A 72,089-nucleotide genomic window follows, 5' to 3' on the forward strand; every position below is an offset into this window, starting at 1 on the left:
ATGTACAGCGACGGGAACGGGATTGTTCTCTTTCAAGACAAAAAAAAAGACAATTCTCTAAACATTACACACGCAGTTGAAGGTCGTTGACAAAAGAAAGAAAAATACTAGTAACTACTTTCACTCCGGATACGATAAAAGGCCTACTGATTGACATACGAACCAAAGAATATCAACTTCTGCTGCGGCATAATTTTATTTACATAATAGGTCAGAGCCAGATGCTAAATTAATAATGTCCTTAGAGGCGGAGGATACAAAAAAGTGCCGCACCCGGCTTACAAAAGGGACGCAACCAGTGCATGGCGAGAAATTGCAGTCCGCTAGAAAATCGGCCATGGCAATTACAGTTTTTTTTTCGAAATGGGGGTATACCCCGGCTTCTGCATCGTGACGATGCACACGATCTTTTATTAGATAAAAAAGTTTCGGAAAAAAAACTACTGTTGTGCTAGTTCTGTGAAAGCAAAACCCAGGCGGGTGGCTGGGTAAAGCCACATCCAGACCGTGTCAAACTTAATATTGATGCTGGGTTCGATGAGGATGGACTTCAGGCCACTACAGGCTGAACTTTGTCCAAGATGTATTTTCGGCGGAAGCCCACGCTCTAAAGCAAGGACTCATGCTAGCTGAAACTTTGGGGTGCAATTGTATGATTGTTTACATCCGACTGTTCAGAGGTGGTGACCACAATGTTACATGGAGCTCAATCGCATGGCATTGCAGCCGCAATATTTGATGACTGCTATCCCTTGTCGATGGAGTTTGTGAAAATTCAGTTTGAATGCAGCCCCTGCGAGATGAATTGTGTAGCTCATGAATTAGCTAGGTTAGCAAATGGTTCAATTCAAAATGTCTGGATAGATGAACCTCCTGCTGTGATTATACCTCTCTTGGTTTCAGATGTAACACTTATCTCCACTGAATAAGAGGTGTAAGTTATCAAGAAAAAAAGGACGCAACCACACACACAAAGATAAGACAACCACAAGCGAAGCTAAGCTCGACGAGAAGTCTAAGAGCATCGAACTGGACTTTTTGAAGCCACGTCTCTGAACATCCAAACCCCGAACATGGAAAAACGGAACGGACAGCGCTCTCGTAATTGTGCATCTGCAACTAGATTATTTCTCCTCACACTAATAGAAAATGGGCAATTAGCACCCCTAATGGCCATGAGTGGTGCATCAGGATCCGTCACTGCTATCACGCCACTCCTAACTACCCACTGGTAATCCAAGTACCATCGCCATTGTTAAACATACTGGTGTGTCACTGCTAACGTTTAATGTTTAGAGGTGCGCCATTGCTATCTTTAGGGATGTGTCACTGCTATCTTTGAGGGTGAGACGCTGCTATTTTTTAGGCGTGCGTCACCGATATGTTTGAAGGTATGTCACTGCTATAGTGACTAGTGCTCAACTGATGTTCAATTAGGTGCGCCGCTGCTGATAATTCAAATATTCAAATTTAATTTGATTTTCTGGTATTTGTACAGGTTACACAATACAACACAACATATCAAGATTGCAATACAGTATACATAGACAACATTGATTGTGTCAGTAGCAAAACAGTCATAGCACGATCCCAATTATCATAGTTCATCATGTTGGAGATATGCACAAGAGGCAATAATAAATTAGTTATTGTTATATATTAGTGTTCATGATAAATGTTTACATCTCATGCTATAATTGTATTAACCAAAACATTGATACATGTGTGTTATGTAAACAACAAGGAGTCCCTAGTAAGCCTCTTGTATAACTAGCTTTTTGATTAATAGATGATCATGGTTTAGTGATCATGAACATTGGATGTTGTTAATAACAAGGTTATGTCATTGGGTGAATGATATAATGGACATACACCCAAATAAGCGTAGCATGAGATCAAGTCATTAAGTTCAACTTGCTATAAGCTTTCGATACAAAGTTACCTAGTCCTTCGACCATGAGATCATGTAAATCACTTACACCGGAAGGGTACTTTGATTACATCAAACGCCATTGCGTAAATGGGTGGTTATAAAGATGGGATTAAGTATTCGGAAAGTGTGAGTTGAGGCATATGGATCAACAGTGGAATTTGTCCATCCCGATGACGGATAGATATACTCTGGGCCCTCTCGGTGGAATGTCGTCTGATTAGCTTGCAAGCATGTGACTGGGTCACAAGAGATGACATACCACTGTACGAGTAAAGAGTACTTGTCGGTAATGAGGTTGAACAAGGTATGGAGATACCGATGATCGAACCTCGGACAAGTAAAGTATCACGTGACAAAGGAAATCGGTATCATATGTTAATGGTTCAATCGATCACTAAGTTATCGCTAAATGTGTGGGAGACATTATGGATCTCCAGGTCCCTCTATTGTTTATTGATCAGAGAGGAGTCCCGATCATGTCTGGATAGTTCACGAACCGTAGGGTGACGCGCTTAAGGTTCGATGTCGTATAGTAGATTCGGAATATGAGATGGAGACCGAATGATGTTCGGAGTCTCTTATAGGATCCAAGACATCACGAGGAGGTCCGAAATAGTCCGGAGAATAAGATTCATATCTGGGAAGTCATTTTCAGGGTTACCGGAAAAGTTCAGGATTTTTCGGTATTGTATCAGAGGTTCTAGAAGGTTCCGGAGGGTACCATAGTGGGGCCCACCTATCCCGGACAACCAACATGGACCGGAGGGGGTCACATAGGCCCACATGGGCCAGGCACACCAGTCCCCTAAGGCCCATGTGGCTGGATCAAGTGGATAAGATCAAATCCCTTGAAAATAGGGACTTAACTTGGGGGGGGGGGGGGGAGGTTGCCCCCTTGTTTTGGCCGACCAAGGGCTTGGAGGAGGGGCCAAGGCAGCCGCCCCCCGCCTATACAAGAGGGATGGGAGGGCTGGGGCGCAGCACATCATTCCCCCAAGCCCTAGCCGCCCCTCTCTCCCTCCTCCTTCTTCCTGCGCAGGCTTGGCGAAGCCCTACAGGAATTTCTCCTCCACCTCCACCACCATGCCGTCGTGCTGCTGGAATTCCGAGGGGATCTACCACCTCCGCTGCCCACTGGAACGGAGAGAGGAAGGACGTCATCGACACCGTACGCACGACCGAGTACAGAAGTGTTGTTGGATTGCAGCACTAGATGATCGACTACATCAACAACGAGATCTAATCTCGTAGACTTTGGAATCTTCGAGGGTTAGTCTCACATACATCTCGTTGCTTCGATCTTTATAGATTAGATCTTGGCTTTTCCATAGATTAGATCTTGGATTTATTTGTCTTTGCGGTAGAAATTTTTTGTTTTCCATGCAACAAACCCATCAGTGGTATCAGCGTCGTATCTATGCATAGATCTGTTGCACGAGTAGAACACAATGGTTTTGTGGGTGTTGATGCTCTTGTTGTTTTTGGTTAGTGTATTTTGCATCTTGCGGGATGGTGGGATGAAGCGGCCCGGGCTAACTTTACATGACCGCGTCTCATGAGACTTGCTCCACGCTTGACATGCAACTTGTATTGCATAAGTGGCTTTGCGGGTGTCTGTCTCTCTCACCATAGTTAAGATTCAATTTACTCTTTCAATTGACAACATTAGTATCACCGTTGTGGTTCATGTTCGTAGGTAGATTGGATATTACTCGAAAATCCTAAACCACGTAAAATATGCAAACCAAATTAGAGGCGTCTAACTTGTTTTTGCAGGGTTTGGTGATGTGATATGGCCATGATGTGATGATTATATTTGATGTATGAGATGTTCATTATTGTAATATGGCAACTGGAAGGAGCCTAATGATTGTCTTTAAATTTGTTAAGACCTGCGTGTCTATTCATCATGTAATAGCTTTATTTCAAGTAGTTGTTATAGTAGCTATAAATGATGGACAACCATGAAGCGGCGACATGGACCTTGGTGCAATGCTGGTGATGATGGAGATCATGCTCGTGTGCTTTGTAGATGGAGATCAAAAGCATAAGAAGAAAGGCCATATCATATCACATATTATGAATTGCATGTGATGTTAATCCTTTATGCATCTTATATTGCTTAGATCGTGACGGTAGCATTATAAGATGATCCCTCACATTAATATCAAGATAATAAAGTGTTTTCCCCTCGTATGCAACGTCGCTACAGTTCGTCATTTTGAAGAATCTCATGATGATCGGATGTGATAGATTCTACATTCACATACAACGGGTGTAAGCCATGTTACACACGCGGAAATACTTGGGTTTGCTTGACGAGCCTAACATGTACAGACATGGCCTCGGAACACAGGAAACCGAAAGGTTAAACACGAGTCATATGGATGATATGATCAATATGTTTCACCATTGAAGCTGCATCATCTCACGTGATGATCGGTTTTGGTGTAGTGGATATGGATCGTGTGCCACTAAACAACTATGAGGGATGTTGTATTAAGTGGGAGTTTATTAGTAATTAGATTAAAACATGAACTAATTATCATGAACATAGTCTGAATAGTATTTTGAATTAAATTTATAGAATTGGCATTCGTTATCTACCATGCGCTAGTCTTGTAATTGAGATAGAAATACTGTTAAGTTTGACAAAAGTAACTTTACGGACTGGTACCGTATTGTTAAAGAATCAAGAAATGATTAAATCCTATTGCAAACTTTTAGTAAACCTCACATTGCTGATTCAAGGAGCAATGGTTTCAATTAGTACCTAAAATCATCTTGTCTCCGCAAAACTTGAAGTTCAAATCCGTTTGAAAAGTACTGAGCTGGAAATTTTGTTTTCAGAAATAAGCAAGGTATGAGATATATGTGATATCTAAGACCTTATTGCAAGATGATAGAATATAATCTAGTGAGACTACATAAACTCATAAGTTTTATGGGAATGTACGAAGGTTGACGACGCCAGGCGTCCCAATCCTCCAACTAGTTGGGCACTAACGATATTCACATATCCATGAAGTGATCGTCCTTAGTATGCACCGTTGCTAAGACTCGTCGTTTCGAAGCATCACGTGATGATCGGGTGTTATAGATTCTATGTGACATAGGCACCCCCAATGGGCCTGCCGAAGATAGTACCCGGGGTTTACTGAAGGCCCACGACTCGAAGAATAAGAAGAATCGGAAGCCCAAGTTGTTATTAAGGAAAGCTAGAGTTGTATTAGGAGATAATATTTGTAATCTTGCGGGATGAGTTGGAAACCCTCCCGGACTCTGTAACTTGTACAATACGAATCTCTCGGCTCGACCTCTTATATAAGGGGGAGTCGAGGGACAAAGAAAGCATCGAATCATTGTCTCACAAACCCTAGTTTTCATAATCGTCGAGTACTTTTCGGCTGAAACCTTCGAGATCTACTTGCCCTCTACTTCTAACTAAACCCTAGTCTACAACCCGTAGACATTGACAAGTTAATCCCTTGTCAATTGGCGCCGTCTGTGGGGATTAGAGGCGTCAAGGATCTGATCTCGATGGCACGTTCAAGATCGTCGACTTCATCAACTGCAAGCAACGCGATGGATCGAGGTAAACAGATCGCAACTGGTCCTGTCGATTTTGTTCCTCACCCGCCCTCCCGTTTGGATGCATATGCGTATCTGGAGGAGCCTATGGAGATGACGTTCGGAAGATTCCACTTTCGCGTCGAGAAAGAAGGAGCGTATCGTCTCGAAATTCCGATCTCGTCGGGATTGTCGGCGGTCGATTCCGATTTTTCGAACTCAACATCGTCAATCGAGTCAGGCGAAGAGGAGACTTCATCGCCACGCTTCATGAGCACCAGGGCAAGCGAAAAGCTCGCCAAGATCTTCAGCGACATGTCCTTCGAGTCATCCGCGGACTCCTATATAAGCGATGACTCGAGCAGTGTCGACAGCTTCAACTTCATCGACAAATCCACTACAGTGGGCAAGGTCTTCACCAATCTTTATGATGGTGTCACCAAACCCAGCACAGATCTGAATACAAAATACCATCATATTTATGCCATCGGAGAGCCAAGCCGCGATCAGGAGGAAACATCTGAGGCTTTCGACGATTTGGGAAATCCATACGTCGATCTCTCTGATTTACGACGAGGTCTAGGCAACAAATATATCGGACCTGAGCCTCGTGATAGAGTTCAACTCCCGCAAGCAGCATGGGATAGAGCCGCAAGAGCTATGGATGGCTCAGAACCAATGGCCACAACAGCCACGCCAGAAGAGTTGCAAGCATATCAATATAGGCTCGCACGAGCTGCAAGGGAATTGGAAAAACAGACAGCTGCTCTAAACAGAAGAAAGGAGGCAGCCTCTGCATCAAGCAGGCGAAGGGCAGAGCTGAGTCGACAATCTGGAACTTCGGGAGATAGTCACAGGGAAGCTCGCAATAGAGCAAGATCAAGGTTGCAAAACATACCTGAAGGAGAAAGAGAGCACTTGGTTCAAAATCTCGACATGTCTTTTATGTCGATAGACACGAGAGGGAACATCATCCCCAAGACACCAGAAGCTGGATATATGGCGACACAGGCTTTTATCGTTGCATCCAGGCCACCTCCAGGAGATCCAAGGGATGCATTGTACAACATGGCAATGGCAGGAGTCGGAGCCATGGGAACGGCGTTTGCATCAACACCTCCCGAAGGAACAGCAAGGCAAAATAGTCCACGACCTGCGGCAGCACCAGCGGTTCCCGAAGGAACAAGTGGAGCAAGAGACACGGCAGCGCAGGCAAGGGTGGATAGAGCACGACAAAGTAGAAGGGAACATCGGCATTCCCCAGAGTTAAACGACGAGGATATGTGCGGTTTGCCATGCTTCACGAGGAGATTCCGAAAAACTCGAGTCCCTTCAGGATTTAAATTGCCTGATAACTTCAAAAAATTCGACGGCCTGCAAGATCCAGAGGATTGGCTAGTCGATTACCTCGAGACGGTGAAGCTCACAGGAGGGACCAGAGCAACAGCTATGCAAAGCATCCAGGTGCATTTAAGTGGAGCCGCGCGATCTTGGATAAAGAAGCTTCCTCCAGGGTCTATCGACAGCTGGGATAGCTTCGAGGACGTATTCGTCAAGAATTTCCGGTCCACCTGCAAAAAACCTGCATCACTAGAGGAACTGAGGGCGTGTCGACAAAAGCCAGACGAATCAATGAGAAAATACATCCAAAGGTGGAACATCATTAAAAACTCGGCAGAGAATATGTCTGACGAGAGAGCAATAGATGCGTTTGTTGCAGGAATCAGGCGAGGAGATTTTGTCGAGGATTTGGGGAGAACTAATCCAAAGACAGTATCCGCATTAATGGAGATAGCAAACAGATGGGAAGATGGAGAAGATGCTGTTCACAACAAACGGCATAGGTCACCAGAGGAGGACCGCGGCCGAAATTATCAAAGTAGGCGACAATTTCCTCGGCAGTACTCGGGCTATGATGCTCCTGGGAAAATTTCGGCTGGCTTCCGAGCAAGCGCCGGAGGAAACAATAGAGATGATTACCAGAGGAGCAACGAGCAGCGAAGCGACAATAGAGATGACTCTCGAAACAACAGGCAAAATACCGGGTCGAGGTTTCAGAGACCTTTCGTGTCTCCCGAGGAGATGATGAACGGGCCATGTCAGATGCATTTTTATCTCGACACTAACGGAAAAAGACAGTCAGGGCACCTGCAGAAGGATTGCCGAAATTTCCAGGCAATGTTAAGGTGGGCAGGGCATGCCAATGCTCAGGCAGCGCACATAAATCCTCAAGGACCCAGGAGTGAGATTCACTTGCCACCTCCTCCTGCGATTACGGACGAAAATCGACATCAGCTCAGAATAGCGGCAGCACCTGCACCACCGCCTTATGTTGATCCCAACTCTAACGGAGCAGTCTCGATGATTCAGAAAGGCAGGCCATCCAATAGAGCTCAGAAAGTAATCTCGCGACAGGTGTTCATGGCAGAAAAGATGCCTCCACCAACAGTCGAGTATCTTAACTGGTCAGGGCAAGATATTGGCTTCACAATAGCGGATCATCCACAGCAAGTTCCTCGACCAGGGCAATCAGCACTTATCTTACCAGCAGTAATTGCAGGATTCGACGTATCTCGAGTGTTCATAGATGGCGGCAGCAGTTTAAACCTTATGTATGCAGATACACTAAGGAAGATGAACATATCCCTAGCAAACCTGAAACCAACTGACACGCGATTCCACGGTATCACACCGGAGAAGCCAAGTTATCCGCTGGGGAAGATTAATCTCGACGTTCAGTTTGGGACCCGAGAAAACTACAGAATAGAGAGGCTGGAATTTGAAGTCGTGGATTTCCCATCACAGTACCACGCTTTGTTGGGACGACCAGCATATGCTAGGTTTATGGCGGTACCACATTATACGTACTTGTTGTGGAGGATGCCTGGACCTAAAGGACCAATCACAGTCAAAGGAAGCTTCGCGCTAGCCGATAAATGTGACAAGGATTTTCATCGACTGTCAGAAACCTTCGGGATGCAAGCAGAATACATGGCGTCAAGGCTCACGACTGACTATGATGTGTTGCCAGATGTAGGAAGGCCAAACAAAGAATCAACTTTCAACACTGAGAAAAATTCTAAAGAGGTGCAGATTCACCCGACAGACCCGAAAAAGACGACGTCCATTGCAAAAGACATGGATCTTGCATAGGAAAGCGCGCTCGTCGAGTTCCTCCGTGAGCACTGGAAAATCTTCGCATGGTGTCCAGCTGACATGCCAGGAGTACCCAGGGAACTTGCCGAGCACCACCTAAACTTCGATCCACTAGCGAGACCAATCAAACAACCTTTGCGGCATTTTTCGGAGCCAAATCGCAAAGCTATGCTGTCAGAAATCGATCGACTAAGAGAAGCTGGTTTTATTAAGGAGCTGCATACAGAGGCCACATGGGTAGCAAATCCAGTGTTGGTGCCGAAGAAAAACACTAAAGTTCTTCGCATGTGCGTCGATTTTACGTGTCTCAATAAACATTGTCCAAAGGATCACTTTCCCCTCCCGAGGATCGATCAAATTATCGACTCCACGGCAGGATGTGAACGTCTTTCCTTCCTGGATGCATATTCTGGTTACAACCAGATCAGATTGAAAGAAGAAGATGAGGTCAAAACAGCGTTCATCACACCTTATGGCGTGTTTTGCTACAGAACAATGCCTTTTGGTTTGAAAAACGCGGGAGCAACATACCAGAGGATGATGCAGAAGTGCTTGGCGACACAAATTGGGAAAAACGTACAAGTGTACATCGACGATGTCGTCATAACATCAAAGAAGGGGACAACGCTAATCGAGGATCTGAAGGAAACTTTCGACAACCTCGACAAGTTCTGCCTCAAGTTGAACCCGACGAAGTGTTCCTTTGGCGTCCCCGCAGGAGAACTTCTTGGGTTTCTAGTCTCAGCAAGAGGGATTGAAGCAAATCCCGAAAAAATCCAAGCTATCGTAACAATGAGGAAGCCAACAAAGTTGAAGGAAATACAGCAGCTAACTGGGCGAGTCGCAGCTTTAAGCAGATTTGTCGCCAGGCTGGGAGAAAAAGTGTAACCGTTCTATGCTTTAATCAAGCAAGGGGAGAAATTCCAGTGGAACGAAGAGGCCGATAGAGCCTTCGAGGATTTAAAGCGCACAATTTCGACACCACCAATCTTGGTGGCGCCAAAAGAGAAGGAACCACTCCTGCTATACATCGCAGCTACACCTCAGGTGGTTAGAACGGCATTAGTCGTTGAAAGAGAAGAAGAAGGAAAACTCCATGGAGTGCAAAGGCCGGTATATTTCATTAGTGAAGTTTTATCGCCTTCAAAACAGCGGTACCCGCAGTACCAGAAGTTGGCATATGGAGTGATTGATACGCGTACAGCACGCGTCCGTTGGGAACCCCAAGGGGAAGGTTTGATGCATACAGCGGCAAGTTTTCCCTCAGTATGAAACCAAGGTTTATCGAACCAGTAGGAGCCAAGAAGCAAGTTGAAGGTTGATGGCGGCGAGATGTAGTGCGGCGCAACACCAGGGATTCCGGCGCCAACGTGGAACCTGCACAACACAAACCAAGTACTTTGCCCCAACGAAACAGCGAGGTTGTCAATCTCACCGGCTTGCTGTAACAAAGGATTAGATGTATAGTGTGGATGATGATTGTTTGCAGAGAACAGTAGAACAATTGCAGTAGATTGTATTTCAGTATAGAGAATCGGACCGGGGTCCACAGTTCACTAGAGGTGTCTCTCCCATAAGATAAACAGCATGTTGGGTGAAGAAATTACAGTTGGGCAATTGACAAATAGAGAGGGCATGACCATGCACATACATATTATGATGAGTATTGTGAGATTTAATTGGGCATTACGACAAAGTACATAGACCGCTATCCAGCATGCATCTATGCCTAAAAAGTCCACCTTCAGGTTATCATCCGAACCCCTTCCAGTATTAAGTTGCTAACAACAGACAATTGCATTAAGTATTGCGCGTAATGTAATCAATAACTACATCCTCAGACATAGCATCAATGTTTTACCCCTAGTGGCAACAGCACATCCATAACCTTAGAGGTTTCTGTCACTCCCCCAGATTCACGGAGACATGAACCCACTATCGAGCATAAATACCCCCTCTTGGAGTTACTAGCAAAAACTTGGCCAGAGCCTCTACTAATAACGGAGAGCATGCAAGATCATAAACAACACATAGATATAAATTGATAATCAACATAACATAGTATTCTCTATTCATCGGATCCCAACAAACACAACATATAGCATTACAGATAGATGATCTTGATCATGTTCGGCAGCTCACAAGACCCGACAATTAAGCACAATGAGGAGAAGACAACCATCTAGCTACTGCTATAGACCCATAGTCCAGGGGTAGACTACTCACACATCACTCCGGAGGCGACCATGGCGGCGTAGAGTCCTCCGGGAGATGATTCCCCTCTCCGGCAGGGTGCCGGAGGCGATCTCCTGAATCCCCCGAGATGGGATTGGCGGCGGCGGCGTCTCTGGAAGGTTTTCCGTATCGTGGCTCTCGGTACTGGGGGTTTCGCGACGAAGGCTATTTGTAGGCGAAAGGGTAGGTCAGGGGGCGTCGCGAGGGGCCCAGGAGATAGGTCGGCGCGGCCAAGGGTGGGGCCGCGCCGCCCTACCTCCTGGCCACCTCGTGGCCCCACTTCGTTGACTCTTCGGTCTTCTGGAAGCTTCGTGGCAAAATAGGCCCCTCGGCGTTGATTTCGTCCAATTCCGAGAATATTTCCTTACTAGGATTTCTGAAACCAAAAACAACAGAAAACAGCAACTGGCTCTTCGGCATCTTGTTAATAGGTTAGTTCCAGAAAATGCATAAATATGACATAAAGTATGCATAAAACATGTAGATATCATCAATAATGTGGCATGGAACATAAGAAATTATCGATACGTCGGAGACGTATCAGCATCCCCAAACTTAGTTCCTGCTCGTCCCGAGCAGGTAAACGATAAACAAAGATAATTTCTGGAGTGACATGCCATCATAACCTTGATCATACTATTGTAAGCATATGTAATGAATGAAGCGATCAAAACAATGTAAATGACATGAGTAAACAAGTGAATCATAAAGCAAAGACTTTTCATGAATAGTACTTCAAGACAAGCATCAATAAGTCTTGCATAAGAGTTAACTCATAAAGCAATAATTCATAGTAGAGGCATTGAAGCAACACGAAGGAAGATGAAGTTTCAGTGGTTGCTTTCAACTTGTAACATGTATATCTCATGGATATTGTCAATGTAAAGTAATATAACAAGTGCAATATGCAAATATGTAGGAATCAATGCACAGTTCACACAAGTGTTTGCTTCTTGAGGTGGAGAGAGATAGGTGAACTGACTCAACATAAAAGTAAAAGAATGGTCCTTCAAAGAGGAAAGCATCGATTGCTATATTTGTGCTAGAGCTTTGATTTTAAAAACAAGAAACAATTTTGTCAACCGTAGTAATAAAGCATATGTGTTATGTAAATTATATCTTACAAGTTGCAAGCCTCATGCATAGTATACTAATAGTGCCCGCACCTTGTCCTAATTAGCTTGGATTACCGGGATTATCGCAATGCACATGTTTTAACCAAGTGTCACAAAGGGGTACCTCTATGCCGCCTGTACAAAGGTCTAAGGAGAAAGCTCGCATTGGATTTCTCGCTATTGATTATTCTCAACTTAGACATCCATACCGGGACAACATAGACAACAGATAATGGACTCCTCTTTTATGCATAAGCATGTAGCAACAATTAATTTTCTCATATGAGATTGAGGATATATGTCCAAAACTGAAACTTCCACCATGGATCATGGCTTTAGTTAGCGGCCCAATGTTCTTCTCTAACAACATGCATGCTCTAACCATAAAGGTGGTAAATCTCCCTTACTTCAGACAAGACGAACATGCATAGCAACTCACATGATATTCATCAAAGGGTAGTTGATGGCGTCCCCAGGAACATGGTTATCGCACAACAAGCAACTTAATAAGAGATAAAGTGCATAAGTACATATTCAATACCACAATAGTTTTTAGGCTATTTGTCCCATGAGCTATATATTGCAAAGGTAGAGGATAGAAATTTTAAAGGTAGCACTCAAGCAATTTACTTTGGAATGGCGGAGAAATACCATGTAGTAGGTAGGTATGGTGGACACAAATGGCATAGTGGTTGGTTCAAGTATTTTGGATGCACGAGAAGTATTCCCTCTCGATACAAGGTTTAGGCTAGCAAGGCTATTTGAAACAAACACAAGGATGAAGCGGTGCAGCAAAACTCACATAAAAGACATATTGTAAACATTATAAGACTCTACACCGTCTTCCTTGTTGTTCAAACTCAATACTAGAAATTATCTAGACTTTAGAGAGACCAAATATGCAAACCAAATTTTAGCATGCTCTATGTATTTCTTCATTAATAAGTGCAAAGCATATGATGCAAGAGCTTAAACATGAGCACAACAATTGCCAAGTATCACATTATCCAAGACATTTTAGCAATTACTACATGTATCATTTTCCAATTCCAACCATATAACAATTTAACGAAGAAGAAACTTCGCCATGAATATTATGAGTAAAGCCTAAGGACATACTTGTCCATATGCTACAGAGGAGCGTTTCTCTCTCCCACACAATGAATGCTAGGATCCATTTTATTCAAACAAAACAAAAACAAAAACAAACCGACACTCCAAGCAAAGCACATAAGATGTGACGGAATAAAAATATAGTTTCAGGGGAGGAACCTGATAATGTTGTCGATGAAGAAGGGGATGCCTTGGGCATCCCCAAGCTTAGACGCTTGAGTCTTCTTGATATATGCAGGGGTGAACCACCGGGGCATCCCCAAGCTTAGAGCTTTCACTCTCCTTGATCATGTTGTATCATCTCCCTCTCTTGATCCTTGAAAACTTCCTCCACACCAAACTCAAAACAACTCATTAGAGAGTTAGTGCACAATCAAAATATACATGTTCAGAGGTGACATAATCATTCTTAACACTTCTGGACATTGCACAAAGCTACTGAAAGTCAATGGAATGGAAAAATCCATCAAGCATAGCAAAACAGGCAATGCGAAATAAAAGGCAGAATCTGTGAAAACAGAACAGTTCGTAATGACGAATTTTATTGAGGCAACAGATTTGCTCAAATGAAAATGCTCAAATTGAATGAAAGTTGCGTACATATCTGAGGATCACTCCCGTAAATTGGCATAATTTTCTGAGTTACCTACAGAGAATTTTGCCCAGATTCGTGACAGCAAAGAAATCTGTTTCTGCGCAGTAATCCAAATCTAGTATGAACCTTACTATCAACGACTTTACTTGGCACAATAAAACACTAAACTAAGATAAGGAGAGGTTGCTACAGTAGTAAACAACTTCCAAGACACAAATATAAAACAAAGCACTGTAGTAAAAACATGGGTTGTCTCCCATAAACGCTTTTCTTTAACGCCTTTCAGCTAGGCGCAGAAAGTGTGTATCAAGTGTTATCAAGAGACGAAGTGTCAACATCATAATTTGTTCTAATAATAGAATCAAAAGGTAACTTCATTCTCTTTCTAGGGAAGTGTTCCATACCTTTCTTGAGAGGAAATTGATATTTAATATTACCTTCCTTCATATCAATGATAGCACCAACAGTTCGAAGAAAAGGTCTTCCCAATATAATGGGACAAGATGCATTGCATTCAATATCCAAGACAACAAAATCAACGGGGACAAGGTTATTGTTAACGGTAATGCGAACATTATCAACTTTCCCCAAAGGTTTCTTTGTAGAATGATCAGCAAGATTAACATCCAAATAACAATTTTTCAGTGGTGGCAAGTCAAGCATATTATAAATTTTGTTAGGCATAACAGAAATACTTGCACCAAGATCACATAAAGCATTACAATCAAAGTCATTGACCTTCATCTTAATGATGGGCTCACAACCATCCTCTAGCTTTTTAGGAATAGAAGCTTCGCGTTCTAGTTTCTCTTCTCTAGCTTTTATGAGAGTATTTGTAATATGTTTCGTGAAAGCCAAATTTATAGCACTAGCATTAGGACTCTTAGCAAGTTTTTGCAAGAACTTTATAACTTCAGAGATGTGGCAATCATCAAAATTCAAACCATTATAATCTAAAGCAATGGGATCATCATCCCCAATGTTGGAAAAAAATTCAGCAGTTTTATCACAGGCAGTTTCAGCAGTTTTAGCAGTTTCGGGTAGTTTTTCGCGCTTTGCATTAGAAGTGGAAACATTGCTAACATCAATTCTTTTATTATTAATAGTAGGAGGTGCAGCAACTTGTGGAGCATTAGCATTGCTAGTGGTGGTAATAGTCCAAACTTTAGCTATATTATCTTCTTTTTCATTTTCTTCTCTTTCCCACCTAGCACGCAATTCGGCCATCAATCTTATGTTCTCATTAATTCTAACTTGGATGGCATTTGCTGTAGTAACAATTTTATTATCTATATCCTCAGGTTTAGCAGCCATTTTATTAATTAAAGAAGATTGTGATGCAGACATGTATGAGATTCGGTTTTCAGCATTTGCAAGTTTAGTTTGTAACCCAGAGATCTCCATATTCAAATTTTCAAGTTGATTTCCTATATTCTTCAACAAGGTAGATTGCTCATTCATAGTTTTAGTAAACAATTTATTTTGCTCATATTGTGATTGCATAAAGTTCTTGGTGGATCTTTCAATTTCTAACATCTTTTCCTCATTAGGTGAAGCGTATCTACCATAAGAGTTACCATTAGCAGGATATGGCCTAGAATTATTATAATTGTTATTTTTAATGAAATTCACATCAACATATTATTTTTGAGCACCCCATGACGCTAACGGAACATTATTAGGATCAACATTAGGCCTACCGTTCACAAGCATAGACATAATAGCATCAATCTTATCACTCAAGGAAGGGGTTTCTTCGACAGAATTTACCTTCTTACCTTGTGGAGCTCTTTCCGTGTGCCATTCAGAGTAATTAATCATCATATTATCAAGAAGCTTTGTTGCTTCACCAAGAGTGATGGACATAAAGGTACCTCCAGCAGCTGAATCCAATAGGTTCCGTGAAGAAAAATTCAGTCCTGCATAAAAGGTTTGGATGATCATCCAAGTAGTCAGTCCATGGGTTGGGCAGTTTTTAACCAAAGATTTCATTCTTTCCCATGCATGTGCAACATGCTCAGTATCCAATTGTTTAAAATTCATTATGCTACTCCTCAAAGATATAATTTTAGCAGGGGGATAATATCTACCAATAAAAGCATCCTTGCATTTAGTCCATGAATCAATACTATTCTTAGGGAGAGATAGCAACCAATCTTTAGCTCTTCCTCTTAGTGAGAAAGGGAACAATTTTAATTTTATAATGTCATCATCTACATCTTTATACTTTTGCATTTCACATAGTTCAACAAAATTATTGAGATGGGCAGCAGCATCATCAGAACTAACACCAGAAAATTGCTCTCGCATAACAAGATTTAGTAAAGCAGGTTTAATTTCAAAGAATTCTGCTGTAGTAGCAGGTGGAGCAATAGGTGTGCATAAGAAATCATTATTATTTGTGGTTGTGAAGTCACACAACTTAGTATTTTCAGGAGTACCCATTTTAGCAGTAGTAAATAAAGCAAACTAGATAAAGTAAATGCAAGTAACTAATTTTTTTGTGTTTTTGATATAGCAAACAAGATAGCAAATAAAGTAAAACTAGCAACTAATTTTTTTGTATTTTGATTTAGTGCAGCAAACAAAGTAGTAAATAAAAGTAAAGAAAGACAAAAACAAAGTAAAGAGATTGGGATGTGGAGACTCCCCTTGCAGCGTGTCTTGATCTCCCCGGCAACGGCGCCAGAAAAAGAGCTTGATACGCGTACAACACGCGTCCGTTGGGAACCCCAAGAGGAAGGTGTGATGCGTACAGCGGTAAGTTTTCCCTCAGTATGAAACCAAGGTTTATCGAACCAGTAGGAGCCAAGAAGCACGTTGAAGGTTGATGGCGGCGAGATGTAGTGCGGCGCAACACCAGGGATTCCGGCGCCAACGTGGAACCTGCACAACACAAACCAAGTACTTTGCCCCAACGAAACAGCGAGGTTGTCAATCTCACCGGCTTGCTGTAACAAAGGATAAGATGTATAGTGTGGATGATGATTGTTTGCAGAGAACAGTAGAACAATTGCAGTAGATTGTATTTCAGTATAGAGAATTGGACCGGGGTCCACAGTTCACTAGAGGTGTCTCTCCCATAAGATAAATAGCATGTTGGGTGAACAAATTACAGTTGGGCAATTGACAAATAGAGAGGGCATGACCATGCACATACATATTATGATGAGTATTGTGAGATTTAATTGGGCATTACGACAAAGTACATAGACCGCTATCCAGCATGCATCTATGCCTAAAAAGTCCACCTTCAGGTTATCATCCGAACCCCTTCCAGTATTAAGTTGCTAACAACAGACAATTGCATTAAGTATTGCGCGTAATGTAATCAATAACTACATCCTCGGACATAGCATCAATGTTTTACCCCTAGTGGCAACAGCACATCCATAACCTTAGAGGTTTCTGTCACTCCCCCAGATTCACGGAGACATGAACCCACTATCGAGCATAAATACCCCCTCTTGGAGTTACTAGCAAAAACTTGGCCAGAGCCTCTACTAATAACGGAGAGCATGCAAGATCATAAACAACACATAGATATAAATTGATAATCAACATAACATGGTATTCTCTATTCATCGGATCCCAACAAACACAACATATAGCATTACAGATAGATGATCTTGATCATGTTCGGCAGCTCACAAGACCCGACAATTAAGCACAATAAGGAGAAGACAACCATCTAGCTACTGCTATGGACCCATAGTCCAGGGGTAGACTACTCACACATCACTCCGGAGGCGACCATGGCGGCGTAGAGTCCTCCGGGAGATGATTCCCCTCTCCGGCAGGGTGCCGGAGGCGATCTCCTGAATCCCCCGAGATGGGATTGGCGGCGGCGGCGTCTCTGGAAGGTTTTCCGTATCGTGGCTCTCGGTACTGGGGGTTTCGCGACGAAGGCTATTTGTAGGCGGAAGGGTAGGTCAGGGGGCGTCGCGAGGGGCCCAGGAGATAGGTCGGCGCGGCCAAGGGTGGGGCCGCGCCGCCCTACCTCCTGGCCACCTCGTGGCCCCACTTCGTTGACTCTTCGGTCTTCTGGAAGCTTCGTGGCAAAATAGGCCCCTCGGCGTTGATTTCGTCCAATTCCGAGAATATTTCCTTACTAGGATTTCTGAAACCAAAAACAGCAGAAAACAGCAACTGGCTCTTCGGCATCTTGTTAATAGGTTAGTTCCAGAAAATGCATAAATATGACATAAAGTATGCATAAAACATGTAGATATCATCAATAATGTGGCATGGAACATAAGAAATTATCGATACGTCGGAGACGTATCAGTGATTACAACAGCACGAAAATTGCGCCACTATTTTTCGGCACACCCGATAATAGTGGTCAATGAAGCACCTCTATCAAACATACTGAACAATCCAGAAGCTACAGGGCGTGTCTCCCTTTGGGGAATAGAACTTTCCCCTCGGGACATCATGTATGAAAAAAGAAAGGCAATCAAGTCGCAAGTTCTGCCAGATTTCATTGCAGAGTGGATGGAGCTGCAAAATACAGGACCCCCAGATTTGTCGAGAACTTGGACCATGAATTTCGATGGATCCAAGAGAGTAGAAGGAGCTGGTGCAGGGGTGATACTCATATCACCTGAAGGCGACAAATTGAAGTATGTCCTACGGATGACGTTCCCAAACGCATCCAACAATGAAGCAGAATATGAAGCCCTTATACACGGGATGAAGATGGCGAAAGCTTGCGGCGCAACCCGACTAAAGATCTTCGGCGACTCACAATTGGTAGCTCAGCAGGTTATGAACCAATGTGATGCAGTCAATGACAGCATGGTGGCATACAAGGAGGTGTACAACGAGCTTGAGAAGTTGTTTGATGGATGCGAAGTAAATCACATCAGTAGGCTGAGCAATGATGAAGCCGATGTTCTCGCGAATATCGGGTCGCATTGCCTTGCAATCCCGCCAGGTGTGTTTTGGGAAGAGATAGCTGAGAGATCCACAAAGCCAAAGAAAACGCAGAAAAAGACGAAGGAGGAAAAAACTTCGGCGCCTCTCAAAGAAACTCCAGACGAAGAAGAGGACCAGGAGCTGGTGATGATGGTAGAAGTCCCATGGATGCAAGCGTACATATCGTACATCCTAAGGAAAGCAATACCCGACGATCCAGTCGAAGCAAGGTGAGTTATTCGACGATCCAAAGCTTTCACAGTGGTCAAAGGGGAGTTATACAAGCGAAGTATTTCGGGCGTGCTACAAAGGTGCGTTACACCCGAAGAAGGAAGGAAAATCTTAAAGGACGTACACGAGGGAATATGTGGTCACCACGCGAGCAGTCGAGCTATTGCGGCAAAGGTTTTTCGGGCTGGATTTTACTGGTTGACAGCAATCGAGGATGCAAAAGAGATAGTACGAACCTGCGACGCGTGCGAGAGATTTACCGCAAAACCCCACTCTCCGGCAGCAGAGCTGATGCCAATACCATTGTCTTGGCCTTTTGCCCAACGGGGACTCGATATGGTGGGAAAATTGCACAAGGCTTCGCCAGGAGGATACGAGTACATGTTGGTTGCTGTCGATAAATTCACCAAGTGGATAGAAGCAAAACCGATAAATTCACCAGATGCAGGGTCAACAATAAAATTCGTAAAGGGCATCGTTTTTCGATTTGGAGTACCTCACAGCATCGTCACAGACAATGGTAGTAAATTTACGTCCAAGGAGTTCAAGGCATACTGCGCAGAAGTAGGCATCAAATTACACTTCGCGTCAGTTGGGCACCCGCAAACCAATGGTCAAGTCGAGAAAGCCAATGGTATCATCTGCAATGGAATTAAAAAGCGCCTGCTAGGGCCGCTTGAAAAGGCTCGACATACCTGGCCAGAAGAATTGCCAAGTGTCTTGTGGAGTATTCGAACAACACCAAATACGACGACACAAGAAACTCCGTTCTTTTTGGTCCACGGAGCTGAGGCAGTACTACCGATTGAAATAGAGCATGACTCCCCAAGAGTCACAGAGTATGACGAAGAAACTTCAAGAAGAGCTTTAGAGGACGATGTGGATGCACTAGACGAAGCTTGAGATGAAGTACTCTCACGAGTCACCAAGTACCAGCAAGACCTAAAAAACTACCACAGTCAACGATTGCGGCCAAGATCTTTCCAGGTCGGAGATTTGGTCCTACGGCTCAATCAACAAAGTACTGAAAAGCTCGAGTCACCATGGCTGGGCCCTTACGTTGTCACAGAAGTAATTGAAGGAGGAGCGTACAGGATCAAGGACAAGAAGACAGGGGTTCCCGAGAAAAACCCCTGGAATGTGGCGCAGCTCAGGCGTTTCTACACTTAGAGCCAAAATATAGTCCTCCTTTGTAAAAATACAATGTACTGAAACGCCCGCGAGTTTTCAGACGCACTCTTTTCCTTTTCAGGGCACCGAGTGGGGCTGGAAAGGTTTTTAATGAGGCGGGCTCGCGGTGCTGCAATATAATAAAAGATAGTGATGATATACATCTTTTTTCTTCGACAGGCTCGGGGGCTCATAACCCACGGCAGCAAAATACATATATTCTCGCAAAAAAGTAAATTTTTCGAGATGACAAAATAGTATAAGCTCCAGCCAAAGGCTCGGGGGCTTCGCAATATAGATTACACTTTACAATATAGACAACTTCATCAATACAAAGAATTTGACAAAAATATAGAAATAACTTTTCACAATATAGTACAACTCAGTCAAGGCCTAATATACTATCTATGGATAAACCTTTGGTTGTCTTGTGCTCAGCATAGCTCCCCTTGACGAAGAATTCAGAATTCATCCGAAGAAGTTCATCCATCATCGCTTCGGCCATAGGAGTCACCATGTCATTGATTTCGTCGATGTTATTTTTTCGTCGCGATTTTTTGGCCAAGCAGTCAGCGACAATCTTCGTCAGGTCCAATTTTGGATGGCAAATATGTATCATGATCATGGCGAATCTTGCTCCAGCAGTCAATTGAGCTTGAACAAAGTTATGAATACGAGGGGCATCTCGAAACTTTTCCATCAATCCAAGAAGAGTTTCGGGAGTTTCATCTTGAGGGAACATAGTATTGTAAACAAGGGTCAAGGTTCTCGTGCAGAAGTTAAGAAATTCGCGAACCTGACAGGCGCAGTCTTGGAACCTGACAATCTGTTGGGTCCGCTCGGGAGTGGCCCAGAACAGGCAGCCATGGTTAAGAGAAAGGTTGACGAGGAGGTTCGTTCTCACATTTACCCTTTCATCTTCAGCAGCAGCATCGAGAACAGAACCTATTGAGCGACAGAGGAAGAAATTCAAAAAAAGGGGGGTACAGCAAAAGGCAGAAGCAGTTCTAGGTTGAAAAAATCATACCTAACATATCCACACTAGCTTCAGTCATTAGCTCGAGCATATTATTTTCTCGAGCAGTTGCTTTTTCAGCTTCCAAAATAGCAGCGTTCTTGGCAGTTATGGCTTCTTTAGCTTGTTGAAGGGCAATCTTCTCTCTTTCGGATGCTTTACGGGATTGTTCCATCATCGCAAGAGTCTGCTTTTTCATGGACTGAAGTTGTTGGCAAAGTTCTTGCAAATCTTGCGAGGAGTGTTTACTCGAAGAACCTTCGATAAGGTTATCATCGACAAGTGTTTTCTTCGAGAAGGAAGAAGCAGGGGAAGTATCGGCAGGATGAGGATTGGCGGAGTAGTTATCAAATATCAACTAGAAAAGAAAATTTCAGTATCAATGATCACGCAAAATAGAATTCCATTGATCTTCGGGAAATTTACACAGATATTACAGAAGGGGTCTTCAAAAGGATCACTACGATAGTTGTCGCCAAAGCTACGGTGATGAAAACATCAAAAAGAAACAGTAAAAATGAAAACAGAAAAAGATAGGGCATTCAACTAGACCTCCGGCTTCGACGAGCTAGGAGTAGAAGTTGGCTTGCATCCAAGATAGGCAAGGATCTTCTTGGAGTTGGGCTTTGAAGCCCTGATCAGCGATTGCCACTTCGTGGTCTCCATCTCTTGCGTGTCGCCAACTTTGGTCCATTCGATAGTTTGCTGGCTCTAAGCAACCAGAGCAATAGTGCTTTCCACGGCGACCTTCATATTTTCTTGGCGAAGCTTTAATCCAAGATCTTCTTCGGGATTGAAGCACTTGGCAAGAGCAAGAAAGGTTGCGGGTTCCTTTTTCTTCGGGAAGAAGTAAGGGTAGAGCCGCGACAATCCTTCCTGGGCCTGCTCAATGCCATCGCGGGCTTCTGTTCCGTGAACTCAAGGAAAGCTAGCGCGTCAAGCAGAGGATCATTGTTGGGATCTTCAAGTTCATATTCTTGAGATGTTTTTGTCGAGGCAAAAAATTCTATTGGTCAGCAAACAAGTAAAGAAAAGCAAGTCCAAAGGATGCAAAATAGAGCGGGCACTTACTGACAAAGCGATGGTTTTGTGAATCCAAGCGCTTCGTAATCGCCTCTTCACGAGCAGTTTGTGCGGCCTTATGCTCGCTCAAAGCAGTCTCGGCGTCATGAAGCCTCTTCTGAAGTTCTTCGACACCAGCAGCTTCTGCTTTCGCCTTGTCAGCATCCGCCCTAGCCTTGCTGGCATTCGATTCGGCCTTCTTACGAGCCTCCTCACTTTGCTCTAATTTTTGAGCAAGTGTGTTGGCATGTTTGTTGGCCTCCGCAAGTTTTTCTGCCAAAATAGTCAAAAATAGTTAAAAACGCGACAAAAAAAGGAGCAAGAAGTCATGGGTAAAGGAAAGCAGGGAGTCATTACCTTCAGCTTTGCTAGCGTACTCGCGGTACCCAACGAATTGGGCACCGAAGCGAATGAATTCCTTAATCAAAGGCTATCCAAGAAAGATAGAGAAAGAAAGCGTCGGTATGGGAAAGAGTGCGGTAGCACAAAATGAAAAGAAACAAACAGTGAAAACATCGACAGCATCAGAAAGCATTCAAGGACTTACATCATCCAAAAGAGGAGTCGAGGAGCTACCCAATGGTAGGGTAGGCTCCGTGATTGTTTCAACCCTCGCCCTTTTTGGTGAAGGGACAAGGGGGCTTGCAGGAGGAGTAGGTGCGTCGGTGTTTTGTTGAGGAGGCGAAGATTCTTCTCCTTCAACTTGCACTTCAGAAACAACTAGAGTATACAACGTACTCGTTCGAGCAGTCGCATCAATAGTTGGCATTTCTTCCTCATCACCACTACGATTAAATGGCGACAGTATAAGAGGCAAGATAGACAAAAGTCTTCAAGTAGCAGAATAGTAAGAAACAAGGGATGACTTACGAACTGACGAGGGCGTCAAGGTATGGATCGAAAGCTGCCTTCCGACGTGAAGGAGCAGCTTCTTCGGCTTTGGAAGTGCCGGAATCTTCGACATCAGTCCTCTTCCTTTTGTTCTTTGGAGAAACAGCAGGAGGAGGAGACGGTGCCGATGTGGTAGCCTCAGAGCCAGCCTCCTTTTCAGAGGATCCCGCAGATTTTTGAGAACCTGCGGGTTCACTATCAGGGCAAGGAGCATCTTGGTTGTCATCAGTGACAACGGCTCGTTCTTCGACTTCCCCACCTTCAGGAAGGAGAGGAAGAGAGACAATATCTGGATGGTTCTGTACAAAGCAAAGAAAGATGTCAATAAAGGAGTTATGCAAAGGATGTCAAACAAAAATAGAGAGTCGATAAAAGTTACCTTGGGAAGCGCATTGGTGGCGCTGTATGGTTTTACCCGACAAGAAGAGGGGACAACATCTTTTTTTGCTGAGGGAGGAGATTTTCCGGACAAGTTTCTCTAAATCCTTGACCGGCAAATCCACCGACAGCCGATCCACATCATTGTTGCCAGCATACTTCTAGAGGGGATTTTTGCGAGCCTGCAGAGGCTGCACTCTTATCCTAAGGAAATACGCCGTGATTTGGATACCCGACAGTTCTTTACCGCAGGTGCTTTGAAGCTCGTGGATGCGGGTCATCAGTGCCTCCGTCGCCGTTTTTTCTTCCTCGGTAGCCTCTGCATCCCAGGAGCGGCGGCGATAGATTTTCTCGGCACCGTCAAAAGGAGGGATGTTGTCTTCAGCACATCCATGATTTTCCTCATGGATGTACAGCCACTTCTTGCGCCACCCTTGAACTGAGTCAGGGAATTTGACGTCGAAGTACTCGACATCAGGGCGAACGCAGATAACAACGCCGCCTATGTTATAGGCGACATTGGGAGAGCCATTGCGGCGACAGAAAAAGATACGCTTCCACAACGCCCAGTTAGGCTGGACGCCGAGGAAGGACTCGCAAAGGGTGATGAAGATGGAAATGTGGAGGATAGAGTTGGGAGTGAGGTGAAGAAGTTGTAGTCCATAAACAAAAAGCAACCCCCGAAGAAAAGGGTGAATGGGGGCAGAGAGGCCGCGGATGAGATGATCGATGTAACATCCCAAAAATTTCAAAACAAACAAAATGAATTTCCCTAGTTCCAAATTTTGGAACCAACAAAAACTTTTATTAAATTAAGTTTGATACATAGAGATCTTGTTTAATTCTTGTGCTATTGCCATGAGTGTTTGTTTAATTAGTATTTGCAATACTCTTAAACCCTAAACCTCACACCTCTTTTTACCACCCAAGTTAAAATAAAATAAAAACAATTTAAATAAGAAAAAGGCATATGTGCCTATGGATATTTTTATAAACCTTTACCCTATGCTTTTCTACTTTGATTAGAGGTTTGGAAAACCTTCATACACCTTACCTAGTACTTATCAAACCAAATCCAAGTGGTTTCCAAAGAAAATAAAAAGAAACTAAAAATGCCATAGAGGCATATGAGAGAAAAGTGCAAATTTGTGAATTTGAGAAGATTGACCCTAGGACTTGTTGTGAATGGTTGGATCACCTCCATATACCATTTCAACACTCAACAACACCAGTTGGTATCAGAGCCATTGTTTGACCTTAGGAGACCCTAGTTAGAATGGACGTCTGTAAAATTTAGTTTCAAAACCAAAGAAGTGAATATTTGTGAAAAACTTATTCTCACTCTTATCCTTGATATCTTTTTCAAAATAAGAAATTCATGCTCTACTTTTTCTTTGTAGCACACCAGAACTTCAGGCTGTACAAAACCCGCAGGGATTTGGACAACGCCCTCGCCTCTCGCCAAGCACATAACCCGTGAAGACGAAGAATCCACCCTGAAGAGTAGTATCTTTAAAGCACTTTCATAGGTGTGAGTTGTATCAGGATTCCCCTTGTATCGTAGAGCGAATGAATGGTTCTTCAAACCAACGGTGTGTTAGAATTGTAATGTGTGATGCTTGGTATGAATGAAAAAGTGTTGTTGGTTTTTACCCCCGCAACACTACTCAAAATTTCAAATTTTAGGAATTTAAATCTATGAGGTGTAGCACCTCATTTAAATCATCTTCCCAAGTGGTATGAAGTAATATGATGACCCTTATTGCTGGGTATCATATGTGCTCACTTGAGGATATTAAATCAAATAAGGTTTAAATTGCATGAGGTATAGAACCTCATTTAAATCATGTTTCTCAAATAATAAACGTGAAGTGTTGACCTTGGTCAACATGTGATCATACCTTGTTATTTGAGGAGATTAAATCTTAACAAGATTCAATGAGAGGAAATTATTTCTCCCAAACTAAAGAGAAACCCTAATCCACACTTCAATGAGAGGAAATTATTTTTCTAACACTAAGTAAGAAAACCCTAGCATAATTTTGGGTAGTAATGTTAAGTAATTATGCTAGATCATTTGTGTGAGCCATTAAGGCTAATTAGGTCTACTTAAGTATTGTTTGGTGATTGCATCCTCGTATTCGTTTATAGACGCTAGTACCGGAGACTATCAAGAGGAGGAGGTATTCTACCAAGAAGAAGAAGAAGAGAACTTTGACCACTACCCCAATCAAGGCAAGCTAATATTCTTGCAAGATTACCCAAGTGCAAAGCTCCACAAGAGCAAGGCACCATTACCTTCTACTTTATGCTTGATGGTCCTATCCCAAGTTTTTACTTTACAAGCTTTACTGATTTTGATTTATCAAAGTTTACTTTTTGATTCATGTTTCACTTGGTCTAGATATGGAGTAGTACAAGAGCATCACACTTAGCCTAGAAAGCTATAAGCTAGTTAGCACCCCTCATGACTAGTTGCTAGTGCTACACTAAAATGGTCTACTCTAGATGGGAACTTGTGAAAACCAATGACTTTGAAAACCTTGGAATGATGAGTCATTCTATTGAAAGATTTTGAAGGTGAATGTGACTTGTGAATGACTTGGTGAAACTTACCAAAAACTGATGGTTGGGTTCGGATGCGATACCATTTCCAAGTTTACAAGTACCCCCACAATACCTGAATCTGGGTAAGGCTTAGCTGGAAACTTATGTATTTTAGTATGGGTTCCCTCTGAACAAGCGTCATAGGGGTTATGCTTGAGGCTGCCTCCGTACCGGTGAAGTGATATGAAATGACGTGAAATGAGGTGAATGTCCGGCCCAAGCCCTGTGCAGTTCCCAGGCTGACTGTCTGTCTTCACTGGGAGGCCAAGCTCATGGGGAGAGGTGCCTATACTAGAGTATGTAAACGAAAGGTTAGGATTGGTAGTTCGCGTACTGCGTACGATAAATCAGGGCCAGTTACCCCTGACGAACTATTGCAATTGTTGTGGCACAAGTGTACACCCTCTGCAGAGTGTAAACCTATTCGAATAGCCGCGTCCGCGGTCATGGACAGTTGGAAAGGCCATACTGTTCCGTCATCAGAACTTTTCCAAAAATATGAAGGGTGACTTGTGACTTGAGTTTGAAAGGTGACTTTGACTTTGAATCACAACTGAGTTGTGGGAATGACACTAATGTTCCCACTTGAGTTAAGTTAGGCAAATGAAAAGTCTTTGTTTACTAAAGTGCTTATGAAATAAAACTGGCTTTATGCAAATGAAACTAGAGCTTAGCATCCCCTTCCATAGTTGATAATACTTACCTTAGTATTAGTTTGCGAGTACTTTAAAGTACTCATGGCTTTGTCACTGGCTATTCAAATGGCCAGACTATGAAGAGGAGTACCAGAACCCGGAAGAAGGACAGCAGGACGTCTACGACAACTAGGATCACTCCTGACGTCAACAGTTGCCTGTGGAATAGATGGACTACTACTACACTACTTCGCTTCCGCTATGTGTTTTGTAATTGATCAATAGATCATCTACTATTGTAATGAGACTGGATCATGTGATCCTTTGTTGTAAGACAATTACGATGTTGTAATGAATGATGTTCTGTGATATCAATCTATTATGTCTCGCAAAAACAATATTCCTGGGATTGCGATGAATGGCATAATAGGCATCTGGACTTAAAAATCCGGGTGTTGACAATCGACGAAACTAACCCGATACTCCATTGGAGGGGTTGGGTAGCTCTCTTCGCTGGGGAAGCACAGCGCCTTTGGCTTCTTGCTGATCCCCAGTTTCTTCAGGAGGTTGATGTCTTGGGCGGAGATTTTGGATCTCTCCCACTCAGCGCTCCCTAGATCTGCGGAAGCCATCTTTGATTCAGGAGTGTTGTGCCTGATCAATCTGCGCGGTGGCATCAACAATGGCGCAGGAACACAATGTGAGAGTGGTTGAGCTCAGGGAGTAATGGAGCGCAAGAGGAGATTTTTGCAGAGGAGAGCAGAGGAGCGGCGCGAGCGAAAGTGCTGGAGGAAGAAGATGGAGACCTTAAATAGAGGTGCGGCGAAGCGGCGTACCGTTGGATGGAAAAAGTGTGCGGCAGATGATGTACACGTGGAACAGGGGTAAAAAAGTAATTTCACCCTGAAGGAGTTACAGTGCGTGCGCAAGGAAAAGCGGAGGACGTGTGTCCCCCACTTGCACGACGTGTCAATATGATGCGTAACTTGGGCCCGCAAGGCAGCGAGAGAGAACATCTCGCGATTTCCAGGAACAGCGATCGTGGCTATCGTCAGCAATGATGTCACTCCAATAAGAGAAAATTTTGACTTAACAGCTTCATAAATATGGCGACAGTAAAAGATATTGGGATGCCTTTGATCAAATACAAGTTTTTGACCAAATGCTCGGGGGCTACTTCGGAAAAATGAAAAATTCGAGAAAGACAAAATAGAAATGGAGTGTGCCTATGATCAAATACAAATATTTGCTCGTAGCCTCGGGGGCTACTCCCATCGGGAGCGCTGTTCGCGCACCCGAGTGATTTGAAAATTTCGGGAGAGAAAGAAAATATAGCGGCATAAGGCGTGGAGCCTACACCCAAGCACAAGTCCTTGGCCGTAGCCTCGTGGGCTACTCCCATCGGGGACGCTGTTCGCGTGCCCGATGAAATTATAAAAAAGAAAGATAGAAGAACAAGAGAGTATATTTCGAGTTATAAGTAACTCTACATATACTCCCATCGGGAGAGCAATATAAGTCATCCGTTGACTCAATAAAATGTGCCATTCCAACAGCCGAATAAGCACTCGACAATATATTCTCAGAACGCCAAAGTTGCGAACAATTTCTGAATGCCGCAAAACTTTGCGAAGGTAAGACCCCAGATCCGTTCTGTGTGGCGTGGTGCCGTCTCTGACGTCGGTTTGCTACTTTTATCCGTATCAACAGATACGAAGAAAAATCCTAACGGACGCGTTAGGTACCCGATAAATATGACTGGGACTCGACAGAATGGTAAGACCTTAAGCGGCACCTGTCGAAGTTTACACCAGTATCCCGAGATCATGTCCAGGGACGTGATCTTGAAGTAGGTTTTTGCGGATTGCCACTAGAGCAGTTAACTAGTACCTGATCCGTCAGATGAACTAGCCCCAACTACCATTATCCCTGTACAATATAGAAATTCATATGAAGAAATATAGAGAAGTTTAAAGTTGTCGAGTAAATATAAACAGTGGAGATTTTCCCTGACTCTACGATTCAAGCAAAATCTCGGGGGCTACTGACATAGGCACCCCCAATGGGCCTACCGAAGCGGGGTTTACTGAAGGCCCACGACTCGAAGAATAAGAAGAATCGGAAGCCCAAGTTGTTATTAAGGAAAGCTAGAGTTGTATTAGGAGATAATATTTGTAATCTTGCGGGATGAGTTGGAAACCCTTCCGGACTCTGTAACTTGTACAATACGAATCCCTCGGCTCCACCTCTTATATAAGGGGGAGTCGAGGGACAAAGAAAGCATCGAATCATTGTCTCACAAACCCTAGTTTTCATAATCGTCGAGTACTTTTCGGCTGAAACCTTCGAGATCTACTTGCCCTCTACTTCTAACTAAACCCTAGTCTACAACCCGTAGGCATTGACAAATTAATCCCTTGTCACTATGTGTGCATACAAGGGGTGCAAGCCAGATTTGCACATAGGAGTACTAAGGTTAAAATTTACGAGCCTAGCATGTACAAACATGGTCTCAGAAAGTCGTCATGATTTGATGGATAAAATTATGAGGGAAATTGTTCATCACATTAAAAAGTTACTAATAGTGAATTCTAGAAATCTTGTCATGTGATGATCAACTTCAAAGAAAGAACCTCAAGGTTATTGGTATTTGACCAACAGACCTAGAAGTTATTTAAGGTGAAGTGTTTTCTGAAAGTGAGGAAAGCTAAAAGAGAAACTACAAAAGATTTTGGCAGAAAAGAAAGAAAAGACTAGAAAGTCTAGCTCAGGTGTATATAGATGATATACATGTTATGAATGTATTCCTTGTTTGGTCACACAATGAAATTCTTGGGTATTTGTACCATATTGGTTGGTATGAGGTGTCATACAAAACAACGCAATACAAGAATACAATGGCCTAAGTGACTGAAAAGGAATATGGTAGGAATGCACGTCTGGAACAAAATAAAGTGTTATTGTGTTTTATCGTTGTCATTCTACCTAGCCCTTTAAAAGGATTTATAATAAAGAACTTTATAATTGTTGTTTTGTTCTAGTCAAATGAAACAATGAGTTATTCAAATTATGATAGTATTCCATGTACGATGGATAAGTTATTATAAATCTTTATGGTGAAGCACACATGCATACCACTGACGCTAAAATGCCATAAGGCAAATGATGTGAATTCCACTTATTAGTGGAACCACCATTTAGGTCATGTTAGAAAGGAACGCATGAAGGAACTCCATGCAAATGGATTTTTGGAGTCATTTGATTTTTGAATCGTTTGGCGCTTGCAAATCTCTTCTAAAGAGAAAAACTGAAATTCCGTTCATAGGCCGAAAACTTGAACGGGCAACTGACTTAGTGAAAACATACATGATGATGTATGTGGTTCACTGGGCATAGTTGTGTGCGGTAGATTCTTCTATTTCATGGAAACTTCCAACAATGAATTGAGTGTATATATGTGGATATATTTATTCGATAAGGAAGAAGTTTGAAACATTTGAGTGGATTCAAATAAATTTCAGCATGAAGTGGAAATCATCGTAATAGAAAAGTCAAATATCTGTGATTGGATCATGGTGGAATGATATTTGAATTACGAGTTTTAGCGAACATCTAAGAGAGTTATGAATTTTTCTACAACCTCACGTTTCTTGGAGTATCATAGTGATGATGGAGTGTCCGAGAGACGTATCCAAATCTGTTGGATTAATGATGAGATACAATAAAATGACGCCATTATATTTTTGTGGATTATGCTTTAGAGACTACGTTTTCACACTAAATAGAGTGTCATCATAATCCGTTGAAATGACACCATATGAGTTATGGCATGGGTATAAACCCTAATAGTCCTTTCTTAAATTTTGGTATGCGTAGCATAAGTAAATGAGTTTACAACCAAAATTGGATGAATGTCTTTATTGGTTATCCCAGAGAATTGATTGGGAATTCTTTCCACTATGAAGTCAAAGACAAAAGTGTTTGTCGATGTTTCTTACTTATTTCCAAGAAATTGTTTCTAGCAATGTATTTGAGTGGGAGGACAATGGAACTTGATAAGGTTTATGAACCTGAGCATGATGATCAGAGTAGCACAGCTTCGAAAATGGTTCCGGAAGCGGCCACGACGATCATAGCTCTCATGTCTACAAAAGAGTTATAGTCATGGAGATCGAAGTACCCATTGAACCTTGTAGGTATGGTTTACTTTGTGATCAAATAAATGATTTGTGGACAAATGATTAATTTTGAACAATGATAAACCAACTACATACAAAGAAGTTATGATGGGCCCTGACTCCGTTAAAATGGTTATGCGCCATGAAATCCAAGATAGGTGAATACTTTTTGAAAGTAAATGGATCTATAAAATTGATGGACTTGGATGGAATATCCTTGAAGAAGCTCGACTTGTTGAAAAGTTGTTTACGATAAAGTTCAAAGAGTTGACTACGATAAGATTAGATCTTCCGTAGCAATGCTTATAGTCTATGTGGATTATTCTAGTAATCGCTACATATTTCTTTTATGAGATATGATAGTAGGATGGCAGAAATACATTCCTTACCAGAAGTGTGTATGAAGGATGTATACTAGATACAAACCAAAGAGTTTTGCTAGTCCGTGGAATACTAGATGGGTATACAAACTTCACTAGATGAAGTAAGTATCACGGAGTTGGAATCTTCACCGGATGAAATAATCAAAGAGTTTTGATTTCATCAGAAACGATGAAGATGCTTGCATTTGCAAGAAATTAAGTGGGAGCGCTGAGACATAGTTATAATATTATATGTGGCTAACATATAATTGATTATAAATGATGTAATTATATACTTGATGTGATTAAAAGGTTTCATTGAGAATTAACTTCAATGAAAGAATATGGACTGAAACATATTTAGTGTCAAGATCTATGAAGATAGATTGAAACACATATTAAGTTTAAATCAAAGTACATAGAATGAATATTGAAGTAGTTCAATATAAAAATATTAAGAAGGTGTTCTTTTCCATGTGAAGGTTTAACAAGATTTGAGTGTATTTGACACTCGATGAGTAAAAACACATGAGTGATTTTCGATCGTGAATAATATGTACAAAATCAGATGTCATGTGCTCTAAAGTGTTACGAGCATATACGAGAATGATTCATGCAATGATCATTGGACAACAGTAAGAATATCCCTGGGTGCTTTAGAAGAACCAAGGATATATATATATAGTTTTGTATGGGTTAATGACAAACAAATCGTTGTAAGGTGTTGCACCGATATTAGTTTGGTCTCATATAAAAATAAAATTTCAATCTCAATTAGGCTAAGTGTTGTTTAAAAGGTAGAACAATGAGCTAGAAGAAGTCTATGCTAGATTTAGATGAGTTCTAAATATTGTGACGGATTCTACAAACAAAGGCAGAGTATGTCATTGTTTTGACAATTACTGAGGATGTTAAGTCGAGGAGTTCTTTGAGAACTTGGTGTAGTTCCGATAGTGTCAGAACTTTGAAGCTATATTGTGTGTGACAATATTAGTGACTTATTTCAAACCGCGGAATTAAGGTTCCACCAAATGACTAAGCATATATAATTAATGCCGACTCATTTGAAAAATGAGTGATGCGTTGAGACGCAAATGAATTGCAAAATACATACACTTCTGAGTGTGTCAGATCCGTCGACTAAAACCTCTCCCGTGAGCAAAACATGATAAGCACCAGAAGGCCAAGGTGTTATATCTTTACAAATGTAAACTAGATTATTAACTCTAGTGCAAGTGGGAGACTGTTGGAGATATGCCCAAGAGGCAATAATAAATTAGTTATCGTTATATGTTAGTGTTCATGATAAATGTTTACATCCCATACTATAATTGTATTAACCGAAACATTGATACATGTGTGTTATGTAAACAACAAGGAGTCCCTAGTAAGCCTCTTGTATAACTAGCTTGTTGATTAATAGATGTTCATGGTTTCTTGATCATAAACATTGGATGTTGTTAATAACAAGGTTATGTCATTGGGTGAATGATATAATGGACATACACCCACATAAGCGTAGCATGAGATCAAGTCATTAAGTTCAACTTGCTATAAGCTTTCGATACATAGTTACCTAGTCCTTCGACCATGAGATCATGTAAATCACTTACACCGGAAGGGTACTTTGATTACATCAAACATCATTGCGTAAATGGGTGGTTATAAAGATGGGATTAAGTATTGGGAAAGTGTGAGTTGAGGCATATGGATCAATAATGGGATTTGTCCATCCCGATGACGGATAGATATACTCTGGGCCCTCTCGGTGGAATGTCATCTGATTAGCTTGCAAGCATGTGACTGGGTCACAAGAGATGGCATACCACGGTACGAGTAAAGAGTACTTGTCGGTAATCAGGTTGAACAAGGTATGGAGATACCGATGATCGAACCTCGGACAAGTAAAGTATCGCGTGACAAAGGAAATCGGTATCATATGTTAATGGTTCAATCGATCACTAAGTTATCGCTGAATGTGTGGGAGCCATTATGGATCTCCAGGTCCCGCTATTTGTTATTGATCGGAGAGGAGTCTCGATCATGTCTGCATAGTTCACAAACCGTAAGGTGACACGCTTAAGGTTCGATGTCGTATAGTAGATTTGGAATATGAGATGGAGACTGAATGTTGTTTGGAGTCTCAGATGGGATCCAAGACATCACGAGGAGGTCTGGAATAGTCCGGAGAATAAGATTCATATATGGTAAGTCATTTTCAGGGTTACCGGAAAAGTTCAGGATCTTTCGGTATTGTATCGGAGGTTCTAGAAGGTTCCGGAGGGTACCATAGTGGGGCCCACCTATCCCGGACGGCAAACATGGACCGGAGGGGGTCACATAGGCCCACATGGGCTAGGCACACCATCCCCCCAAGGCCCATGCGGCTGGATCAAGTGGATAAGATCAAATCCCTTGAAAATAGGGACTTAACTTGGGGGGAAGTTGCCCCCCTTGTTTTGGCCGACCCAAGGGCTTGGAGGAGGGGCCAAGGCAGCCCCCCACGCCTATATAAGAGGGATGGGAGGGCTGGGGCGCAGCACATCATCCCCCCAAGCCCTAGCCGCCCCTCTCTCCCTCCTCCTTCTTCTTGCGCAGGCTTAGCGAAGCCCTGCAGGAATTTCGCCTCCACCTCCACCTTCACCACCACGCCGTCGTGCTGCTGGGATTCCGAGGGGATCTATCACCTCCGCTGCCCGCTGGAACAGGAAGAGGAAGAACATCATCGACACCGTACGCACGACCGAGTACGGAAGTGCTGCCGGATTGCAGCACTGGATGATCGACTACATCAACAACGAGATCTAATCTCGTAGGCTTTGGAATCTTCGAGGGCTAGTCTCACATACATCTCGTTGCTTCGATCTTGGTAGATTAGATCTCGGCTTTTACATAGATTAGATCTTGGATTTATTCGTCTTTGCGGTAGAAATTTTTTGTTTTCTATGCAACAAACCCATCACATCACATTAGCCTCCGAATTTGTAATAGCGATCAGAGAGTTTAAATAATAGCGATCATCTAAACTACCATCACATAGAAGAGATCTGCAGTCACGATAAGCATCATCATGATGAAAGTGGTCTTCATCCGGTTTCTCCTTCGCTCCCTCCTCTCTGCCGCTAGATAGTGCGCATATCTGTTTTCGGCCTCCGCTCTATTAGTGTAGTATTTGTAACTGTTACCGCTAAAACGGTGAACCTATCTATGACACTCGTCCGAGAAGTCGTCGTAGACTCCGAGAACACCGCTAAAATTTGAAATCGTCTAATCTTTATTTTCAAAAAATTGTCCAAAATGAGAAAACTGTTCAAATTTGAAATTTTGAAAAACGTTCAAATTAGAAAATATATACAAAGTTAAAAAGTGTTAAATAAAAAATTCTAAAAACAGAATTTTGAATAAAAATTATAAAAAGGAAAAAACGGGAAAATGAAAACCGACAGAAAACCAAACGAACCAGCGAAGAACGACAAGAAAAAAATGAACTAAAACCGAAAAATACCGAAACACACATAGAATGGGCCTCAGCCCAGCACATTCTCGCTAGCGTACGGGAGTATTCCCTATCGCACTGCAGCGATAAATAGTGTTTTCGGGAGCAGCTAACCATCGCTAAGGGGCAACCTTTAATGGGCCTGGTCCATTAGTTCGGTTGTTTCAAAACATCCCAAATTCAAAATTTATTTAGAATTGAAATTTTCTCAGAGTTGAAATTTTCTTATATTCAAAAATTCCTTAGGTTTTGCCCAGATTCGAAATTTACTTAGATTCTAAAAATTTCCCAAATTTGAAATTTTCTCAGATTTGTAATTTGCTCAGACTAAAAATTTGCTTACTTTGAAATTTCTTCGAATTTGAAATTTGCTTAAAATTTGCTCCACTTTAAAATTTGTCGAAAAAATCGAAAGAAAACCGAAACCCAAGAAAAACTAGAAAAAAACTCGACAAAAACCGGGAAAACCCGAGGCCTACCGCGTCGGGTGATGGTTTGTGGCAAATCCTATATGCCGACCAGGTCGGTGGCTACCGCGCGCGGTATGGGCCAGCCTGGTCGGCCCAGTTCTTGTTATTTTTTGTTATTTGTTATTTTTTCTTTTTCGTTTCTGTTTCTTTATTTTCTATTTCTATTTCTTTTCTGTTTCTTTTTATTTTATGTTTCTTTTTTCGTTCTTAAGATTTAATTTTTTAAATTTAAATATATTTTTAAATGTAAAATGTTCTATCTTAAATGTTTGAGAAAAATTGAAATTTGAAAATTGTTCAAGTATAAAAAATGATCAAATGCAAAAATTGTTCAAGTATAAAAATTGTTCAAATTCGAAAATTATTCAAGTATTAAAAATATTCAAATACGAAATTTGTTTGAATATGATATTTTTCAAATTCAAAATTGTTCAAATATAAAATTTGTTAGAATTCGAAAAATGTTTAAATTAAAAAGATGTTCAAAATTTTAAAATATTCAAATTCGAAAATTGTTCATATATTAAAAATAATAAATTTTGAAAATTTATTCCAATTTAAAACTTGTTTCAATTGAAATTTTGTTCCAATTGGAAAATTGTTCCAATCTGAAAATGTTCAAATTTTGAAAATATTTAAATTTCAAAAAATAACTAAAATAATTTTTAAAAATCGGGTCAAAATAATCAGCTTTTGAAAAAAACATAAAAAACCACCCGCAGGCGATGAATAGGATTTCCCAGGGTTTTCCCCGCGGCGAGCGGGAAATAGGAGCCTCCCGCTGATGGGCTAGCGTCCGCCAAAAAAGTTGCGTATGACTCACTTCCAGCCCTGCCCGGCCCATATGCGTCTCCCCTGAGGCCGTGACCCCACAGCCTCTACATTCCGCCCGTCGGCGACCACTACGGACGCATCGGGGGGTTGGATCTCCGGCGAGGACGAGGCGAGCTCCGATGGCGAGCGGAGGCGGATACGCCTGGGCCCTCGCGGCGGGCCTCAACGCCGCGCTCGCCGCCATATCCGCCAAGTTCTTCGCCCCTACGGTACCGAACCGACCCCCTCTCTCCTTTCCATCCGATCTGAACTGTCTCGCCTTTTACCTGCGAGTTTGCAACCCATTCAGGTAGCTCCTGCCTACGTACTGCTAGCTTCCAATGGTCCGTTCGTGTACATGAATCCTTAATTTAGCCGTCCCTAGTTACCAGTTTTCGAACTTACGTTAGACATGATTCTGTGACCTTAACTGTTACCAAAACTTAAGATCAAAGACCGGATTCATGTTGAAATCGCGATTTATTCCATATTGAAACTATTACTCTGACTCACGAAATGAAGAAATCACTCATTAGCGTTGACTACCACACCATGAAAGGTAAGATAGCTTGAGATCAGCACTTGAAAGGGTTAGCTTCTCCTACGTGTGCGCTGGTACCGCCTCCTTTGGCAAACAGGGTTGGCAATGACTCTGTGGCTGACTATGATCTTGCCATGCGCAGCTGCTGAAATACGGCATGGTGATACTTTTCAACGTGACGATGTGGGGGTGCTACGTCAACAGCCTCAAGGCTCTCTCGTCACTCCAGGCAACCGTCACCAACTTCGCCGCCAACTTCATCTCGTCCGGTCTTGCAGGGTATTTCCTGTTTCAGGAGCCACTGCCTTCTAAGGTAATTTGTCAATTCTTCATTTTCTGCAATAGCAGACTAGCAGTAGTGTATGCTGAGGAAGCTTTGCATTTTACTTGTGTTGGCTTATGGTTTCTGTCAATTTATCCGCTTTCTAAAGTTTATTGAGCAACTTACTTCTTGCTCAACAGGAATAGGAATAGGAGTTTCCATACTGTAACAGAAAAGTCAGTGTTGAGAATGAAGATCAAATTGATGCCCTAATTTTGCTACATCATGGAGTAGTACCACCTACCGACTTTGTCCATAATGCTGCTCGAGTTTGACAGATTTAATGACTTAATGTTGCTGCACTCAGGCTTTTAATTTGGACCTATGCCCATGCAGTGGTTTGCAGGTGCCAGTCTGATCATTCTTGGTGTGTTTATCCTCAGCAAATCAAGCATTGAGAAGAAACAGAACTCTGATTGATTGGAATGTGCTGCCACGGGGTGTTAGCTGTGACACAAATTATGCTAGCTTTATAGCTCTATTTCGAGTGGACATTTGCCGATCCAACTGCAGTGCTAAAGTTCGACCATAGTTTGTGTATTTGGTCTCAGCTCATCCACTAACTGATACAGCTGAACAGCTGAGTTGAGATCCACCACCTAGATTGTAATTGTAAGTACGAAGTGGCCACACGATCAAAGAGTTGATTGCTCTGATTTCATGGGGGAGGGCATTCAAACTGTTGTAGCAGTATCTATGGTAAATTTGTGACATCAGAGTTAAGCAGGTCTCTTATTGTTTCTAGTCATTCATGGTTTGGCACTGACATGTATGATGCCGTGCAGATCCTGTTCCACGATGAATTTATGGCAGGAATTCCATAGCTCACATGAACAGTAGTTTGATAGATGTTCCTTGATACTATTTCAATCAAATGTGGAATAACTGCTTTAGGTACTGCTGTAACAATCACTAGCTTTTCAGTTGCTGTGCACAATCTATTAAGCTCTGTCTTTAGCATTAGAATATCTCTATCCATAGTGGCTCCTGAAGGACAGTTCATATTCCTCTGGTACGATGATGATCCACCGTCGGATGCGCCATCAACGGCAACTTCTTTTTGTTGTATAGCCATTTCATTCATCTGCATGAGAATGTTCTTTGTTGTTCTCCGCTAGCTGAAGTTTCCTTGTCAGTGCCAAACCATGATGCCCGTGCAGAGCCTGTCCACGATGGACCAAGGTTCTGGCAGGAATTCCATAGCCCATGTGAACAGTAGTTTGATATATATTCCAGACGCTATTTCAATCTAATCTTGAAGAACTGCTTCAGGTCCTGCTGTAACGATCACTAGCTTTTTGTTTAATGTGCACAGCCTGTTAAGCTGTCTTTAGCATTGGAGGATCCCTGTCCGCAGTGGCTCCTGAACTCCTGAAGGACAGCTGATGTTCCTCCGGGCCCTCCGTCGGATGTGCCATCCACCGTAATGTTGCATCTGCCGCGGGGGCCTCCGTGAGACAGCAAAATATGCTTTGTGTACCAAGTTCATCATTCGTGTGCTCGTTTAGCTGTTTCATTCGTCTGCAGAAAAATGTTCTCTGTGGTTCTCCAATGGCTGAACTTTCCTTGTCAGCACGAGTGACGCCATCATCATTGTTAATGATGAAGTTTCCGTGTGGTCATGCAATGTTTCGATCAGCCTCTTTGTCAAGCAGCAGGACGGAAGATGTACCAGACAACCATATGGTGGAAAAAAACTGGAAAATCTGACATCTCTGGAATGAAAGATGGCAATGTGTGTGGCCGTGGTCAGGCCGAAATCAATGGCTTCACTGTGAAGGCTGTGCGAATCTTACCTGGAATCAGTATCTGCACCCAGTCCCGGAGTCCCACTGTGTTGATCGACCTAGCATCGTCGAAAAGGAAAAAGTGGAGCACATGCGCCTCATCTGAGTAGTTTTTCCCTTTTCCCAGGAGTACTGTTTTCATTTCTCATGGTATTAGTTTGTGGCATCAGAGTTGGTCAGGTCTCTCATTATTTCTAGTGATCCATCTGATTCTGATGCCGTGCATGGTGTTCCATGATGAAACGTTACAGGGTTATGACTTACAGAAACAGACAAGGCCAAATCCCTGGTCCTAGCACGGTGGCAATGGCATAACCCACATAAACAGTAGTTTGAGAGTGGCTCCTGATTCCTGAAGGACAGTTCATGTTCAGATCCCTCTCCGCAGTGGCCCCTGAAGGACAGTTCAGGTTCCTCCGGTACGACGATGATACCCACAAAATATATGCTTCCTTTTACTACCATCCGTGCTTCGTTTAGCCGTTTCAATCGTCTGCAGGAGAATGTTCTTGGCCGTTTTGTTATATGCTAGCTCAACTTTCGCCATCAGCACGAACGACAGCATCGTTGTAGTGAGGAAGTCTGTGTGTGGTCATGCCGTCAGCACGTCAATGTTACGGTGAGCATCTCTGTGAAGCATCTGTGGGAAAAATTAGAGCACGGAACCATGTGATGTGGAGGAGGGAAACAAAGCTGGGGTTGTATCAGATTGTGATATTATCTCACGAATCAAATATGGGGAATACGTGTGCGCAGCGGTCAGGCCGAAATGAATGGATTCGGTGTAGAGCCTGCGCGAATCTTAGCTGAAATCAGCATGCCTGTACCACAGTGACAGTGTTGATCGATCCAGCATCGTAGAAAAATGGTAAAGAGATGCACATGCGCCTCTTTCGATCAGCCCTTTTCCTTGTATTGAGAGGGTGTAACGTCGCCATGGCAGACTGATAGCATCGATCGCCACTAATGTTGACTGGCTAGTTAGCTCTTGAGGAAAATATTCCGAGGACAAATGGGGTAGGCCCCTGCTCGGATTGGTGGCGGATAGGACGGAGCTGGCGATCTTTGATTCCGAGGATTAGTCGATACAGGCGGGACCCGTGGCTGCGCCAGATTTTTTTGTTTCGTTTTAGCATCGGGAAATGATACTCACTGGCGTGCAGCGCACCATAACTTAACTTATGGTTGATTGGCACCATCAACGAGTCGTAGGTTTAAAGTTGCGCACAAGAGCATCTTCGGTATGAAGGAATAGGAAGGACAAAAATCTCATAAAATAGTATGAAGGAATAGGAAGGAATTGTAGGGTTGTGATCTAAGAGCATTTCTAGCGGTCCGACGCAAATAGATTGCGGCTGTCCATTTTCTCCACGCGAACAAGTGGACAATTAAAACCCGGAACATCAGCTCAACGCAAACGGACCTACGTGTCCATGGTAAGCCATTCTGAGAACAAACTTGGTCTAGAAATGGGTTAAGGTGGACATCCGTCCGTCCTCCTTCTCCTGTTCGGCATGGTCTAGTTGCCAGTCAAACAAAACCCATTGACGCTCGTCGTGGCCGTTCGCCACACACACAGATGAAGGAGCACACCGTCGTTGGGTTCTCCCGCTCGCCCTCGTCATCGGCCGATCATGTCGGCGTTGGGTGCTCTCCACCAAATTTACTACATTTAGTTTTACTAGATTTTATGAGCTTTACTACATATTCCATAAAGTTTACTATATTCTCTATTAGCATTACTACATTCTCCATGACATGACATGACATTTACTACATTCTACATTTTCGATGACATGACATTTATTACATTTTTCGTGACATTTACAACATTTTCCATTAGTTTTACTATATTTTCCATGACACTTACAACACTTTCCATTAGTTTTACTCCCCCGTCCGATGAAATGACATTACTAGATTTTCCATGAACTTCACAACTAGACTTTTCCTTAGTATTTTTACCTCATATATTGATTTCAGGGGCTGATAAATTTTGTAGTACATATGGATCCAATTTACCATAGACTAGCCAAAATGGGGCCTGGTAGCCGGCAGCGGCAGGGGCGGACCCTGGATTGAAAGTGAGAGGGAGCGAAAACAGCTTACTGGCGAAATTTTTCCTTTTCAAGTGGGGCAAATCTGTCTTTAAGAGTGGTATTACACGGAAAATAAACACTTGAGTGGGAGCAGCTACCCCTTGATTATAAGCTGGATCCGCCCGTGGCAGCTGGGTGCACCTCCAATCCAAACGGATAAATGTGGCCAGACGGTCGATTTTGTGACCGCAGTTCAACTTAAACGAGCCAGAACACGTGTCTAAAATGGAGTAGCTGATTTCGTGTTCGCGGTTCAACTTAAACGGACGAAAACACTGTGTCTGAAATTGGTTGGGCGGGCATAGATGCCAAAGATAGACATACGGAGGAGCTGCGACTATGCAGGGACCTTTGTTGCTGCTGCTGCGCACTGGCAGCGCGTGACCCAGGAATCTGTACTACCGGTGTTGTTCCTTGAGTTGTGAACCAGAGACGGCCATGTTGGACGCATCCGACGCGGCGCGACACACGTCAGGGTCCACGGAAGCTTCGCCGAACACCTGGCATGGTAGAGATCTTAATTTGATCTCCCCCCGACCCGAAGGATCCAACGCACCGAAGCAGAGAGCCAGAGCGAACGAGGTACACCGCAGAATTAGCTAGCGAGCGAGCTTTATTATTACCATACCATGATGACGAAAACGGCGCACGCCGTTGCCTGCCTCTCTTGGCCAGCCTATCTTGTACTAGAACAAGACGGCTTCGAGGGCGTAGTAGCTAATGACGTTGTGGTCACCGGTCAGTAATTCATCGACGGTCACCGCGACGCGACTCGTGAAAAGCTCAGCCACGCCTCGGACTCGCCATCACCAGATAACCCCGCCCACATCGCTCGCTCCTCAGCCCGCCCGCCCCAGTACCCCACCCGTGCGGCCTAGTATATTCAGACCACACTGCACTCCCCTACCTCCGCCTCACAACGCACGCGCAATGGCGCCGCCGCTGCAGCAAGGATCGCGCGCCACCAAGGCAGCCGTCACCACCATGGAGATGGGCGGCGCAGCAGCTGAAGAGGAGAGAGCGTGGTCGTCCTGGGCGTTCCGCGCGGCGGTGGCCGGCGTGGCGGCGGCGGGGCTGGCGGGCGCGGGCGTGCTGGTGTGGTGGGCGGTGGTGTTCCACCCGGCCACGCGCCAGCTCTGGATGGTCCCCGTCGGCCTCGTCCTCCTCGGCACGCCGCTGCTCGCATGGCTCTCCCTCTTCGCATCCTCCCCCGCCTGCAAGGGCCGCCGCCTCGGCACCCACCACGACCCACCGCCGCCACCTCCGGCCATGTCCACGCCGACCGACCGATGACACGGCGTGCCGGCGGCTATGAGTGCATGAATGCGCGCGCGCAGATCGTGCCCTGATCTCTCCACTCGGGGCTGTGTGTAAATAAATAGATTCCTTTATTATGCATGGATTGCGTTTCGTTCGTAGCAGAGCAGAGCAATCGTCGAGCCTTCTTCTACTGTCTTCATTGCCGTTTGAGTCTTTGATCGGAACGTAGACAGCAGTTACCGGTACTGCCCGCGCCACTCATTGCGGTTGGCTAATTGACACATAACTACTCCTTCTATCCAATTAGTATTGTATTTCGAGTGCAATATGCTCCTTCCGATAGACTGACACCGATTTGCCTGCCTGCGCGCTAGTCAGAGAGAAAACTATCCACACTTGCTTACAGGACACACCCCAGGTAGGTGGTTACTGACGGAGTGCTGCTCCATACTAATATGCAAGACAAGATTCGACAAGCACGAATTACCGATCCTCTACTCCAAAACGACATTGCTACTGGCTGCAATTCCATAGGTAGATCAACGAGTGCAGTTTATCACGACCTCCCCCATGTATTCGAAAAATGTATTATATGCTTAGTAAAAAAAGTTGGAATTTCGTTGACGGAGTGACGGAGGCCGAGGCTTGGTAACTACCGTCACTATTGTTTTGTTGTTGGCGCATCATCTCGCAGCTCCATCCGCAAGTGGGAACAACGTGTCGTGGAATTCAGTCATACGACAATCAACCTGAGGTTGAGAATGGTTGTACCAAACCTTAGGTTTGATATGTGTATGTCTCATAAATGTGAAATATTCATTCAGTGTGAGGCGACGTTCTCATCGACAGTGAGACGTCTGTGGTGACTTCATCAACTTCAAGATCCAATCTGCTGGCTCAGTCTTTCAAAGATGCTCATAGAGGTATGGTGTACGTGTATGCGTTCATAGAGGTAGATGTACGTTTATGCTGTGTTTCTAAAAAAAAAAGAATTCAGTCATACAGTACAATCTACAGGTCCTTAATCTTGGACGTCCGTGAGAACCCCAACCTGCGAAACTCGAGCGTGCATGCTCTGATGCTCGTGGCAATCGCGCTCTCTGCGTACTGCCAAACTGGTCAAAAGGCTACATACACCGCAGCTCATCGAGGCCCAGTCCTTTTTTTCTAGTGCAAACGGACAAACGGGGAAGAATTACGTACGATCCGAGAATCGCCACCAACAATTTGTGCTCGCTCCATCAGCTTCATGCATTTCCATCCGCAACTTGTTCCTCGTCCACTTGTGCCGCCAGTCCACGTATTCGCTCTTTTGAACATGATGACAACTTCTTTGACCGCGCGTCCATTTTTGAATGTTGATTTCTCGATCCTTTTTGTGGAACGTTCTCCGAATTGATTTTCCTCCTCTTCTTTTCTCTAAAAACATCTCCAAGGAATGCCCGCATTTCGGACACAGAGTTTAGTTTGTTCGTGTGTGGTAGTGTCATATGCACTTTTTAAAAAAACACAGTACAACGTAGGTGCTCATATACACGCGTATACACCCCTATGAACGCACACATACGCTTGTCAGAGATGAACTTCCACGTCCGGTACTCCCCCGAGTTCATCCAGAACGACATGACCGTCGATCCAAACGCCCCGTTCTCGTCGGTGACCGCGCCAGGACATCGTGGCTATGGTCTTGACTCTTGACCTCAACAACGACTACACCGTCTCGTCGGGCATGTGTCACGGGTCCAGTATAGGGGTGGCCATTGTGAATTGGTAGATGCTTGACGCCTTCTCCATGTTCAAGAATGAGGAGAGCAAGACTTCGTCTTCTTGCATTGATTCAGAAAGCTTGAAGGTTGCAAGAAATGGGACCTCGTCCCGCTCACTCTCAATGACAAGAAAAATGGTGAAAGTGGACCGATGACCACCACGTCAGCTTTGGCGAGGCGCCCAATTGACAACAAGAAGGCGAAGACCGAGAGGAGTGGGGCGCGGACATTGGTTGCCATTGGCGCCTCCAACAAGAAGATGGCGTCCTCCTTCACCGCCGAGAACAAGGATAGGGATGAGAGGGGCGTTGCCATGTGGAAGACCATGTTGGACAAGCAAGACGTCAAGATTGGCCTCGAGAGGGAGAAGGTGGAGGCCGCCAAGATTGAAGCCTAGGCCGGAGTGATGAAAGCCGCAAATGAAGCATCCAACATCGCATTGGCCAAGTTGATGCAAGAAGCAAAGATCTTGATGGCGCACATGTCGAGCATGGATCAATTGGGGCGAGCTTGGCACGAGTTGTATCGTGAGAGGGTCGGCATGGAGGTGATGGCAGCCCTAACGGCGGCTGGGGCATCAGCGACCATGCCGTCATCGGCAACACCACCCGTGATCGACGCCGAGCCGGATGCTACGGATGTTGCACCGCCGCTCACGCTCTTCCTTTGATCCATTTGGCCTCGAAGTCCAATTTGTTGTTTGGTAGTAAGACTATGATAACGACGAGTTGATGGACGGATGTTTGCCAATATTTGAATTGCTCCTATCAAGATTTTATTTAAATTTCTATTCATATTTGTTAGATTTAATTTTTTTGTCGAACAATATTACTGAGGCCAGGTGCTAGTTTGTGTTGCTGGTGTGGAGCAGGCCTACCAAATTGAAGGGACCGAGAGAGCAACTGCCGGCGCGTTCCATACCGTCTTGCTGACCCACCTACCGACCCACCTGCCGACGTCTATTTAGAACTCACCAATGAAGATGCTCTAACAGACAAGCTTTCCTTGTAGATGCCCTAGATTGTGGAGTAGCAATTTTCTCTCGGGGTGATCGAGCAACGATATAGAGATGCGCGATGAAAAATAGGAGTGCAGCCAACGGCCAAAGCTAGTGGAGGGAGTTCCGATGCCTGGGCTAGCTACCTGCAGGCCTAGAAGTAGCCATGGCCAACGGGTGGTTTTACTACAAACGGAAACCAGTCCTTGATCCGGCGGTCGCTGCGGCGAAGCGGCGGCTGGCTCCGGTTCCGAGTCCCGATGCAGTGAGGTCGCGGTCACGGGCGAACGGCGACGACGACGGTGGTTTGTGTCTTCGGTTTGGCACGCGTGCATAGGTACCTACCGTACCCGGGCGCGCGCCTCACCGGGGCGGGTGCCACTCGGCGCAGCGTCAACTCGGAAAGCGGCCATGTGGTACTGGTGGCGTGGCACGCATGCGCGGACGACCCTGCAAGTGTTGACACTCCAGACGATCGATACGATCGATTTCGTCTTTGGTTGCTTTCAGTTTAGACGGGCTGATGATTGGATCAGATCAGATTTGGGCAGCCATCGTTGACCTCGTGTTGGTGAGCTGAAATCCCAACTGATTCCAAAGGCATCGCTCAAGTGGCGGATCCAAAAGAATGTACTGTCAGTTTTTTGTGGGGTAGAAGCATGCATGTTTATATAGTTTCAAAGGCATAACGGTAATATCGATGGTTTTGGTAAAAGGAACACCAACATCATGATTACCGTGATTGATTCAATTATGAAGTGACCGGTGTGGTTAAGTCATTGCTTGCTACGGAGTATACCGATTTGTACCTTATAATTAAATCGGTGCATATTTATTTGGCAAGGATATATACTTTTCTAACACGTACGATTTGGTTATGAGCTCGCCGCCCTATTGCAGTTTTACATGTCGAGGCTCTGAGAGTAGTATTGTTTTCATTAATATGATAAATTAAGGCTCCCATTTCCTTCTCCACACTTTCTGTATCTTCGGCTCCCCTCTTCCCCTCCTCTGGCGGCCTCACTGCCTGGAGTGACAGAAACAAGGGAGGTCGGGCCTTCTCTGTGTTGGAGTCTAGGTTTTGTGTGTCGTTCGCATGTGGAGTATGGCGTTAGGACTTAGGACGATTAGGATCTGGACATCGACGCAACCAAGCTACGTCCAATGACCGGCGACAACGCCGTTTCTTGGGCATGGAGCTCTGGCTTGTTGAAGCCGGAGATGGGAAGATGTAGTTCTCTCACGTTCCCTCTAAATAAGCTCGAAAAGTTTCCTCCGGATTTCCAAGTGTTGCCTGCGTGGAGGCATCAGTGATTCAGTGAAGTCGCCAAGTCCAGCACATACTCTCCTTCCTTTGGTCATGCAACGACCCTCCTCGACCACGATCTAGTGGTCGCTCTTCCTCCTGGCTACATGTCGTTTCAGAGGATCTTATGCTCGTGCTGCTGGGCACCAACCAGGGTTGCTAGCCCAAGTGGTTTGTCCCCGACGTCGGTGTCCCTGGCCTGGCGGGGGAGCATCTCTACTCGACACGGTGGAGAAGGATTTTGAGGACATGGTCACATTTTCCATACTCTTTTCGATGCTCCAAATGCACAAGTCAGGGCCGTGATTTAAATTTTCCTTTTTATGTTGAACCTCATTGTAAAATGTATGCCCACCGCTTATAAATGAAGCAATTTCTCTATCATTCTTTCTGAAATTACTAGGTTTTTGTCGTACGCAAGAGGAGCGATGGATGCTAGGTGATGTGGACTTGTTTGTGGGAGTTGCTATTTGTCGAGCTGATCGGCGTGAACATCGTACCACACACACCCTACACGAGCAGTAATTTGATGGGCTAGATGGCCCATCAACAGGTACCTCTACCTTCTTTCCTCTGTTTTACTGATGTTTGTTTTACATTTTCTTTTCTTGTTTTCCAAAATCTAAATGTTTTCCAAAAACCAAATATCCTCTGAGTTTTTAAAATTTTTAAATTCTTTTTAGATCTGAACAAATTCAAAATTTGAATAATTTTCAAAATATACATATTTAAAAAATGTAAGTAATTTTCAAAAGTTGAACAATTTTTTGGAAATTGAAAAAATTTGAAAACTTCAACAAATTTCAAAACTTGAATAAATTTGAAATCTGAACAAATTTCGAAATTTGATAAAATCTGAACAAATTTGAAATTTTAAAGAATATTTCGAAAACATTTTCTAAATCTGAATATTTTAAAAAAATCGAAATTTAAATTTAGAAATAAAGTTAAATATTTTGAAACCAAAAAGTAGGTAAAAAACGTCAAAACCGGCAAAACTTTAAAAAGCGAAGAGAAAACGACCAGACAGAAAGGGCTTCGCTATTATGGGTTAGGCCCATGTCAGCGCCTGGGTGTGCGGCGATTCGGTCTATAGATTTTGCTTGCTGCGTATGGACAGTTCCATGGGCTACGCCTTTTTAATTCACAACGAGTTCCTGGACCAAAACTGTCACTAACCAAATAATTATTCAATCTCTACATGGGCCGTACCCAGCTTCACCCTGGGTCACTTCGCTGGACAGCAAATCGCAGGAGGAGGCAAGAAAAAATAAAGAGATCGAACCAAAAAGGTAGAATATTCTCAGGTATACTAGGATGTATTTCCTATATGTTTTTAGTATTGGTTTTTAAAAAAAGTTGTAAATAAAATATATTCATACCACGAATAAACCGTTAGATTCAGCCTCTAGCCTCTGCAACAGTGTAATACCCTAATGATACACATACGCACTTCAAATTCTCCAAAAGAAATATCTCCAAGAGGGAACAGTGCACAAACGCCGTCGTCGCTCGATCATATGTCATGGATTTTCACTCGGGAGAAAGTCCACACTCTTAAAACCATGCATTCTACAAGCCTATTATTGCTAGGCACAAGCAATTAAGGTCAGATCTTGGATTTTCACCCTGAAAGGTCAAACTTTGAAATTCTCGTGTGATGTCGCCTCCCCTTGCATACTGATTCTAGAAGTTCTAAGTCACCAAGCTAATTCCTCATCACCGCCAAGACTCAAACCACAATTACTAGTCCTCATATTTCGGCTCTATGACATTTTCCGTCCCTGACTTCACGATGGAACGTACAATACGTATCCTAAGATGGCAACAGATAGCAGAACTTCACGCTGACCCCTCCCGAAACCAAACATTCGGAAATACATGTGTGCGCATGATCAGAAAAAAAACACAGATGCCTACGATCGACAAGGGTGAGGCCATGACGAGGGAGACTAGCAACGAGGGGATTTGTTTTGCTTTTTCTTTGCGAGGACCAATGGGTTGAAAGGCCACGTGTCGCTTCGGGGAAGTTCATAGTATATCGCCCGCCTTAGGATTCTCAACATTGTCCTAAAGAAAACCTGCTATTTGGTCAAAGAACGGAGCAAATCAAAAACTCGCTAGATCTTATGTTGCATAGTTTCTTTTATTCAGGTTCAAAATCTATGTTCACTGCAAGCCCACATTCCTTGTAGTGTCGCGCCTCAGATCAGGGCACCACACTACCACGCACTAGGGCCCGCTTGGCCACGTTGGCGCCTCTGCCGCGTCGAGCCTCATGGCGTGGCACTGATGTATGCAACACCCTGGATACAGGCGTGACACTGAGGGGTTATTTGAATGAAATAGTTCCGCGACGGTTCATTTTTGAAATTTCTTTCGCTTTTAGGTTATTTCTGTCAAATTCACCACCTCATCCTAGTAGGGCAGTATTTTCTATATGTTTTCAGCATTGGTTTTTTTTTATATAAAGTAAATATATTGATATCACGAAGATATCAATTACACCCAGCCTGCGCAAAAACGCAATGCCTTAAATCCTTAATGATACTACGGATGCAAACAACCTGCAAATTCTCCAAAAGCAACATCTTAGGAGAGGAACAACGCATAAGTGTTGTCGTCACTCAATAATAGATCTTAGCCTTTCACCCGGAAGAAAGTCCACACTCTTAAAACAATGCTTCACACAACCAATTAATGACAGACCTTAGATTTTAACCTGAAAGGCCAGACTTCGAACTTCTCATGTGTTGTCGCCCCACTTTCATACGGATGCTACGAGTCCTGAATCACAAAGAAAATTTCTCACACCGCCAAGACTCGAACCACCATTGCTAATCCTCACATCTCGGTTTCATGACATTCTTCGCCCCTAACTTCACCATGGAACGTACAAGAGATGTCCTAAGATGGCAAAGATAGCAGACCTTTATGTTTCTTCTTTGCAGGGATCGGAGAGTTGCACATGGGGTGATGGGACACATGTCGCTTGGGGGACTTAGAGGTTCGGAGGATATTACCCTCCGGAGGATCCCTAGCATTGTCCTAAAGAAAACGGAGGCGGACGATTTGCACCCGGGTGCATGTGCACCCTATTTTTAAAAAATCCAAAAAATGCTATTTCAAAGATTTAGAAAAAATTTAAAATAATTTTTGCATGTATATCCTATGTTGACACTTGTTTGTGCAGATTTCGGCATAAAAACAGCCATCTGGATATATGGAATTTCTTATTTCCGTGAACAGTGCACAACCAATCATTATAGTATCATTTAATTTTTTTGTCAATTTTCGTATTTTTCCATGAAAACTTACACAATTAAGCATCAACATAATATGTACATAAAAAATATTTCAATATTCTTGAGACTTTCAAAGAGCAGTTTTTCCAAAAATTTGTGAAACCGGGTGCATGTGCTTCATCCGGGTATATTTCCCGAAAGAAAACCTGCTATTTGGTGAAAGATGGGAGCAAATCAAAATCTCGCTAGATCTTGTGTTGCATAGTTTCTTTTTTGGTAAACACTAACTATCGCAGTCCGATCGAAAGCAAATAATCGGACCAATCCAATGCCGCACTTTTCCATTCCATCGTACGGCCCGCATACATTGAGGCTTCACAAGAGAAAAAAAAACAAATTGTGGCCTGATAACGTCTCCTCCCCGAAATTACCGTGTGGTACACAGCTCCTGGATTTCTCATCCCAAATCCTTATGTCGCCGCATGTGCTCTCACCATCGCGCCGCCACTCCTCTCACCTCCACGCCTCCACCTCTCACCCTTCCCAAACGTGCGCCTCCACCTGGTTCGGGCCCTGCATCTGCACGCATCTGCTCAGCCACGGGAAGCTTTCATCGGGGCCTCCCTGACCGGCAGCGGCCGGCGGCCAGCGGTCTGGAGTAGGCGGCGGCATAGCCGTACCGACCAAGATACACTCCACACGAACTAGCAGATCAGAGTCTGCTTCCTTAATGACTACACGATCCGGGAGTAGGTAACTGCAACTGGCCTTGTCTGAATCTGGGTTTTAGATCTTTGTAAAGTAACATAGATTGTGATAAATCTGGTTAACTTTCATCACATATGCAGATGATCGATGCTAGTTACATCACGTGAAAACGGGTGTATGACATTGCTATGCTTGTAATAGCAATGATTTCTGTTGATATGGCCCTAATATCTTACTTTGAAATATCCAAGCTACATATGTACATTATATGTTTTTCATCCGTCTAAATAGTTTGCTGCATACAGCCATTCTTCTTCCTTTTTGATTATTTTTATTCTCATTTTCAGTATCATAGTAATTTCAATATTGACCTCATGCTACCAGGAATATTCAGATATCGTAGAATTACATTCTTCCAAATCATGTACGGAGTACTATGTTTTTCTCCTTGGACCGTGCTTCTACCCTTTATTTGCATGCTTCTGTAGTTACAGTTTCAAGGAGTAAACGCTATTCATCAGGATCCGATGGGAACCAGTTTGTTGGACCCTGGGGATGCTGCCCAACTCGTTTCCATCCAGCAGGCTGAGATTCCCATTTTTAAAATTTTGTTTTATAATGCATCTCTACGATCACACATTATGCTTCCCATCTTTTATTTGGCAGCCTTACTAATTGATCATAACTCTTCTTCATTCTCTAATTTGCAGCACACATCTCCATACCATGGAGGAGGCCGAGCCAGATTCTATGGTGAAAGGTTGCTTTGTAGTGTGGTCTTGTAGTTTCTAGGACTTGATGGGTGTCCTCCCTCCGACTCCTTTCACACCGATGTTCAGTCCATCCACACATGCCGGTGGTGGTGACTAGTGATTTCGATTGGAAGCATGTACTAGTGAGTTCTGAAGCAATACCAGTACACCTAGGAAGCAACTAACTTGAATGTGTACCACATATGTGTTGATCCTTTGTTGAAGCAAGAAATGAAGGAAGCATGTTTCATTTACTTTTTTTTTGTAACTCATTACTTTTATATTTTGGTGCTGAAGCATTGAGTGATAAGCCATGAAGCTATATCAGATTTTTTTGACAATCAATACCACATATATTCATAGTAACAAATAGTACATGGTAGAGATACATGAACTGACTCCAACGATTACAAAATAAAGTCTAAAATATAGTAACAAATCTTCGAGGTCTTCAATTTCTTTCTTCTTCCAGAACACAATCTTGTACTCTTGTGAAGGCAGCCAAAGATACATAACGAACCATAGACCTGTAGATACCGACGAAAGTTCTCCCATAATTTTTTGAGCCGCAATGCCAAGACTGCGTGCACGCACGCAACCATTAAAGCAGTCATACAACATCGGCAAGAGTACCAACACCAGTATATCAGGGAATAATAACCAACTAGCTTTGTCGTCGTCGATGGAGAGCCGAGAGTACGAATCACCATTGTCGAGGACGTAGCAGCCGGGACAAAAACTGCGAGGATAATCCTCCTCGCGGCAACAACGACAAAAGATCCAAAATTGATCTGGCGAAGCAAGATCCGAAGACCCATACCTAGAAAATTGTGATTGTTCAACACCACCATTGACGCCGGGAAGAAGATCTCGTCGCCGAACGAAAGTCCGAAGATCACTTATTGCATACGATGCCATCTCCATTGAGGGGAAACCAACAATAAGACGGCTACCAAAATCCTAACATAATCTAATGAAAACAATACTTTTATTCAAAACTCCACGCATAGATCGGGTTCCCCACTCCTCCTGACGCCGGCGAAGCCGACCGGAGGAGGGGGAACCAATCTATGGAGGAGGATGAACTGGAGGCGGCTAGGGTTAGGGCGGCGGCTGAGAGGAGAGACCACGGGAGGAAAAGAATTCGAGAGGCAGAGATGAAGCTATATCAGATTTGTATGAAGCTCTAAATGTAGTAAACCAAAAAAGAAGAAGTTTGAAACATAACCCAGAAGCATATGTAGGAAATAAAGGAAGCACACAAGGACCAAGGTTGCAAATAAATTCAGATATATGGAAACAAATGTGATAAACAATGGTGCTTATAGTAAGTTGCTTCGAGAAAACATTTAACTACTAAGTATGAAGCAAGTTTGACAATGGTGGAAGCATGAATCATGTACAATGGGAAGAGATATATGAAACAAAGAAAGCATTACGTGTTTCTTAGTAAATATCTATATTATGGAAAGTGGGATTCAAAACTTGAGTGATTATCTGAAGAAAGTTGGAAGCATCTGTTATTAGTGGAAGTCGGATTAAGAAATTCCGGACGGTTAGGCCGCAAATTCAGCAAAGACATCCAACGAACCTGCATGCAATCAGTTCCTAAAATTTTGCAAGGAGCTACGCGGGCCAGGTAAATTGTACGGCCAGTTCACAGCCAATCCTATGGCCAGAAACTGGTCTGATGGGAAGCAAACCATCGGATGCCGATCCCTAGTGTTCTTTTTTTCAATTTCAAAATCTATGTTCAGTGCAGCCCACATCGTCCATCTGCATAGTATCCACGCGTACCCACAAATCTTTCGGATGGATCCGATCGAATATGCTTCACAAGAGAAGACGCGCAGCAACAGCAAGCCACACGTGGAGCTCTCGCCCCCACTGTCCCTCTCACCAATCACCATTACATGATTAAGCGGCGGCTGCTTCCATCATTCCGCTACCTCCAAAGTCCAGACCCAACGAAAGCTCCCGGCTGCTGGAACATGAGCCACAAAACGACGGCACTCGATTGGGCTTACGATTCCCGGTGATAGTCTGACAGATCATCGCAGTACGCGCCGGCCCTGATAGCGCCGGGACGGCGTGGCGAGAACGTGGCTGCGCAGCCATCCAGCGGGACATGGCCCGATTGACGGCGAGGTGGTGGCCTGGTGGTGGATCCATGGCCGGCGGGAAGCGTGTCCCGTCGTGATCGATGGATCGATCGACTGCACGTGAGGCTGCCGCTGCTCGGTGCTCGCTGGATCGAGGAGCTGTGGCTCGGAGCTGCGACGGTGACCGCCGGCCTACCACCGCGGCATTATGTACTTGTTTTTTCACGGGAAGAACAGCTGCATTATTGATCCCTCATCCCTGTATATATTCCTCATCACTGTCAACCCCAAGATAGGCGACACTTGTCAGGCTGCTCGATCGTGCTCCCGTGCGGGGCCAGTCTTCTCCCGTCACGTCGGTATCTCATTCATGTTCAAGCGCGGTTAATTAGATCCACACACATGTTCTGGGCGCATGCATGATGATCACTGGTAGAAAAATGGCCATTGGTCGCGGTTCGCAATCGCTATCGGCCATGGTTGCAAGAACCGCGACCAATTAGGCGCGATTAAAGCTCTCTTTAGTCGCGGTTCCTTACGAACCGCGACTAAAGGCCCGTCCACGTGGGCGGTAGGCGAGCGCCAGGGCGGAGGACCTTTAGTCGCGGTTCTTCTGGCCAACCGCGACTAAAGGCCTCCGCAGGGTTTAGGGTTTAGCCCCCCCTCCCCCTAAATCTGGTTTCTTTTTAATTTGTATTGTTTTATTTCTTTTGGGTTTTAATTTTGAAGGAGTTTCACATATTCTACGGTACTACATACATGCATATGAATGTACAATTTCAAACAAATTTGAAATTAGAACCAAAAAGAATTCAAGAGGAATATACAATATATATTCAATATCGGATGACCATATACAATTTTGAACAAGTTTCCATCCATAATTTAGTGCATATGAAGTTCTACGTCCTCTACATAGTGTTCTCCTCTAGGATCGATGACTTCCCTCGCGAACCATCCAGCTAGTTCCTCTTGAAGTGGTCGGAAGCGAGCTTCTGGACTAAGCGTCTTCCGGAGGTTATTTCTCTTGATGTTGTTCTCACACTGCTGGTCCCGCTCATTGGTGTATCTCCGGATCCTCTCACAAACATAGTATCCACATAGATTGGTCCCCGGTGGATGAATATCCCCAGTCGTCCGCACTGCCCTTTTAAATTGTAGCTCTTTTTTGAATTCACCGACCTTTTCATCTACGAACCGTCTCCAAACCCTACGAGGCAAAGAAAATTAAATGAACAAGAGAGTTATTAATTAGTTACTTGATATTAGGAAATGATGAACGAAATAGGCCGATCGATATAGAGCGCAAATGAATGAAAATAATTACTTTTGCATCATTTTTCTCATGTCGGCCCAAAGCGCCGCATCCATATTCAGAGAGTTGTGGACGAGAACTGTGGAGGTGTGAAATTGAATTACCATCAGAATCCAGTGGAACCTGCGGACACGATACATGCACAGTCATGCATAACTCATCGATTAGCCACATACCATGCATGGAGTAAACAAAATAGAATGTGCTCAAGACAGAAACACTCACCCAAAATGGTAAGGAAATAGAATATCACTTTTGAGTTCCTGTTTTCTAAGAAACCGCGACAGGTCTTCCTCCACGTCGGCGGGGTGGTGTTCTAACACATATGAATTAACGATGTGTGGGTCAATGAACCCAACATCATGGATGTTCCTTATTCGCATTTTCCGCTTCTTCATATATATATATATCTATATATATATATATATATATATATATATATATATATATATAGATATATATATAGTGCAGGCAAGGAACGAGATGGGGTAGAAATTAATAAATCACTTACGTAACGTAGCAACCGATGATAGATTTGTCGAGCTCGCGCAGATTGAACAAATTGGAACAATTCACTCCGATGAATTGTTATATAGTAATGTTTGAAGTGATGCTCATATCTAACTTCCGCATAAATATAGTCTTTGGCGTTTTTAAGTTTTATGTAACCCTTGTACCAATTTAGCAGACCTTTCATTTGTCGAGGTAGATCCTCTTCCTGCGCAGGCTCGACGAGAGGGCCATTCTTCACATATGTAAATACTACGTCCTTCATTGGCGCCTCATCAAGGCCTAACAGTGCACGAAGAGTGATACCTAAGTTGGCCGCTTGTTCTCTGGCACTCGTTACAGTCAATCCATGTGCTGCCGCAGCTGCTATGATATCGGGGGCATCCGGACCGGCGGCTTGCACTATGAGCGGGGCGATCGATTGTTTACTTTGTTCCCCGAGCTGGGCAACTTCTTTCCCCCTTTCTAATTTTTCCTCGGCCTCCTCCAAGACTTTCTTCTCCTGCTTCTCCGCCAACTCTTGGTTCCTCTTGAACGCGAGTGCTTGCCTACGAAGTTCACGTGCATAGTCGTCAGGAAGATTCTTCGCGGCTTGGGACGGTGTGTTCAAAAATGACTTAGCCCACTGCTTTTGCTTGTCAGAAAATACTGGCTTGGGCTCGCCCTCTCTTTTCTTCTTGCAGTCCTCCTTCCATTTCTCATGCTGAGCAGCCACGGCCGCTGCATTTTCCTCGACACTAAGTTCCCAAGGCCTCGGGATGAGAGGCTTCAGTGATGGCTCTGGTATCTTTGTGGTTCTAGGTACATAAGGCTCCGGGTTAATAACCCAGGACTGCTTCTGCTTCTTCGCCGGAGGTGGATTGGGGGGCGGCGTCTGATCACCCGCCGGACGAGGACTGGGGGGCGGCGTCTGCTTACCCGCCGGAGGTGAATTGGGGGGCGGCGTCGGCTGACGTGAAGGAGGTGTAGGTGAACCACCACCACCACCACCGCCGCCGCCACCACCACCGGAGGGGGGTGGACTTGTTTGCCTTGGCGCCTCGTCTGGAAACTTGATAAACTTCTTTTTCCATAGAATGAACTGGCGCTTGACACCTCCAAGTCTTCTCTCCCCTTCGGGTGTAGCAATGTCAATCTCCAGTTCCTCAAACCCTGGGACTATTTCCTCCACCGTGACACAAGCATAGCCATCTGGAATGGGGTTGTTGTGGTGGAGTGCTCCAGGCTCACATGGTAAAGCACTGCCGATGGCTACCTTCGTGGACATGTTCCCAATTGGATAATGCAGATGACATTCTTTCATCTCCTTTACATCGTCCACGGGGTAGCGAGGAGGCTCCGGTGCAGTAATTTCGACCGCCGTTGCATTATCAGTAGCCGGCGGGTTCTCCGTGGAAGCCACGCTGCTTCTCATCCGCGGCTGGCTTCCGAGATCCGCTGGATGATCTTCATTCGCCCCAGCTGCCGATCTTTCTTGTACTAGTATATTCAAGGTTTTCTTCATCGTATCGACTTCCGATACCAACTTCGCCATAACATCTGCATCCCGATCCATCTTTCTCTTACGGCTTCTGTAACCGTACGGGTCATCGTTCTGGGAGAACCCTACTTTCCACGGAATGTCCCCGGACATGCCTCGTACACGTCCTCCGTGTTCAGGATTCCCGAGGGCTCTTGTCAGCGCGTCGTTCTCTCTGTTGAACTTGATCTTCCCCTCTTGAGCATCCCTCATTGCGTCAATAAGGGCTTGGGTGGGTTTAAACATTTTGTTCCCGTGAACACACACCCCTGTCTCCGGGTCTAGCGTTCCCCCATGCCCGTACCACCAGCTTTTGGCCCTTCGGTCCCATCCCTCCGTACCTGGACGGATTCCTCGCCTCCTCAGCTCGTTCTCCATCTTCTCCCACTTAGGCTCCCAAAAGCGATACCCTCCTGGCCCCATAATATGATTGTACTCCTTCTTAGCCGCATTTTCCTTATTTTTTTCGATATTTCAATGAAATGCTCCGATTTCTTCTGCTTCACAAAATCTGGCCAATCATGTTGAAGTCTCTCATATTGTCCTTTGAAATCCGGAGTCTTGTTCTGATTGACATAGTCACGGGCTAGATTTTGCTTGAATTTCCTGAATGTTTCGGCCATCTTACCAAGAGCGAACTGTTTGACTAGCTTCCTCCTCTTCTTGTTTTCCTCAATCTTGTTACCCTCCTCATCGAATTTGTGGTATTCCGGAGGTAGGATGAAATGTTCCATAAGCTTTTTAAAGCAATCCTTTTTAGTTCTCTTGTCGACAAAAGTGAAAACAAGACGTGCCTTCTTTGGCTCATGCCACTCCTGGAGGGTGATCGAGACGTTGTCTCTAACAACGGCTCCGCATTGGTTGATAAACTTGGTGGCGTGCTTCTGGGGCTCCAGCGGCCTGCCGGTTGCACTGTCGACAACCTCGATGGTATATGTTTCTCCTTGTTTGAGCATCTTGGTTGCGCCACGCTTTGACGACGACGTACTCGATTTTTTCGACGATCCGGCCGAGGGCTAAAATAAGAAAGAGAGTCGCGCGTGTTAGTACACACATATTTATTCAAATCAGTAAGTTTGTATCACCAGAGGCAAAATGTATATATATATACCTCGGTGCCGGAGCTGGTTGCTGCTACTTGCAATTCAAGATCGTCGTTTATCGACGTTTCTTCCCCATCATCTTGCTGACGGCCTTCGTCTTGACCGTCAAGATTCAGATAAGAAGAAATATCCTCTTCATCTTGTTCGGTCGGCACATAAACAATATCGCCTTTTATGATGCCAAATATATGTTCTTCAGCTTCTTGATCATAGTTGTCCATAATCGGGTCAGCTCTATCGTCCCCGCCGGCTGGAGCCTAAGCGCCGGCGGCGTGCCGGTCCCTCCCCTCCCTCAGGGTACTGCGCGCCGGGCGGCCATCACGAACCACTACTACCTCGACCTCACGCCGGAGCAGCGGATGAATCCCCGCTGGCATCCCGATAACCAGCATACTTGGGACGCCTTCTTCATCAATCGGCGTGAGAGGGCGCTCGCCAGGTATGAGGAGGACGGTCTGCCTCCTGGGAACTTCCACGAGGCCGGCCGTCGGCTATGGTGGTACGGCCGGACTCTGCAGAGCGTCATGGACTACATCACGGCCGGCGATATCCCCCGCCTGCGCTGCCCTCAGTTCGAGCCACGAGCGCCGCCCGACGACAGCAGCGAGGACGACGGCGACAACTTAGAAGGCGACGACTACCAGTACAACGGCGGCGGCTATGAAGACTACGAGTATGCATATTATACGCCTAGGCAGGAGTATGACTAAATCACTCCAAATTTCATGTATCATCAGTGCTATCTCGAATCAATCGAATCATTCGAAAATGGACACGAAAACACATCACGGATAATATAATTCACGTGATCCATTCAACAAAGTTTGGTACAATAAATTATTACACATCATTTCTTCCCTTGTGTCCCTGCTTGCTTACGATTGGGCCGTATCCATGGAGCATCCTCATCATTTAACTTAATGCTTGGGTCGGTGTTCACTTTGAAGGGAGGAATTTCACCAAACATATTATAATCTTCTGACATGTCTGTCTTGTCCTCCACTCCCATGATGTTTCTTTTCCCTGAAAGAACAATGTGGCGCTTTGGATAATCACATGATGTACTGATCGTTTTCTTATCTTTCCGTTTCCTCTGTTTGCTACTCATGTCCTTGACATAGAAAACCTGAGCGACATCTTTCGCTAGGACAAATGGTTCGTCAAGGTAACCAAGATTGTTGAAATCCACCATTGTCATTCCGTATTGCTGGTCCACCTTTACCCCACCTCCTGTTAGCTTGAACCATTTGCACCGGAACAAAGGGACCTTAAAGGAGGGCCCATAGTCAAGTTCCCATATCTCCTCTATGTAACCATAATATGTGACCTTTTGCCCATTCTCGGTTGCTGCATCAAAGCGGACACCACTGTTTTGGTTGGTGCTCTTTTTATCTTGGGCGATCGTGTAAAATGTATTCCCATTTATCTCGTACCCTTGGAAAGTCGTTATAGTCGAAGATGGTGTCTTGGCCAACATGTACAGCTGATCTACAACAGCATTGTCACTCATTAAATGTTTTCTCAACCAACTGCCGAAAGTCTCCATGTGGGCCTTCCTAATCCAGGATTCAGGCTTCCCCGGGTTGTCCGAGCGTAAAATATTCTTGTGTTTCTCAAAGTACGGAGCCACCAAGCTGGAATTGGTCAGAACTGTGTGGTGAGCTTCAGTCAGAGAATGGCCGTCCATACATATCGTTGATTTCCTTCCGATCGTGCCTTTTCCACTTAGTCTCCCCTCGTGCCGCGATCGAGGAAGACCAATCGGCTTAAGGTCAGGAACAAAGTCAACACAAAACTCAATTACCTCCTCATTTCCATAGCCCTTGGCGATGCTTCCTTCTGGCCTAGCACGGTTACGAACATATTTATTTAATACTCCCATGAACTGTAGGATAACGTTGCATAGAAAACAAAAAATTTCCTACGGCGAACACGCAATCCAAGCCAAGATGCAATCTAGAAGACGGTAGCAACGAGGGGGTATCGAGTCTCACCCTTGAAGAGATTCCAAAGCCTACAAGATGAGGCTCTTGTTGCTGCGGTAGACGATCACTTGCCGCTTGCAAAAGCGCGTAGAAGATCTTGATCACGATCGGTTCCGGCGCCACGAACGGGCAGCACCTCCGTACTCGGTCACACGTTCGGTTGTTGATGAAGACGACGTCCACCTCCCCGTTCCAGCGGGCAGCGGAAGTAGTAGCTCCTCTTGAATCCGACAGCACGACGGCGTGGTGTCGGTGGCGGTGTAGAAGTCCGGCGGAGCTTCGCTAAGCTACGCGGGAAATATGAAGTGGAGGAGCAAAGCTAGGGTTTGGGAGGGGGTGGCCGGCCACTCAAGGGGGGCGGCCAAGCTATGGTCTTGGGGTGGCCGGCCCCCTCCCTTGGCCCCTCATTATATAGGTGGATCCCAAGTGTTGGTGTCCAAGTCTTCGAATAAGACCCGAAACCAAAACCTTCCATAGGAGGGGGCAAACCTAGCCCAACTAGGACTCCCACCCAAAGGTGGGATTCCCACCTCCCATGTGGGGGGTGGCCGGCCCCCTATGGTGGAGTCCACTTGGGACTCCACCCCCACTAGGGCTGGCCGGCCATGGAGGTGGAGTCCCTTGTGGACTCCACCTTCCTTGGTGGTTTCTTCCGGACTTTTCTAGAACCTTCTAGAACCTTCCATAGAACCTTCCGCGACATTTTATTTCACATAAAATGACATCCTATATATGAATCTTATTCTCCGGACCATTCCGGAACTCCTCGTGATGTCCGGGATCTCATCCGGGACTCCGAACAAATATTCGAACTCCATTCCATAATTCAAGAACTACCATTTCAACATCCAACTTTAAGTGTGTCACCCTACGGTTCGAGAACTATGCGGACATGGTTGAGTACTCACTCCGACCAATAACCAATAGCGGGATCTGGAGATCCATAATGGCTCCCACATATTCAACGATGACTTTAGTGATCGAATGAACCATACACATATATTACCAATTCCCTTTGTCTCGCGATATTTTACTTGTCCGAGGTTTGATCTTCGGTATCACTCTATACCTTGTTCAACCTCGTCTCCTGACAAGTACTCTTTACTCGTATCGTGGTATGTGGTCTCTTATGAACTCATTCATATGCTTGCAAGACATTAGACGACATTCCACCGAGAGGGCCCAGAGTATATCTATCCGTCATCGGGATGGACAAATCCCACTGTTGATCCATATGCCTCAACTCATACTTTCCGGATACTTAATCCCACCTTTATAGCCACCCATTTACGCAGTGGTGTTTGGTGTAATCAAAGTACCTTTCCGGTATAAGTGATTTACATGATCTCATGGTCATAAGGACTAGGTAACTATGTATCGAAAGCTTATAGCAAATAACTTAATGACGAGATCTTATGCTACGCTTAATTGGGTGTGTCCATTATATCATTCACACAATGACATAACCTTGTTATTAATAACATCCAATGTTCATGATTATGAAACTAATCATCCATTAATCAACAAGCTAGTTTAAGAGGCATACTAGGGACATATCACACATGTACTAATGTTTCGGTTAATACAATTCTAGCATGATATATAAACATTTATCATAAACATAAAGATATAAATAATAACCAATTTATTATTGCCTCTAGGGCATATCTCCTTCAGTCTCCCACTTGCACTAGAGTCAATAATCTAGATTACATTGTAATATACCTAACACCCATGGCATTCTGGTGTTGGTCATGCTTTGCCCTAGGGAGAGCTTTAGTCAACGGATCTGCTACATTCAGATCAGTGTGTACTTTGCAAATCTTTACTTCTCCATCTTCGATGTACTCGCGAATCGAGTGGTAACGCAGCTTGATATGCTTCAGCCTCTTGTGTGACCTTGGCTCCTGTGCATTGGCGATGGCACCCATGTTATCACAGTAAATGATTAATGGGTCCAATGCACTAGGAACCACACCGAGCTCTACAATGAACCTCTTCATCCATACCGCTTTTGATGAAGCCTCTGAAGCCGCTATGTACTCTGATTCTGTTGAAGACTTCGCCACCGTGCACTGCTTCGAGCTTGCCCAGCCATCGCAGCACCATTCAATATAAACACGTACCTGCATTGTGACTTAGAGTCATCAGGATCAGTGTTCCAACTTGCATCGGTGTAACCGTTTACAACGAGCTCTTGGTCACCTCCATAACAAAGAAACATATCCTTAGTTCTTTTCAAGTACTTCAGGATATTCTTGACCGCTGTCCAGTGTTCCATTCCTGGATCACTTTGATATCTGCTAGTCAAACTAACAGCATGTGCTATATCCGGTCTAGTACATAGCATGGCATACATGATAGATCCTACTGCCGAGGCATAGGGGATGTTACACATCCTTTCTCTGTCTTCTGCCGTAGCCGGTCCTTGAGTTTTACTCAATACCTTGCCTGGTAACATAGGTAAGAACCCTTTCTTATTTTCGTCCATTCTAAACTTCTTTAGAATCTTGTCCAGAAATGTACTCTGTGATAGCCCTATTAGGCGTCTTGATCTATCTCTATAAATCTTGATGCCTAATATATACGATGCTTCACCAAGGTCTTTCATTGAAAAACTATTATTCAAATAACCCTTAACACTGCTTAATAGTTCTATATCATTCCCGATCAATAATATGTCATCTACATATAATATCAGGAATGCTACGAGCTCCCACTCACTTTCTTGTAAATACAGGCCTCTCCATGACACTTTGTATAAACCCGAAGTCTTTGATCACCTTATCAAAGCGTCGGTTCCAACTTCTTGATGCTTGCTTCAGTCCATAGATTGAACGCTGAAGTTTGCATACTTTGTCAGCATTTTTAGGATCGACAAAACCTTTGGGTTGTACCATATACAACTCTTCCTCAATATCTCCATTAAGGAACGCCGTTTTGACATCCATCTGCCAAATCTCATAATCGAAAAATGCAGCTATTGCTAACAAAATCCTCACAGATTTTAGCTTCGCTACAGGTGAGAAAGTCTCATCGTAGTCAACTCCTTGAATTTGTCGGAAACCCTTTGCGACAAGTCGAGCTTTATAGACAGTAATATTACCATCAGCATCTGTTTTTCTCTTGAAGATCCATTTATTCTCGACAGCCTTTCGGCTATCAGGTAAGTCTACCAAAGTCCATACTTTGTTATCATACATGGATCCCATTTCGGATTTCATGGCTTCTTGCCATTTGTTGGAATCTGGGCTCATCATCGCTTCTTCATACGTCGCAGGGTCCTCATCATTGTTATCTACAATCATGACATTTAGACAAGGATCATACCAATCAGGAGTGGCACGTTCCCTTGTCGATCTGCGAGGTTCAGTAGTTTCCTCGTTCGAAGTTTCATGATCATTATCATTAGCTTCCTCTCGTTGCCGGTGTAGGCGGTACAGTACAACTTCGATCGCGCTACTCGATCAACGAGTATAGATTCATCAATCTCATCGAGTTCTACTTTTCTTCCAGTCACTTCTTTAGTGAGAAATTCTTTCTCAAGAAAGGTTCCGTTCTTAGCAACAAAGATTTTGCCTTCGGATTTGTGATAGAAAGTGTACCCTATAGTTTCCTTAGGGTATCCTATGAAGACGCATTTCTCCGCTTTGGGTTCTAGCTTGTCCGGTTGTAACTTCTTTACATAGGCTTCGCAACCCCAAACTTTCAGGAACGATGACTTAGGTTTCTTATTAAACCATAATTCATACGGTGTCGTTTCTACGGATTTTGATGGTGCTCTATTTAAAGTGAATGCGGCTGTCTCTAATGCATAACTCCAAAATGATAACGGCAAATCAGTAAGAGACATCATACTATGAACCATATCTAAGAGAGTTCGATTACGACGTTCGGACACACCGTTTCGTTGAGGTGTTCCTGGCGGTGTCAATTGTGAAAGTATTCCGCATTTCTTTAAATGCATGCCAAACTCATAACTCAGATATTCACCTCCACGATCAGATCGTAGAAATTTGATCTTCTTGTTACGTTGATTTTCTACTTCACTTTGAAATTCCTTAAACTTCTCGAAAGTTTCGGATTTATGTTTCATGAAATAGATATACCCATATCTACTCAGATCATCTGTGAAGGTTAGAACATAACGATAACCACCGCGCGATGCTACGCTCATTGGTCCACATACATCTCGTATGTATGATTTCCAATAAGTCAAGAGCTCGCTCCATCATACTCGTAAAATGGAGTCTTTGTCATTTTACCCATTAGACATGCTTCGCATCTATCAAGTGACTCAAAGTCAAGTGATTCAAGTAATCCATCAGTATGGAGTTTCTTCATGCGTTTCACTCCAATATGACCAAGACGACAGTGCCACATATAAGTAGAATTATCATTAAGTTTAATTCGCTTAGCATCAATGTTATGTATATGCGTATCACTACTATCGAGATCTAATAGAAATAAGCCATTCTTTTGTGGTGCTCGACCATAAAAGATATTATTCATAAAAATAGAACAACCATTATTCTCAGACTTGAATGAATAACCGTCTTGCATTAAACAAGATCCAGGATATAATGTTCATGCTCAACGCAGTACATAATAGCAATTATTTAGGCTTAAAACTAATCCCGAAGGTAGATGTAGAGGAAGTGTGCCGATTGCGATCACATTGACCTTGGATCCGCTTTCCAACGCGCATCGTCACTTCATCTTTCAGCGGTTGTCGTTTATTCTTTAGTTCCTGCTTTCGAGTTACAAATATGAGCAACCGAACCAAGATCAAATACCAGTGTACTAGAACGAGAACCAGTGAAATGAACATCTATAACATGTATATCAAATATACCTTCTTTCTTCTTCTTGACAAGGCCGCTCTTCAGATCAGCCGATACTTGGAGCAATTACGCTTCCAGTGTCCCTTCTCCTTGCGAATAGCACTCAGCATCGTGCTTAGGGCCGTTCTTAGGTTTCATAGGAGGCGTGGCAGCTTTCTTGCCACCCTTCTTGAATTTTCCCTTAGACTTGCCCTGTTTCTTGAAACTGGTGGTCTTGTTGACCATCAACACTTGGTGCTCTTTCTTGATCTCAATCTCAGCAGCTTTTAGCATGCCAAAAAGTTCTTGTAACTCCTTGTTCATGTTCTCGCATATTGTAGTTCATCACAAAGTTCTTGTAACTTGGTGGCGTGATTGAAGGACACGATTAATCCTCTGTTAGGAATCACTATTCCCAAGTCACTGAGTTTCTTCGCATGCCCGGTCATGGCGAGCATGTGCTCACTAACGGAGCTGCCTTCTTCCATCATACACGAAGAAATGTTTCGATGCTTCATAGCATTCCATCGCCGCATGAGTCTCGAATATAGCTTTCAGCTCATTCATCAACTCATGAGGATCATGGTGCTCAAAACGTTTTTGAAGATCGGATTCCAGCATCGCACAGATGGCACACCGAACTTGAGAGTACCGAGTTTTCCGAGTCGCGTAAACAGCTTTTACTTCATCGGATTCATCTTCGCAGGAGGGTCACCTAGCGGTGCATCAAGCACAAATTGCAGATTTCCGCCGAGAGAGGAAGATCCTCACATGACGGAACCAATCGGTGAAGTTGCTACCGTTGCTCTTAAGTTTCTCTTTCTCTAGGAACCGATTAAAATTGATTGGGGACGCCATCTCTACAACATATATTTGCAATAGTTTAGACTAAGTTTATGACAAATTGAGTTCAAATTTTAATTCAACATAATTAAAAACCTAAGTGAACTCCCACTCAAAACAATATCCCTCGCATTGTCTTAGTGATCACACGAACCAAATCCACCGCACCTAAACCCGATCATCACGAGAAAAGGTGTGATTTCAATGGCGAACACTCAAAGTGTTCATCATATCAACCATATGATTCATGCTCTACCTTTCGGTATCACGTGTTCCGAGACCATGTCCGTACATGCTAGGCTCGTCAAGGCCACCTTAGTATCCGCATGTGCAAAACTGTCTTGCACCCGTTATATGTACTTATTGAATCTATCACACCCGATCATCACGAGGTGCTTCGAAACGACAAGACTTGGCAACGGTGCTACTAAGGATGAACACTTTATTATCTTGAGATTTTAGTGAGGGATCATCTTATAATGCTACCGTCGCGATCTAAGCAAAATAAGATGCATAAAAAGGATTAACATCACATGCAGCTTCATATGTGATATGATATGGCCCTTTTGTTCTTGCGCCTTTGATCTTCATCTCCAAAGCACGGATATGATCTCCATCATCTTCGGGCATGATCTCCATCATCGTCACGTAGCGTCAAGGTCAATGGCGCCGTCTTCATGATTGTCCTCCATGTAGCAACTATTACAACTACTTTGAAATACTACTCAACATGAAATTTAAAGACAACCATAAGGCTCTGCCGGTTGCCACAATACAATAATGATCATCTCATACATATTCATCATCACATTATGGCCATATCACATCACCAAACCCTGCAAAAACAAGTTAGACGTCTCTAATTTGGTTTGCATATTTTACGTGGTTTAGGGTTTTCGAGAGAGATCTAATCTACCTACGAACATGAACCACAACGTTGATACTAATGTTTTCAATAGAAGAGTAAATTGAATCTTTACTATAGTAGGAGAGACAGACACTCCGCAAAGCCTCTTATGCAATACAAGTTGCATGTCGAACGAGGAACAAGTCTCATGAACGCGGTCATGTAAAGTTAGTCCGAGCCGCTTCATCCCACTATGCCATAAAGATGCAAAGTACTCAAACTAAAGATAACAAGAGCATCAACGCCCACAAACCATTGTGTTCTACTCGTGCAACCATCTATGCATAGACACGGCTCTGATACCACTGTAGGATAACGTTGCATAGAAAACAAAAATTTTCCTACGGCGAACACGCAATCCAAGCCAAGATGCAATCTAGAAGACGGTAGCAACGAGGGGGTATCGAGTCTCACCCTTGAAGAGATTCCAAAGCCTACAAGATGAGGCTCTTGTTGCTGCGGTAGACGATCACTTGCCGCTTGCAAAAGCGCGTAGAAGATCTTGATCACGATCGGTTCCGGCGCCACGAACGGGCAGCACCTCCGTTCTCGGTCACACGTTCGGTTGTTGATGAAGACGACGTCCACCTCCCCGTTCCAGCGGGCAGCGGAAGTAGTAGCTCCTCTTGAATCCGACAGCACGACGGCGTGGTGTCGGTGGCGGTGTAGAAGTCCGGCGGAGCTTCGCTAAGCTACGCGGGAAATATGAAGTGGAGGAGCAAAGCTAGGGTTTGGGAGGGGGTGGCCGGCCACTCAAGGGGGGCGGCCAAGCTATGGTCTTGGGGTGGCCGGCCCCCTCCCTTGGCCCCTCATTATATAGGTGGATCCCAAGTGTTGGTGTCCAAGTCTTCGAATAAGACCCGAAACCAAAACCTTCCATAGGAGGGGCAAACCTAGCCCAACTAGGACTCCCACCCAAAGGTGGGATTCCCACCTCCCATGTGGGGTGGTCGGCCCCCTATGGTGGAGTCCACTTGGGACTCCACCCCCACTAGGGCTGGCCGGCCATGGAGGTGGAGTCCCTTGTGGACTCCACCTTCCTTGGTGGTTTCTTCCGGACTTTTCTAGAACCTTCTAGAACCTTCCATAGAACCTTCCGCGACATTTTATTTCACATAAAATGACATCCTATATATGAATCTTATTCTCCGGACCATTCCGGAACTCCTCGTGATGTCCGGGATCTCATCCGGGACTCCGAACAAATATTCGAACTCCATTCCATAATTCAAGAACTACCATTTCAACATCCAACTTTAAGTGTGTCACCCTACGGTTCGAGAACTATGCGGACATGGTTGAGTACTCACTCCGACCAATAACCAATAGCGGGATCTGGAGATCCATAATGGCTCCCACATATTCAACGATGACTTTAGTGATCGAATGAACCATACACATATATTACCAATTCCCTTTGTCTCGCGATATTTTACTTGTCCGAGGTTTGATCTTCGGTATCACTCTATACCTTGTTCAACCTCGTCTCCTGACAAGTACTCTTTACTCGTATCGTGGTATGTGGTCTCTTATGAACTCATTCATATGCTTGCAAGACATTAGACGACATTCCACCGAGAGGGCCCAGAGTATATCTATCCGTCATCGGGATGGACAAATCCCACTGTTGATCCATATGCCTCAACTCATACTTTCCGGATACTTAATCCCACCTTTATAGCCACCCATTTACGCAGTGGTGTTTGGTGTAATCAAAGTACCTTTCCGGTATAAGTGATTTACATGATCTCATGGTCATAAGGACTAGGTAACTATGTATCGAAAGCTTATAGCAAATAACTTAATGACGAGATCTTATGCTACGCTTAATTGGGTGTGTCCATTATATCATTCACACAATGACATAACCTTGTTATTAATAACATCCAATGTTCATGATTATGAAACTAATCATCCATTAATCAACAAGCTAGTTTAAGAGGCATACTAGGGACTTCTTGTTTGTCTACATATCACACATGTACTAATGTTTCGGTTAATACAATTCTAGCATGATATATAAACATTTATCATAAACATAAAGATATAAATAATAACCAATTTATTATTGCCTCTAGGGCATATCTCCTTCATGAACCTCTCGAAGGGGAACATATTGTGTAGAAATACAGGACCGAGAATGGAAATCTCTTCGACTAGGTGAACCAGGAGGTGCGTCATAATATTGAAGAAGGATGGCGGGAACACCAACTCGAAACTGACAAGACATTGGACCACATCGTTCTGTAACCGTGGTAGACTTCTGGATTGATTATCTTCTGAGAGATTGCATTGAGGAATGCACATAGCTTCACAATGGCTACTCGAACATTTTCCGGCAGGAGCCCCCTCAAAGCAATCGGAAGCAATTGCGTCATAATCACGTGGCAGTCGTGAGACTTCAGGTTTTGGAACTTTTTCTCCGCCATGTTTATTATTCCCTTTATATTGGACGAGAATCCAGACGGGACCTTCATACTGCTCAGGCATTCAAAAAAGATGACCTTCTCTTCTTTGGTCAGAGCGTAGCTGGCACGACCTTGAAACCATTCCGGATGCCGGTTATCAGGGTCTTTCAAGCGTTGCTGGTCCTGCCGTGCTTCCTTTGTATCATTTGTCTTCCCATACACGCCCAAGAAGCTTAGGAGGTTCACGCAAATATTCTTCGTAACATGCATCACGTCGATTGCAGAGCGGACATCTAGGACTTTCCAATATTCTAGCTCCCAGAATATAGATTTCTTCTTCCACATGGGTGCGTGCCCGTCAGCTCCTTCGGAATTGATTGTCCGCCAGACCCTTTCCAAAGATGACTTTCAAATCCTTGACCATATCAAATACCTCAAAGACCAAGCAGATTCCGCAGGCTTCGGCCGGTGATCTGCCTTGCCGTTGTAATGCTTGCCTCTCTTTCTTACTGGATGAATTTTCGAAAGAAATCGACGATGCCCAAGGTACACGTTCTTCTTACAATTTGGCAAATGTACACTGTCAGTCTCATGTAAGCAGTGCGTGCATGCATTGTATCCCTTATTTGACTGTCCCGAAAGGTTACTAAGAGCAGGCCAATCGTTGATGGTTACGAAAAGCAACGCTCGTAGGTCAAATTCCTCTTCTTTGTGCTCATCCCACACACGGACACCAGGTCTGCCCCACAACTGTAAAAGTTCATCAACTAATGGCCTTAGGTACACATCGATGTCGTTGCCGGGTTGCTTCGGACCTTGGATGAGCACTGGCATCATAATGAACTTCCGCTTCATGCACAACCAAGGAGGAAGGTTGTAGATGCATAGAGTCACGGGCCAGGTGCTATGGCTGGAGCTCTGCTCGCCAAAAGGATTCATGCCATCTGTACTTAGACCAAATCTTATGTTCCTTGCGTCAGCTGCAAAATCTTTAATCTCTCTGTCGATCTTTCTCCATTGCGTTCCATTTGCGGGGTGTCTCAACTCCCCGTCCGACTTACGGTCCTCTTTGTGCCATCGCAACAACTTGGCATGCTCTTTATTCCTGAACAGACGTTTCAACCGTGGTATTATAGGAGCATACCACATCACCTTGGCGGGAACCTTCTTCCTGGGTTTCTGGCCCTCGACATCGTCACCAGGGTCATCGCCTCTGATCTTATAACGCAATGCAGTGCATACCGGGCATTCATTCAAATTCTCGTATTCACCGCGGTAGAGGATGCAGTCGTTGATGCATGCATGTATCTTCGTAACCTCTAAACCTAGAGGGCGGACAACCTTCTTTTGCTTCGTAAATCTCTTGGAGGGCAACTCGTTATTCTTTGGAAATATATTCTTCAACATTTTCAGCAAGTTTTCAAATCCCGAGTCAGCTACACCTTCCTGTGCCTTCCATCTCAGCAAATCCAGTGTGCAGCCTAGCTTTTTCAGACCATTATCGCATCCTGGGTACAGCGACTTTTTGTGATCCTCTAACATGCGATCCAAATTCTCCCTCTCCTTTTCAGTTTCGCAGCGACTCCGTGCATCAGCAATGGTCCGACCAAGATCATCAGCGGGCTCATCACGTGCCTCTTCTTGATCACCTTCCCCTTCACCTTCCCCACCTTCAGCATCCTCCATGAAAGTATCACCGAAAAGATCAAGATAGTTGTCATCGATGATATCATCCTCTTCTTCATCCTCTTCCATTATAACCCCTCTTTCTCCATGCTTGGTCCAACAATTATAGCTTGGCATGAAACCATGCCGAATCAAAGTGTGTGAACTTCCCTTGAGGAGGAGTAACCCTTCTGATTCTTACAGCCAACACATGGACAGATAACAAAACCCCCCTGCTTGTTCGCATTAGCCACTACGAGGAAATCTTTCAAACCCGTAGTGAATTCGCCGGAGAGTCGGTTAGCGTACATCCATTGCCGATTCATCTGCATTATTATAATATAAAATATATAATTAACCATCATGCATTTGTTAAACTAAATAGAAATTAAACAATTAATGAACTACACACATGCATATTTTATCAATGACACATATGAAAGGTTCAAGTTGCTAACCGCGATCGAGGAGGAAAAAATAAATGAGGAAGCTCGATCAAGTGTGGCTCCGACACTTCATATCATGTTGGTTTCATGCTCTTGGGGCATTTCATCAAACACCTTGTGTGCATAAGAGGAGCCAAAAGCAAACCAACACCCCCTTGTGAAGTTTGTGAAGAGAAGTGGCACCAAATGGCTAAGTGCTGTGGGCTGGTCGGTATATATAGGGGAGGGGCTTTAGTCGCGGTTGGCCTGGCCAACCGCGACTAAAGGCCTTTGGGCCAGGCCTGAGGACATTTAGTCGCGGTTGGCCTAGCCAACCGTGACTAAAGGCCCTCCCGTCCACCAGCTGGCCACCGAGCGCGCTGGGCCCAGGCCTTTGGTCGCGGTTCGCCACCCGAGCCGCGACTAAAGACCCCATTGATCGCGGTTCTTACATTTTCGTGACTAATGGGACTGGACGGAAGGCCTTTTTTCTACCAGTGGATGTACTCGTAAGATCGAAGCACCGGCTGTGTGGTAGCGATGAGAGTAGCTCTAGCTAGCGATACAGAGAAGATCGGGGGTGGTTTTTGTCGGGGCACAGGCGTTCTTGGAGAGCCGTAGGAGATTCTGCTCGATCGGCTTGATCAGTCCGCCGCGTCGACTGACCGGAGATGACTAGCTCACTGACCATTTTTTTGGGTGTAAACTAGCTCACTGACTGGCCTGCCAAGTTTAGATATGTTCCAGGGGTACGTCGTTTTCAGCGGGTTCATATGATTGGCGTACGTACGGCCCCGTACGCCGCCCCGCTCCTTCGTGGAAGGTGCGCGCACGACTCGGTTTTTATTGCCCGTCGCCGCGATAGACACGGCGAGAGTTCGCCTTTCGCCACTACCGCCCGAAGATAACCCAAAATACTCGTACGTGCGATCGGAACAAACACGCAATATCTTACCACGTCCAAAGCAAGCAAAAACACGCAAAATTTTACCTGGACTAGACCCACGAGGCAAGTCTTCCGCACTCACCACGCCACCGTACGCCACTTTAGGCATGTGCAATCATTGATAATACCGTCTTACCTTAATTCTACCATGTAATTTAGATATAATAAAATATAATGATGTATAATAGGTTATTTTTTAGTTTTATCTTTAGTAACGAGATATCCTAAATATATGCGAGAGAGATTGTGCTAAAAGATGATCTCTTACCTAAGAGAAGCCATAGTCTTTTCTCATCTTTCTCTTTTCTCCACCTTAGCGTTTATCTTACGTGGTACTGCTAAAATATCATCATCGTACATGCCCAGAGGCCCTTATAGCTTGTCCGCTAGTTGATGGGCATGTTTTACGGGTCGATATGTTTTATTAGACAACAAATATGATTGCTTGGTGTGTTTAAACGACCCGCGAACAAGAAATTAGGCCATATTTGGGACCCATTTTAGTCATTAATATTTGATATTTAAAATGATTACACAAATGGCCAAAGTAAAAATATACTCCCTCCAGTTTAAAATGCAAGTCATCTAAGGATTACGTAAAAATAAAATCTTACTAACGTTGAACAACTATTTAGAGAAAATATTCTACATGTACAATATTGAATGGACACATTAAAAAATATATTTTATGGTGAATCTATTGATATTAATCCAATATTGTAATTGTTAATACTAGATAAAAACCAAGCAAACTAGGGTTTGCACCGTCCTTGTGGCCTCTGGCGGCGACCAAGGCCATGTTAGAAAAAT

At 44.1% G+C, this 72,089-nt stretch overlaps 1 protein-coding gene and 1 long non-coding RNA gene across 2 annotated transcripts; both read left to right on the forward strand.

The window, feature by feature from the left end:
• The first annotated feature begins 36,011 nt into the window (after positions 1–36,011).
• LOC127297256 (uncharacterized) lies at positions 36,012–37,556 on the forward strand. Its single transcript, XM_051327551.2, has 3 exons — positions 36,012–36,175; positions 36,629–36,799; positions 37,145–37,556. Exons 1-3 carry the CDS (start codon positions 36,086–36,088, stop codon positions 37,226–37,228), a joined length of 345 nt encoding a protein of 114 aa, XP_051183511.1. The 5' UTR covers positions 36,012–36,085; the 3' UTR covers positions 37,229–37,556.
• A 12,127-nt stretch (positions 37,557–49,683) lies between these two features.
• Positions 49,684–50,982, forward strand: LOC127349253 (uncharacterized). The gene is made up of 2 exons (XR_007880170.2): positions 49,684–50,021; positions 50,687–50,982. It is a non-coding gene; the product is annotated as an uncharacterized lncRNA (long non-coding RNA).
• Positions 50,983–72,089: the final 21,107 nt, after the last annotated feature.

Source organism: Lolium perenne, chromosome 4, assembly GCF_019359855.2.
Source record: "Lolium perenne isolate Kyuss_39 chromosome 4, Kyuss_2.0, whole genome shotgun sequence".
NCBI lineage: Eukaryota > Viridiplantae > Streptophyta > Magnoliopsida > Poales > Poaceae > Lolium > Lolium perenne.

Bases quoted from the DNA above. Each gene is read 5' to 3' on its own strand.
- LOC127297256 (XM_051327551.2), top strand. From the start codon at position 36,086: ATGGCGAGCGGAGGCGGATACGCCTGGGCCCTCGCGGCGGGCCTCAAC. The intron at 36,176-36,628 runs GTACCGAACCGA...TGCCATGCGCAG, and splicing joins CCAAGTTCTTCGCCCCTACG to CTGCTGAAATACGGCATGGT. The intron at 36,800-37,144 runs GTAATTTGTCAA...ATGCCCATGCAG, and splicing joins AGGAGCCACTGCCTTCTAAG to TGGTTTGCAGGTGCCAGTCT.